Raw genomic sequence first — 72,089 nt, 5'->3', positions numbered from 1 at the left:
AAACTGATAGAGCTTAAAGCAACAAGTTCTTTCTTCTCAAACCAGAGTAATAACTAACTCTTTCCACCCAATATTCACTTAATGCTCTTGTCCAGTGAGTTTCAGAATTTGGTGCAAGTAATTAGATTGGAATTTGCATAAAATTATAAAATATGTCCATTTCTAGAACTTTTGGAATGACAAAATGACAAACAATAAAATTTTGGAGTAGTTCTTCCTTCATTGACACCCCAGCTATTAGGAATTTTCTCAACAGTCATGTATTTAACCAGGGAAATAATCTGACCTGGTTATACAAATGCCAGTCCCTTAGCTTTCAGCTCATCAACAGCATGAACAGGTACTGACATATTCTTGGTTCAATTGCAGTAGAATCACTCTTTCCCCATAGAATTCTAAGTGACCTTCAAATCTTTTTCCTTTTCTGACTTTCCTTGACATATTTCTTTTTTAAACATTCATCTTTCAAACTAATCTTTTTTTTGAGAGAGAGAGAGAGAGAGAATTTTTTTTGTTGTTGTTGTTGTTTTTTAGTTTTCGGCGGACACAACATTTTTGTTTGTATGTGGTGCTAAGGATCGAACCAGGGGCGCACAAATGCCAGGCAAGCGCACTACTGCTTGAGCCACATCCCCAGCCCTCAAACTAATCTTGATTAACATTATGATTAGGTTGTTTCAGAGTTTTAAACAACCCACACTCATAACATCCTATTTTGGATGGCAATATCCCTATCTAAGTTCAAGCAGCAATAATAAAGGAACTTATTAGAACATTCCCTTCATATCTCGGGATTAGTGGATTTGCAAACATAAATTCTACTTTGCATGGAAAGCTTTGTTCGATTAATCTTTAGCAAAGTTTATTATTCCCCTATAGAACTGGTTCATGGATTGTAGGATATGTATTTGCCTACCTAGCATTTGAAGGTTACTGAATGATCTGCCCAAATATCTCCGCCACAGATGTGCATTATTGCCTGGAATTCCCACTTTGACATTCATTTCTTTAGATTTCAAAGTTGACTTTTTAGAATTCACATATTACCCTTGAGAGGTGTGGCAGATTGTGTTCTCCAAAAATAGACACAGAAATATTTGCGTCTCATATTCTCTTCCAGAACCTTGTCACTCTTCCTCCAGTGGTGGAGCCAATTTTCCTTCCTGTTGAACTGGGCTGTGTTTGGTTATCCTGATCAATAGAGAGCACAGAACCACTGCAGGACTTTGGAAACTGGTTCACAAAAGACAATGTGACTCCTGCCTGGCTCTCTTAATCCCTGCTTCCATCTGTCTGCATTCCTGACCTTGGAACCCAGCCATGCTATGAGGAAGCCAAATAGCCATATTGAAAGGTCAGAGGGAATTATTCTGGCCATGGCCAAAGGTGAAGTTCCATAAGACAGCCAGAAAGAATGTCATGCCAGTGAGTGAGGAGTGAAAGAAGGAGCTTTCTGAGGACTGAAGCTACCAGCCTCCAAACCAGTCTAGCAGACCATACCTGAGTGTAAGCAGAGACAAACTATACCCGTGTCTTCCCAGATTGTGGGTTCATTCTTAAAGTGTCACTGATTTAAGTCACTTAGCTTTAGGTTGTTTGGGGGGGTTTTGTTGTTTTTATGTAACATAGAAACCCACAACAAGAATAACATATTAATATTGGTGCAAGTTAATGTTTCAGATTAGCTACCTATTTTGTAGCAGATGTAAGAACTATGGGGGTACAGATTAGACTTAGTAAAGGTAAAAGGGAAGAAGGGCAATACATATCTAATGCCACATTTTTTTTCTACTTATGGGGAACCAGTGGCAGTGAGGAAAGGGGAGAAGGGGTAAATAAGAATTTTCAGAAAAGTTATTTGGGTAGTGTGTATGAGCTAGCATTCCAAGTTTTAGAACCATAAAGACTTTTTTATATAAAGAAATAATGCTTAGTTTTACTAATCATGCTCATTAATTTTCAAGACCAATTCTCCACTTCATGGTTTTTCAGGTAGCCAAAGGCTTCAAACTACATTTAGCAGAATTTTCTATACAACTCCCACATATATAAAGATAGTTTCATAGAAAAATAACTTCTACACCCTATTTGTCTAAACAAGAAAAATATGAGCAATCCATAGCCTTCCAGACATGTGACTTATTGCCCTCTGAAAACTGCTGTGAGGTCTTCTTTGTGAGACACATGCCCTCTTACCCTACACATATGAATATGTGTGTATGTATGTATATATATATATATATATATATATATATATATGAAATGATACACACTTTGTGGGGGATCAGCTATGGTAGTGTATAATAAAATGCTATTTTTTAAAAAATGGCCAGGCACAGCAATACATGCCTATAATTCCAGCAACTCCAGAGGCTGAGGCTGGAAGCACACAAGTTCGAGACCAGCCTTAGCAAGTTAGTGAGTCCTTGTCTCAAAATAAAAAATAAAAGAGTTGGGGATATATCTCTGTGGTAAAGTGTCCCTGGGTTCAATCCCTAGTATCAAAAATAAATAAATAAACAAATAGCTACAGCAAATTGCTTATGTTACTAATTATTATACAGTATAATTCTGCACTATGCATAATTTCCATGAAAGTAAGTCAGTTATAATCTCTGGGGTTTAGAGATTTTCCCAGAAAAATATGATAACAGGAAAAAAATCTGCATAAAACCTGTTGTAAATAATCTAAACTGTATAAAAAATACATAAAGCAGAATAGGCAGAATTAATAATATTGTTAAACTGACCATACTACCAAAAACACTATATAGATTAAATGCAATTCCAATCAAAATTCCAATGGCATTCCTCATAAAAATAGAAAAATCAGTCATGAAATTCATCTGGAAAAATAAGAGATCCAGAATAGCTAAAGCAATCCTTAACAAGAAGAGTGAAGCAGGTGGCATCATTATACCAGACATTAACCTATACTACAGAGCGATAATAACAAAAACAGCATGATATTGACACCAAAAGAGACTGTAGACCAACGGTACAGAATAGAGGACACAAAGACTAACCCACATAATAACAGTTATCTTATATTAGACAAAGGCGCCAAAAACATACATTGGAGAAAAGATAGCCTCTTCAACAAATGGTGCTGGGAAAAATGGGAATTCATATACAATAAAGTGAAATTAATCTCCTATCTCTCACCATGCACAAAACTCAACTCAAAGTGGATCAAGGACCTAAGAATTAACTCAGAGACCCTGTGCCTAATAGAAAAAAAAGTAGGCCCAAGTCTCCGTCATGTCAGATTAGGTCCCAACTTCCTTAATAAGACTCGTATAGCGCAAAAATTAAAATCAAGAAACAACAAGTGGGGAGGCTGGGGATGTGGATCAAGTGGTAGTGTGCTGGCCTGGCATGCGTGCAGCCCGGGTTCGATCCTCAGCACCACATACAAACAAAGATGTTGTGTCCGCCAAAAAACTAAAAAATAAATATTAAAATTCTCTCTCAAAATAAAAAAAGAAAGAAAGAAACAACAAGTGGGATGGATTCAAAGTAAAAAGCTTCTTCTTAGCAAAAGAAACAATCAGGGAGGTTAATAGAGAGCCTACATCTTGGGAGCAAATTTTTACCCTTCACACATCAGATAAAGCACTAATCTCTAGGGTATATAAAGAACTTAAAAAGTTAAACACCAAAAGATCAAATAGCCCAATCAATAAATGGGCCAAGAAAATGAACAGACACATCTCAGAAGATGATATACAATCAATCAACAAATATATGAAAAAATATTCAACATCTCTAGCAATTAGAAAAATGCAAATAAAAACTCCTCTAAGATTTCATCTCACTCCAGTCAGAATGGCAGCTATTAAGAACACAAACAACAATAAGTGTTGACGAGGATGTGGGGGAAAAGGCACATTCACACATTATTGGTGGGACTGCAAATTGGTGCAGTCAATATGCAAAGCAGTATGGAGATTCCTTGGATAGCTGGGAATGGAGCCACCATTTGACCCAGCTATCCCATTCCTCGATATATACCCAAAGGACTTAAAAACAGCATACTACAGGGACACAACCACATCAATGTTTATAGCAGCACAATTCACTATAGCTAAACTGTGGTACCAACCTAGATGCCCTTCAGTAGATGAATGGATAAAGAAAATGTGGTATATATACACAATGAAATATTACTCAGCAATAAAAGAGAATAAAATCATGGCATTTGCAGGTAAATGGATGGAGCTGGAGAATAAAATGCTAAGTGAAATTAGCCAGTCCTAAAAAACTAAATGCCGAATGTTTTCTCCATATAAGGAAGCTGATTCATAATGGAATTGGGAGGAGGAGCATAGGAGGATTAGGTGAACTCTAGATAGGGCAAAGGGGTTGGAGAGGAAAGGAGGGGACATGGGGGTAAAAAAGATGGTGGAATGAGATAGATATCATTACCCTAAGTGCATGTGTGAAGACACAAATGGTGTGAATATACTTTGTATACAACCAAAGATATGAAAAAATATGCTCTATATGTGTAATATGAATTGTGATGCATTCTGCTATCATACATAATAAATAAGAATAAAAAATAAATTAAAAAATACATAAAGCAAAACCTCACTGAATTGAAGGGAGAACTGGACAGTTCAACAATAAGAACTAAAAATATTATGTCCTACCTTTAATGATGGATAAACTATGCAGAAGATTAACAATGAAACAGAGGACTTGGACAACACTATACACCAACTCCATCTAATGAGCATCCGTGGAAGCCTCCTCCTGACAGCAGCAACATACCTTCTAAGGTACACATGGAACATTCTCCAGATGGACCACAGACTAGGATAAAACAAATTGGGTAAGTTTAAATAAGTGAAATCATATGAAGTATAGTCTCCAACTTCCAAAATGGTCGATTAGAAACTAACAACAGGAAGAAGTTTGAGATACCTGCAAATATGTGAGAATAAAACAACAAACTCCTAAATAACCAATGAGTCACAGAAGAAATCAGGGTTTTAGATTAGAAAATACCAAGACATGACAAAAAATAAAAACCAACATAGCAAAGTTTATAAGGTAAATCTACAGCAGGATTCTGAGAGAAATTTATAACTTTCAGTGCCTATTTTAAAATAAATCTTGGGAGTGGGGAACATGGGAGGAATGGAGGAACTTTACATAGGGCAAAGGGGAGGGAGGAGAAGGGAAGAGGCGGGGGGGGGGGGTAGGAAAGACAGTGGAATGAGATAATCATCATTACCCCTAGTACATGTATGAAAACACAAATGGTGTCACTCTACTTTGTGTACAACCAGAGACATGAAAATTTATGCTCTATATATGTACAATAAATTGAAATACATTCTACTGTCATATGTAATAAATTAGAATAAATAAATAAATTTTAAAGAAGAAATTAAAGACCTAAATATAAAGATAAAAAAATTAAAAGAAATAAAATAAAATAACTCTTCACTCAGCTTCCACCTTAAGAAAGTAGAAAAAGAAAACTAAAATCAAAGCAAGACTAAGGAAGGAAATAAGAAAGATTGGAGTGGAAAAAAATGAAATAGAAAAGCAATAGAGAAAATCATCAAAACCACAAACTAAAACCAAATATTGTTTCTTTGAATAGATGAACAAAATTGACAAATCTTTAGCTAGATTAAGTAAGAAAAAAATTCTAATTATTAAAATCAATAATAAAAGAAAGGACACCACTGACAACCTCACAGAAAGATTACAAAAGACTAGTATGAACAACTATATGGCAACAGATTCCATAAGTTGGATGAAATGGATAAATTCCTAGAACAATAAATTACTTCTACCGACTCAAAAAGAAACACAAAAATCTATGTGTGTTACTATGCTAAGTGAAGACAATTTTAAATCTTTCCACAAGAAAGCTGAGCATGGCAGCTTCCTATAGTCCTAGCTACTTGGGAGTCTGAGGCAGGAGGATCATGAGGGCCCAGTCGTTGGAGGCCAGCCTGGGTAATATAGCAAGAATCAAACTCAAAAGCTAAAACCTCCCATAAGAAAAATCCAGGCCCAGATGGCATCATTCATGAATTCTAGAAAGCATTTTAAAAATAATTAATACCAATTATTCACACATTCATAAAAAAAAAAAAAAAAAAAAAAGCCAGACGCAGTGGTACACACCTGTAATCCCAGTGACTTTGAAGGCTAAAGAAGGAAGATTGCGAGTTCAAAGACAGCCTCAGCAACTTAGTAAAGCCCTAAGGAACTTTTGTGAGATTCTGTCTCAAAATATTAAAAAAGGGCTGGGAGAGGTGCGCTGGGATGTGGCTCAGCAGTAGAGTGGTTGCCTAGCACAGGTGGGACCCGGGTTCCATCCTCAGCATCACATAAAAATAAAGGCATTGTGTTGTGTCCATCTACACCTAAAAAATAATAAAATTTCTTTAAAAAAAAAGAGTGAGCGATATTGGGGGATGTGGCTCAGTGGTTAAGCACCCCTGGGTTCAATCCCCAGTCAAAAAAAAAAAAAAATAGAAGAAGAAAAACAGTTTCCAAGGCCTTTTATAAGGTCAGTTATTCCCTGAAAATATACTCAAAGATATCACAAGAAAAGGAAAAAAAATAGATGTATATCTCTTCTGAATATAAGACATGAACATGAAAAGCAAAATCTTCAACAAAATAATAACAACAAATCCAGCAACATCTAACTTCAGAGTGCAAGGATGGCTTAACTTGTCAAAATCAATCAGTGAAATATGCCACATTGACACAATAAAGGGGAAAATTACTTGATCATCTCAACTGAGCAGAAAAGTGATTTGAAATTTCAACACTCTCTCTTGATTAAAAACACTCAACAAGCCAGGAATCCCTGAAAATTAGTTCCACACAACAAACAGCATCTGTGAAAAGACCACAGTTAACATAATATTCAATGGTGAAAGACTGAAAGCTTTTCCTCCCAGGAAAAAAGACAAAGATGTCAACTCTCAGCACTTCTATCCAACATAGTCCTAGGAAGGCAATTAGGCAGGAAAAAGAAATAAAAGGAATGCTGTTGATCATTTTATGTCAACTTGACTGAGCTAAGGGATGCCCAAATAGTTGATAAAATATTATTTCCAGATGTGTCTGTTGTCAGTGTTTATGGAAGACATTAGCCTTTGGCAGAGTAGGATGAGTAAAGAGATCTTTATTTATATCTTTCCAGTATATGTGGGCATCAAACTGTACATAACCACACAATCTGTATAGAACAAAACAATGGAAGAAGGGCAAATTCTATCTTCTTGAGATAGGACATCCATATCCTCTTGCCCTTGAACATCAAAGCTCCTTTTTCTCAGGCCTCTGGACTCTAGTCTTATACCATATTTCCTCTTACCAAATCTCAGGCCTTCCGATTCAGAGTAAATTACACCACCGGCCTGTAGGTGGCAAATTGTGGGACTTATTAGCCTCCATGATCATATGAACCTATTAATACTATTTCTCTGGAGAACTCTGATTAATACAGATTTCAAATTTAAAAGAAAAACATAAAATTATCTCTGTTCACAGATAATGTGATGGGGTGGGGAATGTTACTGGAGATTGAACCCAGAGGTGCTTAACCACTGAACAATATCTTCAACCATATTTATTTATTTATTTATTTATTTATTTAGCTTTTATTCTGAGACAGGGTCTCACTAAGTTGCTGAAGCTGGCTTTGAACTTGGCATCCTCCTGCCTCAGCCTCACAAGTCTCTGGAATTACAGACATGTGCCACTGCACCAGGCTCATAGATGATGAGATCTTAAATGAAGAAAACTCTTAACAATTCTACAAAAGAAAAATTGCTATAACAAACAGCTTCAGCAAAGCTGTGAGATTTTTTAGAATGAACAAAATTCAGCTGCATTTCTATATTCTAATAGTGAACAAACTAAAAAGAAACTAAGAAAATAATTCATTTATAATAATATCAAAAGGAACGAAGTACTTGGGAATAAATTAAACTCAGAAGTCAGAAGACCTGCATACTAAACACTACAAAATGCTGCTAAAAGCAATTAGAGACAATAGAAAAAAATGGAAAGATATTCTGTGATAAGAAATTGAAAGACTTAATATTGTTAAAGTGTTCCTACTACCAAAAGGCATCTGCAGATTCAAAGCAATCCCTATCAAAATCCTAGCAATATTTTTTGCAGAAATAAAACAAGTTTACCCTAAAATTCATATATAATATCAAGGAACTCAAATAGTCAAAACAATCTTTCGAAAAAAAAGAACAAAAATTGAAATTTCAGGGCTGGGGTTGTGTCTCAGCGGTAGAGCACTTGCCTAGCATGTGTGAGGCACTGGATTCGACCCTCAGCACCACATAAAAATAAATAAATAAATAAAAATGTCTATCAACAACTAAAAAACATTTTTAAAAAATTGAAATTTCATAACCTACAACAAAACTACAGTAGTCATAACACTGTGAGGGTACTGGTATAAAGACAGACATATAGACCAATCAAAAACTAAACCCTTGAACATATTTTCAAATTATATGCAACAAGGATATCAAGAACATTCAGATGGAAAAAGAACAGTCTTTTTAGAAAATTATGTTGGAAAAATTGTATGTTCACATGCAAAACAATAAATTTGTACCCTTACTTTCTACCATTCACCTAAATTCACTGAAAATAAAGCAAAGACCTATATGCAAGAGCTAAAATTATAAAATTTTTAGAAGAAGTTGTAAAGGAAAAGCTTATTGGATTGGGCTATAATTTCTTGGATATAACACCAAAAGCACAGGCAACAATAACAAAAGATACATTAATTATACAGCATCAAAATTAAAATTTGTACATAAAAAGACACTATCAAGAGAGTAAAAGGTGATCCATGGAATAGTAGAAAATGTTTACAACTCACATAAATGATAAGGTGTTATTTTCCAGAATATATAAATAATTCCTATAACTCAACAGTGAAAAACACAAGCCAACCTGATTAAAAATAGGTAAAGGATTTGAATGAACAATTTCTTCTCAGAAAATACATAAGTGGCTAAAACATGAAAAATTGTTCAATATCATGAATTATTAGAGAATTATAAATCCAGTCACAATTTTAGGAAGAAAATAATAAATAACAAGTGTTTTTAAGAATGTGGAAAATGGAACACCTAAACAATGTAGGTGGGAATGTAAAATGATGCAGCTGCTATGGAAAACAGCATGGTAATCCAACAAAAAATTAAAATCAGAATTATATGATCCATTAATTCTGCTTATGGTTATATACTCAAAAGTATTGCAAGCATGATTTCATAGAGACATTTGTGCACCCAGGTTCATAGCAGATTATTCACAATAACATAAAGATGGAAGTAACCCAAGTTCCCATGAATGGATGAATGGCTAAATAAAATGATACATACTACAAAATATCACTCAGTCTTTGAAAGGAAAGAAACATGGATGAACATGGATTTGAAATCATTTCACACACACATGTCATCAAGAAAGTAATTCCAGAAAGAAATGTGAATTGTGCAAAGGGGAAAAATGGAAGAACGAAAAGTTCCGAGTTTTGACTTGTTATTCATAAATCAAATGACTCTGAATACTTTTACCTCTCTGGTCTTACTATCCTTTCCTCCCAAAATATGGACTCCAATCTGTTAGGGACAGAATTGTGGTCTCCAAAATTTGTATGTTGAAGCTATGACTCTGTTTGGAAATAGGGCCTTTAAAGACATAGTTAATGTCAAATGTGCTTACGAGGGTGGGCCCTAATTCAATATGGTGGGTGTTCTCATAAAGAAGAGGAAGAGACACACTGAGACCATGTAAGGAAATGGGTGGCCTCATGGGAATCAAGGAAAGGCCTCAAGAGAAAACAAACATTTTGACACCATGATCTCAGACTTCCAGCCTCTTGAACTATGAGAAAACAAATTTCTATCATTGAAGCAATCTAGCCTGTCGAGTTTGGTATGGCAGTGTAGCAAACTGATACACAATCTTTGCCCTGAAAATTTGGCAAAGATTCTGGGAAGTTTGGCTGAAAAAAAACTGTATGTGAGCTGCCTTTTGTAAACTATGAGTTTAACTGAAAATAAAAGATACCATTTTGCCTTGATGGGAGTCATCATTCACTTTCATATATAGGGTACAGTCCATTCAAAAAGAAAACTTAACAGAAGAAAGACTAAAGAAAAACATAAAATATTGGTTTATATTTTTCATTTGGTTTGTATTAAATCAGCTCCTCCAAGTTTATGGAGTCTTATGTCTGGCAGGTTAATTCCACTTTTAGATTAAGCAGCTGAGGGGCTGGGGATGTGGCTCAAGTAGTAGCGTGCTGGCCTGGCATGCGTGAGGCACTGGGCTCGATCCCCAGCACCACATAAAAATAAAGACATTGTGTCTACCTAAAGCTAAAAAATAAATATTAAAAAAAGTAGCTGAAAGATTAATGTTATTCAAATTACAAAGGCAAAGTCCCTGATAACATCTTGCTTAAACACAGTTAAGTCGACGATGCCAACAGTGCTATGAACTTATTTCTCTGCAATGTATTATTAGCTCAGTTAATCCTCACAACAGGCCATAATGTTATATGTTATAATCACTCAATTAAAATATGAAGGTATTGAGGCTAAGAGTTAGTAACTAGGGAAACTGAGACCCAGAATGTAGTCTATTCATTAGTATCTCACCCTAATCACTGGTACTAGTTTATTAAAAGTTCTTCTCTAAGACTAGCATTGATATAAAATTTCATTATGGGATTTGACAGTGCTATTCACATACAAATTTTTAAAAACTTATTCCTGCAGGGCTGGGGATTGAACCCAAGGCTCCACATAAGCTATGTTAGCACTCTACCACTACAGTACATACTCAGCCTATTTTTTAATTTTATTTTGAGATAGGGTCTTGCTAAGTTGCCCAGGCTGGCCTTGAAATTGTGATAATGAATTTGTCTTAGCCTCCCAAATATCTGGGATTACAAGCATGTACCACTGAACCTAGCACATCCATGTATTTTTATGCTCTCTCATACTATATTTATAGTTACTTGATAAACATTATAAATGTTTATCTTGCCTGCAGCTACTTTATGTGCACTCTCATTATTGCACTCTCATGATGTACATAAATGAATATTCCCATTAAAAACAGGAACACCAGGCCAGAGATGTAGCTCAATGGTGGAGTACTTGCCTAGCATTTGTGAGGCCCTGGGTTCAGTTTTCCAGTACCACAAAAATTAATTAATCAATTAATTAAATTTAATAGGAACACCTACCATGTGCCTAATGATTTATTCTATTTGAGCTTACCCTGTGAAAGAGTGATGTTCAACAAAAAGCTAGATATTAAAAGAAGCCTTAGGCAGATTTCATATACTGCTTCATCATATTTTAACTACATATGGTTAAATAAAGTACATGTTTTTATTTATTAGTCTACATCAAGATTTCAGAAAATTTCCTAAATTTGACACATGAGAATGTTTAATTCATCTTTTTAATTGACATTAAAAATCATACGGGAGCGGGGGCGGGGGGGGGGTGCTGGGGATGTGGCTCAAGCGGTAGTGCGCTCGCCTAGCATGCGTGCGGCCCGGGGTTCGATCCTCAGCACCACATACAAACAAAGATGTTGTGTCCGCCGATAACTAAAAAATAAATATTAGAATTCTTTCTCTCTCTCTCTCCCTCTCTCACTCTCTCTTTAAAAAAAAAAATCATACCGGGGAGTGCGATGTGATGTTTTAATCCATGTATACATTGTACGACATTGAAATAAAGGGAAGCATATCTATGTCCTCAAAAATTTGTCATGGCTTTGTGATGAAAACATTCAAATCCTTTCTTCTAGCTTTTATGAAATATACAGTACAGTACCTTATCTATTGTTACCTGGAATCACCTTACTGTGCAATAGTACACTAGAACCTATTGTTCCTAACTATAACTTAGTACCCATTGGCCAATAGTTCCCCATCTTTCCCTCTTTCCCCCACCTTCTCCGGCCTCTTGTAACCACGATTCTACTCTCAACTTCTGTGAGATTAACTTTTTTATATTCCATATATGAGTGAGATCATGCAGAATTTGTCTTTCTGTGCGTGGGCTGTCTGCCTTAACATAATAACTTCTGGTTTAATCTGTGTTATCACAAAGGACAGAGTTCATACTTTGGGTGGATAAGTGAACACCATTGTGTGCATGTACCATATTTTACTTAACCATTCATCAATTGATAGACATTCAGGTAGATTCCAGTTTTTGGCTATTATAAATAGTGGTTCAGCAAAAATGAGAGTGCAAATGTCTCTCAATGTACTGATTTCATTTCCTTTACCTATATATTCAGTAGTGGGATTGCTGGATCCTATACTAGTTCCATTTTTTAAATTTTTTGAGGAACCTCCATCCTATTTCCATAATGGCCATGATAATTTACATTTCCACCAACAGTGTATAAGGGTTTCCTTTTCCAGTGAAAATATTTTAAATCAAGAAGAGTCCTTTGAATAATTTGAAACTGGAAATTATGCACATAAAATAACTATAGGCAAGATAAACATTTATAAAACAATTAGTGTTTTACTGAATAATACCAATTCCACAGAACTTTAAGCATTCCAAATACATAAAAGTACTGCTCCTTTGTGTTGTTTGTTTCCATTGTAGTCTGTGAGTTTTGACCAGAAGCTTCTGTAATAATACAGCTTACAAGAGTGTAAATGCACTAGTATCAAGTAAATTAACTAGAGTCATATGAGGCCTCAGATTGTTTCAGTGAACACATACTTCTTTTTCTCTGCTTGCTCTTTCCTGACATTATTTAAACAGGTACAAGTCTACCTCACCTTTAAAAAGCTAAATATCTCTATTAGCACATGTACCCTCTGGCCATTGCTTCTACCCCTTACAGTCAATTTCCTTGTAGGAGTGGTTCATATATTCATCAGTTCATTTTCTATCTTGTTCATGCTTCATTTTATCCTCTCTGCAGCATCTGATACTGTGCTCATTTCCCTCCTTGAAACACTTTCTCCTGGTTCCTGTAAGCTACTCTCTTCTGGTTTCCCTCTTCCTTCTCTCATCTTTCCTTTAGTGACTCCTCTTCCCTAGAGTCTCTCTTCAGACTTACCATTTTCAACTTTTCCCTGTTTTAGTCAGCTTGGCATTGCAGTCACCAAAATACCTGACAAGAACAACAAAGAGGATGGAAAGTTCATCTGGGGCTCACAGTTTCAGATGTCTCCATCCATAGATGACGAAGTCCATTGCTCTGGGCCTATGGTAAGGCAGGACACCATGACTTGAGGACATACTGAAGGAAAGCAGGTCATCTCAGGGTGGACAGGAAGCAGAGTTGGGGGTGGGGAGGAAGAGGCCACAGAGAAGATGCATGTCCTCTGTGACCCACCTCCTCCAGCCATGTCCTACCTGCCTACAGTTACCACCCAGTCAGTTCATTCAAACTAGGGTGGACTGATTTGCTTACAGTTCTCATGATCCAATAATTTTATTTCTAAACATTACTACATTAACACAGGAGCTTTAAGGGATACCTCATATCTAAATCATAATACTCCCTAGCTGATCTATTTTTATGATTCAAATTACCCACATATTCTGGTGAGTCCCAGACTATCTGTGGAACCCAGTGTCTCTCTAGCTGACTTTTGAAAATCTCTACCTGAAGTTCTGCAGCTGAAAGTTTTCCCCTAGAAAGCCTGGTCTTTTAAGAAAATTTCCTGATAAATATATAAATAGAACCCTATTCAACCTTTTGCTTAAACCAGAAACTAAGATATTTGATCACTAACCACAACCCATCCTTCCACCTCCTAAATCCCCTTGATTCTATATCTCATCATTTCCACTCTGATTCCCTCCATTTCACTTTGTCACTTTTTGCCTGGGTTAAAGCAATGTCCTTTTTTTTTTTAAGAGAGAGAGAGAGAATGTTTTTTAATATTTATTTTTTAGTTTTCTGTGGATACAACATCTTTATTTTATCTTTATGTGATGCTGAGGATTCAACCCAGCGCCCTGTGCTTGCCAGGTGAGCGCACTACCGCTTGAACCACATCCCCAGCCCCTAAAGCAATGTCCTCTTAACTTTTCTTCCTGATTGGGTTTTGATTGCCGCTCTCCAATCTTCATTCTGATGCCAAGTGTTCATTCTAAATCCACACTCAGTTATGGCATTAACTGTAAGCGCAAATAACCAAAACGGGAGGAGACATCAAGGGATTCATCAATGCCATTTATTAAGCTTTGAAGTCAATCAGTCAGGCATCGGAGAGGCTCATTTTGGGGGTAAAAAATGGCCAATGGTTACAAGAAGGGTCTGTGTTTTATAGGTTACAACAAGGGGGACCTAATCAATGGAGACTTCAGCAGAACATGGCACTCTGGGCAGTCAGGAAAGAGGTTATAAAAGTCGGAAACACATTGTTGCTGGGAAAGGATGATAAGTCTCAAGCCCAGCACTCATTGCTTATCTTCTTCCTCTCAGGTCCATTGTCACCGAGAAAAGATTAATATTTGCCTTCTTCCCAGGGATTGTCATTTTCCATATCTTTCATTATCTTTGAATTCTATGGTTGGTTCCTCAAAGTCTGCAGTCACCAGAGCATGCCTCAAAGTCTGCAGTTCCTATATTCTAAAAATGATGGATGTGAGCCAGGTGTAGAGGCACATACTTGTATGCCCAGCAACTGGGGAAGCTGAGGCAGGAGGCTCAGGAGTTCAAAGCCAGCCTCAACAAAAGCAAGGCTATAAGCAACTCAGTGAGACCCAGTCTCTAAATAAAATATAAACTAGGGTTGGGGATGTGGCTCAGTGATTGAGTGCCCCTGAGTTCAATCCCTGTATACACACACATACACACACACACACACACACACAGAGAAAATAAATAAATAAAAAGAATGGTGGATGTGGTATTCACAGTCCTTCAGGATGAATAACTGCTTCTCTACCCAGTTTCTTTGCTAGAACATCCCTCATACCTTCATACTTTAGTCAGAGTGATCTACATTTCATTCACAGAAATCAGTTTACTCTTTCCCCTGTACCTTGGTACATAGTGTTGTTTTTGTCTGCATTGTCTTTTGCAATCATCTCTTCATTTGGCTAAATCTTTCAAAACCCAGATCAGGAATTATATTATCTTGGAAATCTCTAAGAAGCCCCTTCCTCCATGGCGACCTTTAACACTGACTTAGTTTAAATCTTCTCATGTGCTCTTCTGGAACACATGAGAGTGCCCACCTCTTCATGCCACTTATTCTAGAGTTTGCATCTCTTCCTGAAATTTTTTTGTGTGATTTGTTTTGTTTTGAAGACAAACTGAAACATGTATTATGTTACCTTAATTACATGTTTTCCCTCCACACTCATGCAGCTACCCTTGGAATTCTGAGGAAGAGGGTTCCCCATGGTCCTCTAGCAGCAGCAGAAACTGATGCTGGAAAGAGGCTTTGACCCACCACCAACAGGAGGCAGTAGTAAACAACCAACTTGGGACTCACTAATTGTTAGGATAATGAGGTTGGGGTAGAAGAAAGAGCAAAGGCAAAATCAGATAGGGGAAAGAAGAGTTAAAAGGCCAGAGAGACAAGGGAAGTTGTGACCTAAAGCAAAGAAGCTATCACCAGTTTACTGCCACCCTAGGTAACAAAGGTTCTGACCTAGGAGGACCCTGATTTTAGTACAATGTAAAGGGAAAAGAAATTTAAATTAGAATGAGGAATCAAAGAAGCCACTGCCAAGCAAGTTATCTTCAAAGGAACAGAACAGAGTAGATTCACCAGAGCATGCCTGGAGAGGTGGAGGAGGCTATAAATAGTTACAAGAAAAGATCAGGAAGTAGATCCTTTTCTGAGGGTCTCACTTGAGTTCTTTTTGATCCTCTCTTTCTTGGTCCTCTTCATAGTTGGACAGTTCTATATCCAAACATTCTAGACATTTGTCAGTGAGTCTGAACAGAAGGTAAAATGCTTGCATATTGTGTGGGAGGGTGGGGGTGGAGTGGGGCAAATCCTTTATCACCTCCAAGATGGAAACCAAAACAATTAGGAATTTCCCTGGGAGTCAGGGCAGTATTAGACACATCACCAGTGTTAAACTGTCATAATCCTCATTGCTCAAAGGCTCTTCTATACTACCCTGTAGAGAATATGATTAAATCTTCCTGTTACTGTCTAGATTCCTGCCTAGCTTCAAGGTAATTATTCTGAGCATTAGTTCTTATTGCACTTAAATGTTGATGGAGAACAAAGTACAAAGACAGGAATTGAATATATTATTGAATCTAGACCATACTCTAGAAATCAGCCAGTTAAACAATTCTTGATGTCATGTGTAAATCTACACTTCTTTAAAAATAAGATCATAGGTAATGAAAGATTCATTTTTCTTATTTTCCAAGAATAGATAATTGTTAATTTTTAGATTTTTCTAGTTAGGTCTTTTAAATTATTCAAATGATGGTCTGTATCTAACACTATGGAATAAAATGGCAGGGGAAGGGGAAGAAAAAAAGGAAAAGAAAGTTCATTTGATTTGATTTATATTTAGTTACTATTTCTTCAGTGCTAGTGAAACAATGTTTTACATAAAAAGTAAAAATATTCAAATCTTGACGAATACATTTTTTCTTATAGAAACAATGATATATTTTCTAAAGCTTTCAAGTGAAATTTTCAAGTGTAAATAAGATGTAGAAATTAATACATGCAATGAAGATATTTTTATTTCTGCTAAATATTTCTACTACTCTGATTTTCCTTCTAGGCTGAGAATAGAAGACTTAGTCTGACAATAAAAAACAATCAAACATATGTTTAAGCAAGACATTAAAAAAAGAAACATTAGCCAGGCTCAGTGGTACATGCCTGTAATCTCAATGACTCAGGAGGTATAAACAGGATGATTACCATTTCTGGGACAGCCTGGTCAATTTAGCAATCCCCTGTTTCAAAATTTGAAAATAAAAATAAAAAAGGGTCAGGATATAGCTCAGAGATACAATACCCTTGGGTTCAATCCCCACTACTGCAAAAACAAATACATACATACATACATACATACATACATACATACATACATACATTAAAAATGTTAGGGGTTAGAGATACAGCCCAATTGTAAAATGCTTGCCTAACATACATAGAACTCTGGCACCAGTACCAAAAAAGAAAAAAGAAGGGAGGGTAAAAATAAATGTTTGTAACTTTGTAAGTTAATAATAAAGGCCACCATTTATCAAGTAATTTGTTGTATTCTGGGAATACTGCCTAACTCTTTATGTAGTTTCATTATTTAATCCTCTCAATTACCCTATGAGTAAGATAATTTTTACTTCCTATTTTTGATAAAATAGAAACTCAATGTTATTAAATAACTTGCTTACAGTCACAAAGCTAATAAGTTTATTTTATTCTTAAATCTATGTGCTCATATTACCCACAATACTATATGTTCTACAAGGCAAGGAACTACTCTAGTCTGTCCTCCACTGGCACAAATTAGAAGTTCAATAAATATTAACAAACTTGTGTGTGCTTGTCATTGCTATAAATATTTTATAGTTCTTAAACTCTTTTTCTTATATAGTGGGAATTTAATAATTAGGAATAACAGGACCTAAAAACTGAAAAGAGAACTGTACATTTGTAAACTCACATATTTTTGCAGGTGGTATTTTCAATTAAATTTAAATTACCAAGGTAAGCCAGGCCTGGTGGTGCATGCCGGCAATCCCAGATACTAGGGAGGCTGAGGGAGGAAAATCACATGTTGGAGGCCAGGTTGACAACTTAGCCAGACCCTGTCTCAAAATAAAAAATTCAAAGGGCTGGAATTCAGTTCAATCTATAGTGTCCTAGGTTCAGTCTCCAGCATCACAAAAAAAATCAATAAAGTGCCAATTTATTTTCATTGTTTACTTTCAAGGGCGACAAAAGCCCCTTCCCCATTTGTGCCACAGCTTCTACAACTGACCTGATAATTTGACTGAGGTATTATCTTGAGGCATTAACTTTTTCTCCCTTAGCCTTCCTCCCCGTTCCCTTTCACACCACCGTCCCCAATTATTCCAGGGCTTGGTCTTGGGGCTCTGGCTCAGGAAAGTACATGGCAGGACAAACAGCAGAGGTACCAGCAAAATCTTTCAGATTTTTACTTTTTCAATGTCCAGAGAACCATGGAACAGGAATTGACCATGAGGACAAAGACATCTAACTGCAGTCTGTAAGCGCTGAGGACTGATCTCTTATGCCCGCTTCCTCAGACATTGTTAACTAGTAGACCCTTATTACTTGTGATAATCTAGGAGAGAGGGACGGAATCCAGAAAGAGTTCCAACTAATTATTTTCCCACTAACCGGGCAGGGGAAAGGCCAATAAGATTAAGTTCATTATATTAAATAAGAAGAGTAATATTACTCTACGCCCAGATAGGAGATTGAAATTCACACTCACTACATTGAAGATTTTCCTGTATTGCTCTTAATGGTCTGCCACACAGTTTTCATTTTAAATCAACTTAACTGTTTACATTACTATTTAAATTTGTTTTAAAAACATGTTCAAAAAAAAATAGTAGAGGATCAAGAAATTACACAGTCCAACGCCATCACACTATTTGACAAATTACACAAAAAGCAAAACGCGACGAAGATAGTCGATTTCCAAAGTTCACAAAGAGAACCTGCTGGAATTTAAATAAACCCGCACCACAGAAAATCTACCACCTCTCCATGTGTAATGAAAAATCAAAGTTGACTTTTTATTTTTTTTAACTTGTCATTGTATTTTTAGAAAGAGAGAGGCAGAACCACTATGCAATTACAATACTGCAGAGAAAATTCCCCGTACATTCTGGAACGATAGTCTGACAGCGTGGCTGGCGGCAGAACAACCGTCCGTGACAAGCGCTGGCACGTTGTATTTAGTTCGGCCCCCTCCGGCGTGAAGACCCTTTAGAAAATTCTCCAATGAGAGACGCTTAGGGGTAGGGGCGTGGCCCCAACAGGGCGGAGAATTCGAGTCCTTATAATAGGAAGTGTGCGCTGATTGGCCAAGCTTTTTTGCCTCTATGGACCAGCCCTCTTTGGACGACAGAGGCCATCCATCAAATGAACCACACCAATCAGCGGCAAAAATGCTTCCCCGCGGGAAAGGCCCGCCCTCCGATATATCACTTCGGAGGCCAGGCGTGGCCCCTTCGGCTCGGAGCTGACCCTGAGGAGTGCAGAGGCGTCTCGGTTGCACTGCTGAAACCACCACCCGCAGCTCCCCCTCCCCGGGCCTTTCCAGTCTATCTCTGGAATCCCCTCCCCTTCGCGATCTCTCGGATTTGATATCCTGGGGCGAAGTGGGAGTTAGGCCCGGGGAGGGTGGTTACTGCTGAGGAGCCGCAGTCTCTGTCAAGGTGAGCTGAGTGGGGTTTCGGGTGACTCTCGGGCGGGTGGAGAGCAGGGTGGAGGCACACGCGGAGGGCTAAGTCTGGCCCGCGCCCTTGTCCTGAGAGTGTGTGCACAAGCCCAGGCTAGTCTGAGCCTGGAGGGGCGGAGCTGGCTCAGTGCTCCTGAGGTGTCAGTCCCAGCGACCACTCCAGGAGCCTAAAGGTTGGACCCCTGAAGTTAGTGGTTCAACCCTAAGGTGTCCTGCCTTCCCGTCATTAAATTGATGTGAGGCTCTAGTTACCTTCCGAGTATCTAGACTTAACTGTTGCGGGGTCTTAGTTGTATTATGCACAGTTACAGTAATTCCCAGGTTCATCTCGCAGACTAGGTTACCGCACCCCGCCCCGCCAGCCTACTACGTGCCCCGCATAGCACCCTCTCCCCCACCATAATACTGATAAAAATCAACCATTACGTAGCACTGTGCTACACTCTTTAATCATCTTGTGTAATCGTTACAATCAGATATTGTTACCTTCATCTTAGATGTGGAAATGAGCTCATTATTGTTCAATGATTATTAAGTATCTACCTATGCGCTAAGCTCTAAACGATTTCATTTTAATCTGCACAGGTAGACTTGTGCAGGTAATAACCTTTTTCCCACTTTACATAAAAGTTAAGGAAAATTAAGTGACATGAATGGTTCACATTGTTAATACGAGGCACAATACATGCTACTGTTCGATCCCAAAGTTTTGGTATCCTGCCTTACAATGTCTGTTCTTTTGTTATCCATTGTCAGTAAGCAACTTGCACAATATTTCTTGAAAACTTACATTTTTAAAAAATGTATAGTTCTTGTGTTCTAGAAACTCAGAATTTACAATGTGACCAACTTGTAGAAGGGGGCAGGGGGAATGTAACAGCGCTTTGCAATGATTTAGATTCCCTAGCCCCATTGAGAGAGGTAAGATATTTACTATAGAACATCTCTTTGCACAATGCAAAGATAGCCAAGGAAAGCAGAAAGAGCTACTCTTACTCCTAACTGGGATTTGTTCTATATATAGATGATAGAGGTACTGACAACAACTGACTCTCAGAAACTGCTACACCAGCTGAATACCCTGTTGGAACAGGAGTCTAGATGTCAGCCAAAGGTCTGTGGCTTGAGGCTAATTGAGTCTGCACACGATAATGGCCTCAGAATGACTGCAAGACTAAGGGACTTTGAAGTAAAAGATCTTCTTAGTCTAACTCAGTTCTTTGGCTTCGACACGGAGACATTTTCTCTAGCTGTGAATTTGCTGGACAGATTTCTGTCTAAAATGAAGGTATGTTTAAGCTATATTACCCTGAATATTTCTTAATTTTTGTTCATTGTGTTAGAGATGTAGTTGCTAGCTTCTGCCTGATACTCATAAACTTTTGTATATTCAGCAAATAACCAAAACACTATAGGAATTTTGTGCACTACTGTATTAGATGCTTCCTTATCATAATCAAGAATAATGTATCATTTATTAGTTATATTCTGAGATGGAAAATAGCCCAATATCAAATAATTGCAGTCTTCCAGGTGGAAACTTGGATGTTTTTAAAAATTGACAGGTTGAATATTTCCATTTATTTACAGTTGTTTTTTTTTGTTTTTTTTTGTTTTTTTTTTTTGCAGGGGGGGGTTAGTTATACATTACAATAGGATTTATTTTTACATAATTATAAAAGCATGGACTATAATTTATTCTCATTCAGTCCCCAGTATTTCCCCTTCACCTCCTCTTCTCCCCATCTGTTCCCTATTCTCTACTGGTCTTTCTGCTATTTATAGTTTTTTTAAATTAGTGTGTTGCGAATGTACATGATGGTGAGATTCACTGTAGTGTATTCATATATGTACATAGGAAAGTTAGGTCAGATTCATTCCACTATCTTTCCTTGTCCCACCCTCCTCCCTTCCCTTATTTCCCTTTGTCTACTCCACTGATCTTTCTTCTATTCTTTTTTTTTTTTTTTTAAAAATCTCCCCCCAACACCCCCGCCCCCATTTTTTTGATTAGCTTCCACATATCAGAGAAAACATTCTACCTTTGACTTTTGAGGACTGGCTTATTTCACATAACAAGATAAGTCTCCAGTTTCATTCATTTAACCTAGGTTGGCTCCATAGCTTGGCTAGTGTGAACAGTGATACTGTATGCACAGTTGTTTTTTAAATTTAACGAAGTTTGTTAAAGGCAGAATGCTAGATTATGGTTAAGAATGAGAATATATTTCTCTACTAATCATAACAAATTCTAATTGTTTTAACTATTTCAGTTTCAAGAAGTATCATTTTCCAGGAGTATGGGTATATAGTTATTTCTCTGTAAGACATCCGTGTAGCTTTCAAGCTTAAAAGCTTAACTGTTAAAAGTACATCTGCCTTCCCTGTACCCACAAGATCACTGGATAATGTCAAAATTAGAATGAAACTCACATTTTAGTCTTTAGTAGCTAACATAATGCATCATGTATAGAAAGAATTCAGTATTTGTTGAACTGAATGGTTCAAAAACTTATTAAACAACTCTTTAGACACCATGTGAATTTTGTGAATCTGTGTTTCACAAAATGAAGAGTATAGAGCTGTCCTTCAAATATAATAGTTTTATGTGGGAATGTTTCTACAGATAATCATCATAGGAGAAGTCATAATAAGAAAATTAATTATGCTTTAAAAGAAGTGTACATTTACTGTTAAAGGCTTATAAGAGAAAAATTTAAAAATTAAAAATTTTTTCAAAAATGTTGTGAGAACAGAGATATTGATTAAAACCTTACAGTTTCACACTGTAGACATCTAGAAAATGACAAATACATAAAAAGGATTTGTTGTAGATTGAAATTTATAGGCAAAGTAAATGGTATGTGTTATAGTAGTATTTTTAGAATATTTTTGATTACTGCAAAAACAGTGTGAAAAAAAATATAACATCCTGTAAGGAAAATTGTGTATAAGCTATAACATGTTTGAGTACTTGTGTTAAGTCATTGACCAGTTAATTTGGTCAAATTAGAACACAGTGTTTGCTTGAAGTTCACAATGATTAAAAAAAAAAGTCAGAATTTTGTTATGCTGAAGCCACACATTGTACTGAAAACTAGTTATATTGGTCAAAAAATAGTTCCAAGAGGGGTACGTAGTGTTGACAGGCTACATTTTAGGTATAATGACTCATAATGATGAGTCTGAGTTCTATATTATCCTTTATTCTATATTAATTGAAATATGATAGGCGCATGGGCTTGTTTTTTGTTTTTAGGTACAGCCCAAGCACCTTGGGTGTGTTGGACTGAGCTGCTTTTATTTGGCTGTAAAATCAGTAGAAGAAGAAAGGAATGTCCCATTGGCAACTGACTTGATCCGCATAAGTCAATATAGATTCACGGTTTCAGACCTGATGAGAATGGAAAAGATTGTATTGGAGAAGGTGTGTTGGAAAGTTAAAGCTACTACTGCCTTTCAATTTCTGCAACTCTATTACTCACTCATTCAAGAGAACTTGCCATTTGAAAGGTATGTGCCCTTTGTTTTGAACATATGAACTTTTGAAATTTGAATGATATTGTCTATATATTGCATAAAATCAATATTTGTAACAGTGCAACACCTAATACAGATTTATAGGAAAAGAACATTAATAGGTACAGAAATAGATTAAAATGAAAATAAATCTTGATATTTGTGGCAAGATTCTGTTCATTTTATTTATTTTTGGTTCAAACCATTTAAAACTCAGGTTAAGAACTTAATGTCTCTGATTAAAAGGGAAATTTCCTTTACTTCAAATGACTTCCTATGAGAAATGTGCGTGTTGTTTTTAAAAACAGATTTCAATATTTTTTAAAAAATTGTTCCTGACTAGACATAATAATATCACTTCCATTTTCTTTTTAAAGGAGAAATAGCCTTAATTTTGAAAGACTGGAAGCTCAACTTAAGGCATGTCATTGCAGGATCATATTTTCTAAAGCAAAGGTAAATATTTTATAAAGAGTAAACATGTATGTAGATCTGTTTTTATATTTGACATTTACATTATATTTATTTCTTTTCAGCCTTCTGTGTTGGCTTTGTCCATCATAGCTTTGGAGATTCAAGCACAGAACTGTGTAGAGTTAACAGAAGGAGTAGAATGTCTTCAGAAACATTCCAAGGTATGTCAAGGTCATAGCTTAAATCCTATTAACAACTGTGAAAGAAACTTGACCACTTGTACTATCTCCTGAAATAAAATCAAAGGTCATGTGTTTATTTGAAACTTAAGTAGCTAGCCTTGAATCTTTTTTGACAAGGAAAGACACACGTTAGTAAGCTATATTTGTTACTGTAATTAAATACAAGACTTTATTTTAATTCATTAATAACTTTTAAAATTTTATGTGCAGATACATGGCAGAGATTTGACCTTCTGGCAGGAGCTTGTATCCAAGTGTTTAACTGAATATTCATCAAACAAGTGTTCCAAACCAAATGTTCAGAAGTTGAAATGGATTGTTTCTGGACGTACTGCACGGCAACTGAAGCATAGTTACTATAAAATAACTCACCTTCCAACAATTCCTGAAACGGTTCCTTAACTGGCAAATATGGTTGTTATTCTTCATATAGAGGAATTTTTCCAATGACATAATTTTCTTCTACAATTGAAAAATTGCAATATTATTTTCAAAATAAGCAAAATGGAGTTGGAATAGCAGAGGGAAAAATGACATTGATCTAGTCAGCTAATATTTGAAGGCATTTACTACACATAAGGTGCAACACCCTTAGAGAAAGGAATTATCCAACCTCTGATGTTTGTTTCACTTAATGACCATTTAAATTATCAGCTTAGAAAACATCCTCAATGATAGTCCAAATTTGTAAAGTAGCACTGAAATAGGACCCCCCCCCCCAATCATCTTGCAGTATGCATAACCCAAGCTTTAGCTCATTTAAAGTTATACAAGCCTACGTAGGATAAGAGGACCAAAAATATCCATTAAAACAAAACAACAAACAAAAAAGCAATTTGGCCCGTATTTTTAAAAAAATCATACTTAAAGAAAGAGTAATATAAGGAGATGATCTCTGCACTGGGAAATTGCCAGTGTATCATTGTTATAGCAGTTGAACTACTAGGAAGTAATTAGATGATAAAAAATGTAAACTTGGCCACTGTATATGTTATATATTCTTGTCATCTAAATTTCTTAACTCACAGTAATAATTTATCTTTTTCCTCTTAAAACTAAATGTTAATATTTAACATATACATATGATTATGAATCTGAGAATAATGAACAGTTAACTTGTAGTAATAATTAGGCAGACTTCTGCTAAATTGGGATTTTTTTGTTTTGGTTGTTGTTTACTTAAGGTCTATTTCTGTAGCAATAAAAAACCTCTTCTCTTGAGGCCTTTTCTCCAGAACCCTGAGATGTGGATTCCATAATGTTATAATGAATTTAAGCTATAAAGCCTAGCAGAATGTTCTCAGACTTAAAAAAACTGTCTAATAGTATGATGTAGTAAAATAATGTTTAGATTAAATTCACCTGTGAAGCATTCAAATGAAGCTAAAGGCATAAATGTGAAACAGTGATTATAAGCATGGGAAGGTAAACTGTGAATCTTCATTTTCTACATTGATCTTTCTGTACAGATCAATATGTTGTATTTAGGTGGTACTGAAATGGTAACCTACTTAATTTAAGTGTTAAATTATCAGATTTACATCAAAAATGAACATTTCACAAAAGCACTTTAAGGCAAGATAAGGGTTAATAGTCTAGGCAATGTAAATGATTTCTTGGCACCTATAATTCAAGTAATAGATAATTCAGAGATGAGGGTTCAATGCTATATGAGAATTACATTTAAATTTGAAGGCATTTTATATAAAACAAAAATTATAGACCTAGTAAGTTTGGCATAATCATTATCTTTAATATTTCTTCTAGAAACACGTGATGTTTGTATTCATAATTAAAAAAAAACTTTTACATAGACTTTACTGCCTCATTAAGAAAATGTTTCTATTATATTAGTAACTCAAAATAAATTAACACTTCAAAAACTTGCTTTACCCTATTAAAGTTAAATTTAGGCCAGGTAAAGCACTCCCCAAAGTTTTTACTGCAGACAACTGCCATTGCTTCTAATGTAAAATTTTGTTTAACCCATTATGTCCCATCATTCTATATACAGGGCACCTATAAAAACCTATAGAATTTTATAGGAGCCCTATAAAACTCCTTCATTTTTATAGGTGTCCTGTATATAGGATGGGATATAATAGGTTAAAAGGAAGAGAATATACTTTCACAAATGCCCCTATTGTGTCTTACGTAGGCAACTTCTAATTATGAGATCTCTGAGGTAGTGTTCACTATTCTCCAGATCAGCGTGTGAATATAAGGAGACATACCATGTTAAAGTGTTGTAAGCAATGATTCAGTGTAGTGTGTAGCCTGAGTCTATCCAGAAAGGCTGTAACCAATTTTGACAATGTTATGGATATATAAGCACTGAAAAATAAACCAAAGAACCACAGTTTATTTTATCCTTAACTTTTGTAAGGTGTGTCAAGGATAACTTTTCAGTTTCCCAAAAGATTGATATTTCAATATTTTGAAAACATCAGTGCTAATTTTGAGTTGGCAGATGTAACCTAACAAACTACCATTATGTTTGGTACTAAGGAATATACCTTTCAATAAAATTATTGAAATGCAATCCTTTGCTGGGTGGTTTTGTTCCTTTTTTGATTATTTTAGCATAGTAATAAAATAATAAAAATGATAAAGATCTGTCTCTATTTAGTATATTGAAATTTTTTACTAAAGATACATGAAAGCAGAAATTAAAATCTCTTTTAATGTACAGCCATTACCTGACACTTTGTAATATTTTGATACAAGTTAATGTTTAATATGCATTAAAAAAGATGTTTGTGCAATATTAATCACTTTTGTCGTTTAGATTCATCACTGCTATGGTTGTAGATTCCACCCACCTGAAGTTTTTTTGTTTTGAGAAAAAAGAAAAAGGTTTATTGCTTTGCAGGCAACATGGGACTCCTGTCCCGAAGACTGTGATTCCCCCACCCCAAGTTTTGTGCAAACCCTCTCGACCTAATTAACTAGCATTCCAGCAGCGAAGTGACTAATTATGTTAATCCTGGTTGGATCAGTTGGTGATTATTGTTCAATAGAAACAATATATGATCTCAAATGATTAATATTTAACTACAACTAATAAGACATCTTATAATGTGGACATTGCCAGGAATTACTGATCAAAGAAAAAACTGTTTTGCACTTGACTCCTATTAGACATTTAAAAAACCTTTAATAGTGTTATTTTTTAAAAAGTTACCTGATTGTTTTTCTAATTATGAAACATGCTGTCTAAATTGAGATATACACACTACTATCCTTAGAGCTATTTCTGTGCTAACTTTTTTTTTATAAAGTCATTTTTATTTATTCTTTTATTTTGTAGTGCTGGGGATTGAACCCAGGGCATCGTGCATGCTAGGCAAGCATTCTACCACTGAGCTACATTCCCAACCCTGAAATAATATTTTAAAGCTGGCAATGGCAGCTTTTGTTGTCAGGTACTATTACTAGATGTTTTATATGAGTCATCATGTGTAATTCTCTAAAGTGAGTGAGGCCGTCCAAATTTACAAATGAAGTAGAAGCACAGAGAAGCTAAATGATTTGCCTCTGGTCACTTACTTGATACTTGGAGGGGGGATTCAAATCCAGGCAGTTCTGACTCCAGAGGCCATGTTCTTACCATACTCTTACCCCTTACATTACCTTGTAATATAGATTAATTGTAAATAGAGGATTCATTGGACTCATGTGAAACTGTAATTTCTAAACAAAACTAATTCTAGCCACATTAACCTCAGTGTTGTTATGATCATGACAATAATAATAGAGAACTTTACAGTAATAGAATTAATTTTTGTAAGATGTCATTGCTTATACATTGCCAAATTGTGACACAATTTTACATAAGCCAAAACAGTAAACAAAATAAATTGAACTAGAAGATAAAACAATTTTTATGTCAATTCAATAAAGTATACTGAGGAGCAACCAAAATTACTAAGGATAAAGGACATACAATGATAAAGCAACTGACTGACTAAAATGAAAATCCTAAAGATTTAGACACAGAATATCACAACTTAAAAATACATCAATCAAACTGACAACACTGAAAGGTGAAATGGTCAAATCACAGTTAGGGAATTAAAACATTCCTGTCAGCAAATTACAGCATCAACTGCTTTTATTGAATAGGAAAAAAGGGTCTAATCAATAAGCTTTAACTTTAGGTAAAAAATAAAACCCAAAGCAAGCAAAAGGAAGAAAAAAAAAACAGAGAGGAATTGATGAAATTCAACACCAACACTAGACAAAAATTAACAAAATTAAAAATCAGTTATTTGAAAAGAGTAAAATTTAGCTGGGGCAGTGGCACTTGCCTATGATCCCAGCAATTTGGGAGACTGAAGGATTACAATTTCCAGGCCAGCCTCAGTAACTTAATGAGAACTTGTCTCAAAAAATAAAAAAGGCTATACATAGTTCATACTGGTTGAATCCCCAGTACTAAAAATGAAAAGAAAAATAAAACTGATAAACAAGCAAGATTGACAAAAGAATTATGGATATTAGGAATGAAGCCAATATAACACTACAAACCTTAAAGACATTAAAAGAACACAAAGAAATATGAACAAATACAATCACAGTAAAATGAACCAATTCTTTTTTTTGTTTGTTTTGTTTTGCACTAGGTATTGAAGCCAGGGATGCTCTACCACTGAGCTATAGCCTCAGCCCCTTTTGTTTATTTAAGTTGCAGAGGTTGGCCTTGAATTTGCAAATCTCTTGCCTCAGCATCTGGAGATGTTGGGACTACAGGTAAGCACCACTGTGCCAGGCTTAAACCAATTCCTTGAAAGACAAGAAGTACTAAAACTTAACCAAAATGAACTGGATAGCTTAAATAAATTATATAATTATTTTTAAAAAATAAATGCTTATTTAAAATCTTTCCGGCAAATTCATAAAGGATTAAGATTCTACAGTGTCTCTTTCAGAAAGTTAAATCTAGATGGATCAACTGAACAATATCCATGACCAAGTCTGAGGTGGGGGGTGCGGAGATAAGCAATTTCAAAATTTGAAAATCAATATAAAGCCACCATATTAACGTTCTAAACAGGGTAAAAATATTTGATCAAAGCAAAATCATTTGCAAATTCAACATACTCTGATAATAAGCTCAACTAACTAGAAATCAATAGATGGGAACCTCCTCAATCTGATGAAATTATGTATAAAGAAACTACAGCTAATTGGACACAGTGGCTCCTGTCTATAATCCCAGCAACCCAGGAGGGTGAAGAAGATTGAAGTTAGAAGCTAGCCTCAGCAACTTAGTGAGGCACTGTCTTAAAATTAAATAATAATAATAATATAAAGCTGTAAATGTATAGATAGAACTGGAAAGGTAGCTCAGTGGTAGAGCACCGTTCCCCTCACTCCACCCCCCACCCCACTGCTGGTTTAATTCCCAGTAACAAACAGAACAAAATAAATGTACAGCTAATATCCTACTTAATAATGAAAGGCAATGCTTTCAAAACCCTAAAGAACAGATAAGATCACTTCTTCCACTTTACTGTTCTAGCTGGTGCACCAGGCAGGAAAAAGTAATAAAAGGTATATAGACTAAACACAATAAAATAAAACTTCCTATTTATGGTTTATGTAGAAAACTCAAGGAAGGGATCAATAACAATAAGAACAAAAAACTCCTAGAACTAATCATTAAGTGTAGTAAAGTAACAGAATATAAGTCAACAAACAAAACTCAAACATATTTGTTGTAGATGCTAGTAATATACAAATGAAAACCCAAATTTCAAAAACATGACATTTACAGTATCTCCTCCCCGAAAATGAACACTTAGGAATAAATCTAACAAAATAGATAAACTACAAGCAACACAAAATGCTGAAGACTGAAATCAAAAAGGAGTTAAATGGAGTGATACTTAATGTTCTTGGATTGAAAGACTCAGGCAATTCCATTCAAAACCCCATCAGGAATCAGGAGGCTAAGGCTGGAGGATCAAAAGTTCCAAGTCAGTCTAGCAACTGAGCAAAACCCTGTCTCAAAATAAAAAGTGCTAGGGATATGCTTCAGTGGAAGAGCTCCATGGATTTAATTCCCAGTACTGCTCAAAAAAAGCTACAAGGATTTTTTCATATATATTGCCTGGCTGATTCTAAACTTTATATAGAAAGATAAGGAAATAAAATAGCCAAAACAATTCTGAAAAGGAATAAAGTTGAAGGAATCATGCTAACCAATTGCAATATAAAGCTATAACAATCCAGGCAGTATGGTGTTTTTAAAGGATCTACATATAGTTCAATGGAAAAGAGCACACAAAAACACATAAATATATAACAACTGATTTTTGAACAAAGGTGCAAAGAGAATTCACTGGGGAATGATTTTCAACAAATCATTTTGAAATAAATGAACAGCCACATGCAAAAAAAAATCACCTCCACTTCAACTTCATACCTTATACAAAATTAACTTAAAACAGGCCACTGATTTAAATGTAAAACATAAAATCATAAAACTTTAGGACAAAAACAAAGGAAAGAATCCTTATGATTGGGTTTAAGGAAAGCATTCTGAGATATGATACCAAAAGCATGATTTACTAACATGATGATTAGACTTCATCAAAATTAAAAACTTCACTGCTTCAAAAGGTACCATCATGAAAGTGAAAACCCACAGAACAATTTACAAATCATATACCAGATATTTGAGGTAATATATAAAGAACTTTAAATAATATGACAATCCAATTTGAAAATGGGCAAAGGGCTGGGTGTGGTAGTACATACTTGTAATCCCAGCAGTTCAGCTAAGGCAGGAGGAATGCAAGTTCAAAGCCAGCCTAACAACTTAGCAAGGCCCTGTCTCAAAATTTAAAAATAAAATAAAAAGGGGGCTGTGGTTCAGTGGTTAAGCACTCCTGGGTTCAATCCTTGGTATCAAAAAAAAAAAAAGAAAAAGAAAATGGGGCAAAGGATTTGAAAAAAACATTTCTCCAGGGAAGATACACAAATGTTCAATAAGCACAAGACTGACATAGGCTTTAAGGGAATGCAAATCAGAGATACCACAAAGAACTATCACTCTATATCCACCAGAATAACTAGATCCCAAGAGTCAGGTAAGTATTGGCAAGAATGTGAAGACACTGGAATTCTGGTACACCACTGGTGGGAATAAATGATGTAACTGCTTTGGAAAACAATCTGATGGTTCCTCAAATTATTAAACATAACCTGAAAATTCTATTCCATATAAAACACATGCACATAAAAACCTCTACACAGATGTTTATAGCAGCAATATAAAGCATAGATAAAAGATGGAAAACCCCCAAACACCCATCAATTTACAAATGAACTAACAAAGTATGATAAAGCCATGCAATGGAACATTCAGACATAAAAATGAAATACTGATATATGCTAGAACACATATGAACCTCTAAAACGCTGTTGTAAAATAATCCAGTAACCAAAATCCACATATTATTTGATCCCACATATATGAAATGTTTAGAACAGGGAAATCTATGCAACAGAAAATAAATTAGTGGTTGCTTGGCTGGTGAGGCAAGAAGAGATGACTGTTAAAGTCTACAAGGTTTTGGGGGGCTGGGATTGTGGCTCAGTGGCAGAGCGCTTGCCTAGCACATACGAGGCACTGGGTACAATTCTCAGCACCACATATAAATAAATAAAATAAAGGTCCATCAACAACTAAAATTTTTTTTTAAAATAGTGTACAAGGATTTCAAATGACAATATTCTAAAATTGACTATGGTAATGGCCATATATACTGTGCATATTGAGTTATATACTTTGGTTGAAATGTATATGAATTATGTCAATAAAAGCTATTTTTTTAAAAACTAAGTGATCCCATTTATAATTTAAATGCATACCTTTTTTGATACCTGGGATTGAACCCAGGAGTGCCTTACCACTGAGCTATATTCCCATCCCTTTTTATTTTGAAACAAGGGTCATGCTAAGTTGCTGAGGTTGACCTAAAACTTGTGCTCTTCCTGCCTCAGCCTCCCAAGTTGCTGGGATTACAGGCATGCACTACTATGCCTGGCTATATTATATATTCTTAAGAAGACAAAAATGTATAGATCAGTGGTTTATAAAGTTTAGAGATTGGGAGGTATGGGATGACTACAAAGATAGCATGGGGGTATTTTTAGCGACTGAACTGTTTTAGGGTGATTATGAAGTTGTTCACATGTATCTATATACATGTGCTAAATTTCACTGAATTATATCCCAGAAAGATAAAATTTTCCTGTAAAACTAAATGCCAAAAAGAAACCAATTAAAAGAACAACTCATTCCTGAAATTACAGTAAAATGAACAAAGTAGGAATCAGAGGAGGACAGGCTACAATGATCCAGAGTTAAGTATTGGGGTTCAGAGATGGTGAGGAAGATGTCCCTGCTCAGCATGGAATATTAGATCTCCCTGTGAGATGACCTATGACAGGTAGTCAAATAGATTAAGTATAATAGGAATGAGACTTCTTACAGCTATGGGAGTTATAAAGATAAAAAGAGATAAAAGTAAAATGAACCTGATGAGATTTGGATTCAAAGTTTAGGTGTGAAGTCATATGGTTTTACATATAATTTTATATATAGATACACACACAGATGTACTATACATATTATATACAAACTAACAGTAATTACTTACAAACAGATCATAGTTTTGTGTATGTGGTGCTGGGGACTGAACTCAGGTATTTGAGCATGCTAGGGAAGTGCTCTACTAATGCGCTATACCCCCAGCTTCTTAAAAATACCCTTATTTACTAAAGAGAACATGGGTTCCTTGGAAAAATGGCTGATTCTTGGGCTGGGGCAGGGAATGTGTAATTAGCCTGGTGTATATTAGATCAGAGTAAGAAATCACTCAAATTATCATGGGAATATGTTAAAAGGACAACAGAAGTCACCTAGCATGTGTCTTTTACTGGCCAACAATTTAATTTTATGAATTTAAAACATCAAAGTAATAAAAATAATAGATTTTTAACCCACCAAGTAAGACATTGATTCTATAGATATAAATTTAAAATTTGACTAGAAACATGGTAGTACTTTTAAATTACCTTCTCCCAAAATAATTAATCTTAAAAGGAGGTACTTTATAGTGAAGCATGGCAGCCACTATCTTATTCAGTGATCTAAGTAATACTATCTTAAGTAGGACAAATTGAAATCATTAATCTATGATAGGATAAAATAAGATCACTTCTATAATATTCTTGACAATAATTCACAACCTGAATTTCATCATGAAAAAATATCAGAGACACTGAGGATGTACCTCAGTGCTAGAGTGTTTGCCTAGCATGCTTTAAGGCCATAGGTTTGATCTCCAGCATCACAAATAAACAATTAAATAAACAAAAGGATATCACATAAAGCTAGAATGTAATCTTTGAAAATGCCAAAGTTTTGAGAGCCAAGGGGGGTTAAAAACAAAACACAAAAATAACCTGTTCTAGACTGACATCTACAGGCAGGTCATGATTGTGTAAGGGTTTTCTTGTTATGACAGACATTATTGGGACTATCAGTTTACTGTGATTAGAGGGAATATCTGAGGAACAGATGGTAGTAATATGTCACCATAAATTTCCTAATTTTAATGGTTAGGTTATAGTCATGAAAGTGAATGTCTTTTTCTGCAGCAAATATACAGTAAAGTACTAAAGTGAATCATCTCTTAAATTTATTTACAAATGGCTCAGGAAGAAAGAAATTTTGTGTACTTTACTTTGTATTGCTATACATTTGAGATTCCTTAAAAAAAAATTAAAAAGGATACAGGATGAAATGAAATCTCGACAATTCCTATATATAGCCAGGGGCAGTGGTGCACACCTGTAAATACCAGCAATTCAAGAAGTTGAGGCAGGAGGATCAAAGGGTTTGAGGCTGCCTGGGCAAATTAGTGAAGTCTTGTGTGTTATGGGGTAAACAATGAGCTGTGGATGTAGCTCAGCAGAACACACCCCTGTGTTAAATTCCAATTACCAGTAACAAGAAACAACAAAAATCCCTGTCTATATTCCTGAATCACTAAGAGAAAAATAATGCCTCTGCTTTACAGTGACCTAAATTTGCATTCTGCTACTACAAACGACATGCCCAATAATCGTATTCACTTTAGCTGCTTCTCTGTTGTATTAATATTTCTCATTTGTATTAATTATTATTTTTTAACTTTTTCAATTTCTTGACATAAAGTAATCCCTTAAGAAATAATATTATAATTAAGAAATTTACATTAACTCTTTTAATATTGTTACCCAAAATACTTTTGTGGAACTTTTGTTAAATTTTTTTTTTTAGTACTTGTGTGAATTAATGTACTTAGATGAAGGGGCATACGATCCTCTTTCTGAAAAAGTTTATTGAACTTTATTCCTGCATCACACTTATCAAAAGAAAAAACTTAATTTTCCCTGAAGGCACCCTTTCATTTAATATGATCTGCACCCCAATGTTTTTTGTAGTAAAAATGCATTTAAATATGAAACTGGTAAAACGTAGCGTATAAAACTCCATGCTGAGCAAAAATAAGTCCAAAAAAATTACCATATGTTCACAGACAGTTCCCACTGTACATTTCCTATGTAAATCATATTTGAATGCAATTTTTAGAACCATATTTAAATGTATTTTGCAATTTAACTGCAAGCATCCATATTTTTCTTCTAGCACATAATCTGTTTCTTTAAGTTGGCAACATCTGCTAGGATCCACAGAATGTAGCAAAAAAACAAAAAGCAGTTATTTCTCAAGGTTTGAGAAATCTGGTCCACCTTTACTGTAGTTTCCTGAGATTTCTGCTCCACTGAAGTCAAAACCAGGATTCTAAAAGACATGAAAAAAAAAGTATGAAATAAAACTTAAACTAGGAAAAAGATAAGTATGAACTAGTAATTGATTAAACAAAGGAGATCTAAATGGACAAAAACTGAAAAGATACCAAACCTCGCTGTAATCACCAAAATAAAATTTAAAACAATGAAGTATTTTTCAAGTTTACAATTTATAGATATTTAGATTGATATGTATAGTACTGCATTGACAAGCTTATAGAGAAACATATTTGAATATCAATACGTAAACCGATTTTAAAAGCTATCTTGAAAGCTTACTGAATTGCCATGTAGGGTTCTGTAAACATATATCAACACATTTAACTCTCACAGCAGTTCTATAAAATACATACTACCTCAGGCTTTCATCTTTTCGGGCAATTTCATTTATTTAACAAATTTACTGAATTACTACTGTTTGAAAGACACCATTAAAGGCATGTGAAGTTCAAGAGTGAACAAAGATACCTGCTCTAGTGGTGCTTCCAATGTAGAAGAGACCAATAAACCATGTATTATTGAATGCAAGAGTTGGCAAACTTTTAAGTAGTCATATGGTAAATATTTCAGGCTTTGCAGACAACACAAGTATACACAAATATACAACTTTCAAAAGTATACAACTATATGAAATTGCTGCATGCAAGATAATACACAAACAAATGAGCACGATGTATAGTAGTAACTTTACTCAAAAACTAGGCATTGGGCTGAATTTGGCCTACAAGCCACAGTTTGCCAATCACTGGTCTAGTTCGTTAAAAGCTGGCTAAATGCCATAAAAAAAGAAAAAAAAAATAGGATAGGATGGGGTAAGGGAATGGGAGAAATCTACAGTATTAAATGAGATGATTGATCAACATATGCTTCATCGAGCAATTATTTGAAAACAATCCAGAAGTTAGCTAAACTATGGAAAAAGAGTATTCAAGTCAGGACAACTAAAGAAAAGGCTACTATGTTTAATAGTAGTGAACAGTGTGGTTGGAGTAGAAGGACCGAGGAGGGCAGCAATAAGAGAAGAGAAGGTTGGGGAGATAATAGAGTAACTGATTAGACTAATCCAGTAAGAGGAAAACTTGCAGAGTTATGAGAAATTGTATGATCCAATTTGCATTTTAAAAAGACTTCTCCAACTGCTATTTTGAGAAGACAGCCTGGGCAAGGTAGAAGGAAGGAGGCCAGTTAGAAAATTACTGAAGTAATCCAGGCAAGATATTTGAGATGGTACACAGCAGAGTAGTAGTAGCGCTGGTGGTGATAAGTGGTTAAATTCTGAATACATCTGGATAGTTCTAATAAGACTTTCTAACAAACTGGAAAGGTCGTGAGAAAGAAGATAGGAATCAAAGAGGATTCCCAATTTTTCTGACCTATGCAACTAATTTCCATTAACTGATTTAACCTTTTTTTTTTTTTTTTTTTTTTTTTTTTGCAATGCTGGGGACTGAACCTTGGGCCTCATACATGCTAGGCAGTGCTCTACTACTGAGCAAAATCCCTAGCCCCAATTTCCATTAACAAGATGAGAAGGATGGAAGTCAAATAAATTTATGGAGGAAATTAGATTACTAATTTGGACATGCTGAGTTTGGTACATCTGTCAGATAGCCAAATGGAGATGCTGAACAGGTAATTGAATATGCAGATCCAAAGTTCAGAAGAAAAGTCTAGACTAGATATATGTATTTGGAAATCATCATATAAAAAGAATTATTCATCTAAAATTTTTGAAAGTGCTTTGACTCAGTAATTCCTCTCCTAGATATCTGTCTCAAAGATATGTTTCTTGGAACATTCAAATAGTTTTACAGAGACGGAAACATAAGCTGTGCTAAAAATAGAGGAAAATGGAGAAATCCAAATATTATCAAAGAGAAATAGCCAAATAAATAATTAATAGACCCAAACCAGGAAATGCTCTGAAGCAAATTAAAAGGACTGAATTTTATCCATATGTACTAGTAGGGAAAGATATCCAAGATACACTATTAAATGAGAAGGCAACATGAAAAACAACACAGCGTGGAACCCAATGGTTCACTTAAAATAGCTCCATTATATGATCTACAAACTACACTTCAGTAAATATGAGAAAGAGTACACAGCAGAATGATAATTAAAAACTCACTTTTTTCATCTCAAACAACAGTGGAACAGGTTGTCTTTCAAGCAGTTTTCCTTTCCATCATGGATATTTTCATAAAGCCTCAGAGAGGTATGAGTATTTCTGCCTCTCAAATCTAATGTATTTAATATACTCTATTCACTAACTAAAATCTTGCTTTGCCTTTTGCATTCTCTCTTGATTTGATACCACCCTTTTTAGCAATTTGCTATATAAATATTTTGCATTATGAATTCAATCAAAGGACCATGGCCAGATGACTAATAAACTCTCAATGTTAAAAACAACAACAATAATACAGTGTGAATCTCCACTTAAACTAAAAATGAAACAAACAAAAATGCCAAAATATAAGATGAAAATGAAACAAATGAGGGAACGATGGTGAAGGGACCTTATACATTTTTATGCCACATATGTATCCTAATACTATTTTTATAAGAATTCATTACTTGGGTCTGGGGTTGTGGCTCAATGGTAGAGCGCTTGACTGGCAAGCGTGAGAAAATGGGTTCGATCCTCAACACCACATAAAAATGAATAAATAAAATAAAGGTATTATGTCCATCTACAACTAAAAAATATTTTTAAAAAAAGAATTCATTACTCACGATTTACTGATGTACATTAAGTATATTTAAACTCAAAATCATAGCAATACAAATAAGTTATTTTCAAGAAAATTTTAAAAAATTATAAAGACAAATTTTCTAATCATTTACCTTAAAAATTACATTAATTTTCATTACTTTCATAAACACATTGAGTTTTAATGTCAAATAATAATTATTCTCTTATTTTTAGATATTTAACCATACACATTCATAGAGTCATCTGACTTACTTCTTTTTGGAATCTCTCTAATGTAAGTTTTCTCTGCATTTGGTCTTGTACCCAAGGATCAGCTGCATATTCAGATTCCAGAAGAGACGTCCAACAATTTGCCGCATCTCTCTTTGTCTTTGTGAGAACAATACGAACCATTTTTCTATCCTCTAAAGAAAAAAATTACAAAAATACTAGAGTTTATTAAGTTTTATATATTCCTAAAAACATTAGGTAATTTTTGCATAAAACTGTCTCAAAGTATTTCTATATTCTCCAAAGCTCTGAAGACAAAGGACTTAAGGGGAAAGATACTAAGTTCCAACACAAAATTAATTTTAACAAAGATTCTATTAATTCCAAAAGATTATCCTTACCCAAAGTCCACGTTCCCTCATCAGCTATTGTAGAATCAAAGAGTTTGCCCTGAAAAATAAACACGTTACTAAATATAGAGTTTCTCATTAGTTTTACAAAGCTTTCATTAAGACTTAGCTAATTTCAACCTGAACACATTTTATACCATTTCACTACATTTATGTGCTCAACCTTAAGTTTCCTTCCAGGGTTAAATGAAATCTAGGTTATAGGAATATTTACTATGACAAGCAACACAGAATTCCCCAAAGAAGACTAGGGCCCTTGAATATTTATTTATTTATTGTGGTACTGGGGATTAGAACACAAGGGTATTCTACCCCTGAGCTATATTCCCAGCCATTTATACTTTGCGTTTTATTTTGAGACAGGGTCTTGCTAAATTGTTGAAGCTGGCTTCAAACTTGCCATCCTCTTGCCTCATCCTCTTGAGTCACTGGGATGACAGGTATGCCCCATTGTGCCCAGACTTAACATTTTAGAAGATGAAGAAGTACTACTGATCACTAATTGGCCAAATGTAACATTTATATATTAAATGCTTTAATTTTACTAATCAAATTTAAGAATACAAAAAGAGATTTCCTGCTAAAAGAAAAAATGGCTTAAAATAAACATAAAAACTGGATCAATCTCTTTGCTAACATGTTGGCATTAAAAACAAAGACCTTAAAGCATATACTGTAGCTCTGATGACACAGTGCTCTAATTTTTCACAAAACCTTGTGTCAATAAAAAAAGAAGCAAAATACAAATTTAGATGAAAATGCCCATGCTCAAACACATACTTTTCCCAAATTTAAGTTATATTAATTGAAATTAAAATGTTACTTTTAAAAAATCATTTAGCCAGGTATGATAACTAATGGCTGTAATCCCAGCAACTCAAGAAGACTCAGGCAGAAGGAAACAAGTACAAGGTCAGCCTCAGCAACTCAGGGAGACTCTGTCTCCAAATAAAAAATAAAAAGGTGCTGGGAATTTTAATTATTCTGGAAAGTAGGAACTGTACACATATTCAGAAAGCTCATTAAGATCCAAGAGGACATAAATCAATGTCTTTTGCACAAATTATCCCAGGCACTCAAGGCGCTTCTATAGGAATTAATTGTAACAGATGAGCAGTGTGAGACAATAACATACCAAGCACTCTGCAAGCTCTTCAATCACATGGATACCATACTTTGATCAAAACAATCCTAAGAAAGGTTCTTTAATTACAACACCTTGCACATAAATGAGGTAGTTAGAACTTTGAATAACTTTTTGCCTAAGGTTAAAAAACTAGAAAACTGGCACAGCAGGGTATCCTACCAAGTAGTCTCCCTTCACCTCCACACTACAAGATAACCAAACATCTTGGGATTCTAATCTAGGAACAAAACTTAATTTCAAATTGTTGTGAACTTTGACTGCTTTGGGTTTAGCAACGAAAAAAGCAGGTCCAGACCCAAAAGGCATCGATGAGAAGAAATGGGCGCTAATTATTTTTTATACTCCTCTTCACAATTGGCTTGACCACTTTGCAAACAAGTAGGGTATGTCTAATTCCAGATGACGAGTCACCTGACACTATCTCTGAATTCTCACCGTTATACCGTCCCTTCCATGTTGTGCTTTCCCATACCAGCCTACATATTTACTAGGAACATAACCCGCTCTGCAGCAGGAGGATTTTATCGGTCTTTCATTTCCAAACCTAGATCAGTGCCCGGAAAAGACAATGCTTGTCCCTTTAACGACCTAGTTAACCCGTTCTCCGCACGACCTCTGGAGTAATCGCAAGCAGAGGCCTGACTTTTTTGGGAAATTAAATAGTAAAATGCAATCTCGAAATTTCCACAATTCAAGATTTGCCCTAAGAATGGGTGCTCTGAACAGAGCAAACACAGGCCAATTTCACTCCTTTCCCAGGCTGCCGGCGAGAGGAGCCGACCTGCCCACCAACAACCACTCCTCGGGAAGGGCGGGCTTTAGGGCCCAGGGGTTCCGGAGGTCTATGGAAGGAGAACGCCGGCCCGACTAGCCGCTACCTTGAGGATCTCGCGGCCGCCTACGGCCAGGGCCACGTGCCGGCTCTGCAGACCGCACTGGATATCCTGAGCTCGAGTGCCTGGTGGCACCTGCACTTCAATGAACACCTCCTCCAGAGTCTGGTACCACTGACCCCAGGGCGTCCCGCACGGAACTACCCCACTGCGCTCCTCAAATGGGGCTGACATGCTCTCGCCGCCGGCCAGCACTGCCGCACCGAGCCACCCGAGCGCAGGCGCGAAATCCCCACGCTCGGGTTCCGCCTCGGGTCACTGCACATGCGCAGGGGCGCAAGGTGGTGACTCCCTGTGTGCCCTTTTTTCCCTCTCAAGGGCCATTTAAGGCACTGAGAGGAACCAGTTTAAAAGAACTGAAATCAAGGGAAGGGACAGAACGGTGGGAGAAGTTTGGAACCAGTGATGTAGGAATTCATTACTCCCTCACTTATGTGACGCCAAAATACAACCTTAACTTTCCAGTTTGAAGTGCGCTTGCGCAAATGTTGCTAGTGTTTAGGCTGCAATTGAGCAACCGCAAAAGTGATTGGGCGTGGAAGCAGCGAACAAAACCAGCCTCCCATTGGCTGGCAGCCTCAATGTACAGGTTTTCTAATTGGATGCGGCAAGGAGCTAGTGCGCATGTTCCTTTGATGTTTCCTTGCTTGATTGGTCTGCCCCAGGGTTTTGGTTTTCTCCAATTGGCTAATATGTTGGTGGGCGGGGACTCTGCGGGGACATTTGAATTCAAACGAGTAGCTGTCGGCAATCGCTGAGGAGATTTTGCTGGGTTTGGGAAGCCGGCTGTCAGCATGTCTTTTCCTAAGGCGCCGCTGAAGCGATTCAATGATCCTTCAGGTGTGTACGTCGGGAGGTGCGGGTTGGCGGCGGAGGGACGAGAGATGCCCTTACGCTTCTCGCCCTTTTTGGTCCCCTTCACCCTGGAGAGCCTGAGGCGACTTTAGGGAGGGCCGCGGCTCCCTGTTTTTTATTTTCCCCTAAACGTTTGTGACACACGCCAAGCATGTTAAGGATGCTAATGACACAGTGGTCAGTGAAACAGTGTCCCTGCCCCGAGGACCTTTCCTTCTGACTGGGAGGAATATTCCTAAGCAGCGAACAGGGTGGGAGGCGTTCGTCTCCCACGGTCCTGAGATAGTGTCAAACACTCCTGCCTTGTCCTCAGCTTCCCTGTCTGGGAAGTCAGGCGCTGGGTAAAAGCCTTCCTGCCTCCATCGTCGCCTCATGGGCCCGGACCCAGAAATCTCTTAGAATTAATAAATCAATTCAGCAAAGTAGCTGGATATAAAATCAACACCCATAAATCAGAGGCATTTCTCTACATAAGTGACAAATCCTCAGAGAAACTAGGAAAATCACCCCATTGACAATATATTTTATATTTCTACACACAGAATTAAAACAAATTCCAGGAAAAAAATTGCCTAACTTTGTTGTTTATGAGCTACACTGATATTTTCTACTATGTTTTACTTTTTTTAAGTTCTAGTTGAATCTACTAATGAGTGCTTATCTACTATTTGAAAAATATTTTAGGGACAGTAGTAGTTGCTTGGAATGGTCAATGTTCTTTGATATTCCCTTTTTATTTACATGAGAATCTAAACAAGTAAATAGCTTTTTAGAGAATAGATCTAACCTGTTGATTTCAAATCAGCTAAAGCTTTATGCTAATATTTAAATCCTGAGAGTCCTATCTCAACTCTGCTACCTGTAAGCACCCTGAAATTCCTTAAAATTTGGGACTCCAGTTAAATGAGGTTATACAGTACGAACTTTTTGAAAGTAAAACTATAGTATAGTTCATACTTCATATGACTATAGATTTCTAGAGCCTCAATTTCCTTATCTATAAATTAACATGTAAAGTTTTTGTAAGGATTGAATAAAATAATATCTCTAACCTGTTTAGCACAATGGTGGCATTTAGTAAATACTAAAAATTTCTACTTGTTATTAGTGCAATTGCTTTCTGTCTCTGCTTTCCAATTGTAGTTGATATCATCTATACATGTTGATATTAGCCAGAGATATATTATTACTCTAAATTTTTATTACAGACTCTTTTTTAAAAAATTTTTAAATTTGTTTTAATTAGTTATACATGACAGTAGAATGCATTTATGCACTTTTGATATACATAGATGGGATGTAATTTCTCATTTTTCTGAGTGTATATGTTTTAGAATCATATTGGTCATGTAGTCACACGTACACACACACACACACACACACACAATAATGTCTGTTTCATTCTACTATCTTTCCTATCCCCAAATCCCCTCCCCTCCCCTCCTATCACTTCCATCTACCTAATCTAAGGAAATGCTGTTCTTCTCTAGTTCCCCCCTGCCTTTTTCTGAATTAGCATTCACATACTAGAGAACACGTTTGGCCTTTGGTTTTGTGGGATTTGGGATTGGCTTATTTCGCTTAGCACGATATTCTCCAGCTCCAACTATTTACTGGCAAATGCCATAATTTTACTCTTCTTTTACTATTTTTCTTCTTTAAAGCTGAGTAGTATTCCATTAAGTATATATACTAAGGCTAGATCACTTTAGTTATGATTCCTAGAATCGCATGGTATTTATCTTAGTGACTCTATTTGAAGACAGTTGATACCAAATATTTTATTTTGTATATTTAGTTCTTAACAACAAAACTATGGGCTGGATTCAGGGGCCCACGCCTGTTGTAATCCCAGTTACTTATAAGGTTGAGGTAACAGCATCATTAATATACAGTATATATTAATGTATAAGTTGTCAGCCTGGGCAACTTAGTGAGACTGTCTTTAAAAAAAAAAAAAGTCAGGGGGGACTGTCTTTTTGTTGTTGTTGTTGATGGACACAATACCTTTATTTTATATATTTTATGTGGTGCAGAGGATCGAACCCAGGGCCTCGCACGCGCTAGGCGAGCACTCTACCACTGAGCCACAATCCCAGCCCCAGGGGAGTCTTTCTTTAAAAATGTGTGGGGGGTGGGTGCTGAGGATGTAGCTCAGTGGTACTGCAAAAAATAAGAACAACAAAATCGTATGATTTTTCTTCCTTTGACCCAGTCTATAGAAAAGGCAAGATTAGGATATTGTTCTTCATCATTTCAAGTAGGTGCTATTGTTACGCTTACAGAAACAAAGAATCCAATCATAAATGGCATTTTTACACTTATATTCACATTATCATGACATGGTTTTAACTTCACATCATAAATAATATTATATAACACACTGATACTTTGTGTTTTCTAGGCTGTGCACCATCTCCAGGTGCTTATGATGTTAACACTTCAGAAATATCTAAAGGACCGGTATCCTTTCAGAAATCACAGAGATTTAAAAAACAAAAAGGTAATGGGCCCCAAAATAAAACAATGGTTATATTATTTTATAAGTTTTAAAGTTATAAATGACAATATTTAAATTTAAAGTTGCTGTTGCATCTCAAAAGATATAAAACTAGAATTATATTTACACTTTCTTGGTGGATTTATGAAAGGATCAGATACAAAATAATGTTTTCATCATCATACTGTATATTAAGCAATATACTCTAGATATGTAATTTTCTCTTTGGTTATTTCCTTAACCTTTCTCTTAGAGAATATTAGGAAAATGAGAAAGGTTTTTAGATGTATAAATATTGTACAATTAATTATTTAGAAATATATTATCAAGAAAAGAATAACTTTATATTGCCGTGTTTTTAGTTGCAGTAATATAGAAATTGTGTTTTGTGTGGTAGAAACATGTAAATACTAACTATGATTGGTACAATTCATTTTTCTGCAGAATCTCAACAAAATCTTAGTGTTGACAAAGATAGTACCATGCCTTCTTCAGCTAAAAAAGCTAAGACTTTGAGATTAAAGGTGAGGAGCTTTTACTAACATCTGGCTTATCAATTATCATTGAAAACATATCCAAAGGGTATTATATGTAATTAGAATGAGTTATAAGTATAAATCAAAATTATAATTAAATCTGTAAATAGATGGAATAAGTTATCATTAGGACTCTTTCAAGTTTTATATTCTACCTAGGACTTTACTAAATCTATATTTAAATGTGCCCTTAGTTCACAATTACAAAATGATTACTATTTTTCTGTCATTTCTATAAACTATATGATACTTTCATTAATTACTGCCACTTGAATTGTATAGGTTTTTTTTTTTGTAGTATTTTGAGAAAACTATAGTTCTAACCACACAAGTATGTGTAGAACTCCCAAATAATAGACTTTCTAATACAAAATAATATCAGTTTAAAAATTAATAAAACATGAGATTGGTGTGCCTTCCCCTCAATGTAGAAACAAATAAACAGATTTTATTTAAGATGTTTTCTTCCAGGTTGTGAGGGAAATGGGAAAAAAATAAGGAGAGAAATGAATTACAGTAGATGGGGTAGAGAGAGAAGATGGGAGGAGAGGGGAGGGGGGATAGTAGAGGATAGAAAAGGTAGCAGAATACAACAGTTACTAATATGGTATTATGTAAAAATGTGGATGTGTAACCGATGTGATTCTGCAATCTTTGTAATGTCTTGAATAACCAATAAAAAAAAATAAAATAATAAAAAAAAATAAGATGTTTTCTTCCATTTTTAGATGGCACAAATCAATACTGTTTCTAGCTACTACATCAGAAAAGCTGTTGTATATAAAAAGATGTAGTGTGAAATTGTGTGTCTTAGGATAAAGGTAATGAGAAAATCAGATTTTTTTTTTGTACAGGGGATTGAACTTAGGGGCTTAAGGACTAAGTCACATCCCCATCCCTTTAGAGACGGGGTCTCACTGATTTGCTTAGCACCTCACTGTTGCTGAGGCTGGCTTTGAACTCATGATCCTCCTGCTTCAGCCTCCCAAGCCACTGGAATTAAAATTGTGCACCACCACGCCTGATCTTAGAATCAGATTTTATTGTTTACATTTTTCTGTTATTTCTCCGGAATTGCATATTTGAAGTTTAAGTTGATTTTAAAATATTTTTTTCCGTATGAGATTGGATAATCAAAATGTGTTGTTGCTATTTAACATTAGAAGATAGGTAGTCAGTAGTTTATCCATAAACTTCCATTTATCCTGCCCCCCCCACCACCACCCTCAACGGGGCTTCATAGAAATAGCTATTGGCCTATTGGGTTGAAAACTTAAACCTCAAGTATTTTGAGATATTTGGGGAGTGGGGGTACCAGAGAATGAAGTCAGGGGCACTTGACCACTAAGCCACATCTCCAGCCCTGTTTTGTATTTTATTTGGAGACAGGGTCTGAGTTGCTTAGTGTCTTGCTTTTATTGAGTCTGGCTTTGAACTCCTGATCCTCCTGCCTCAGCTTCTTGAGCCACTGGGTTTACAGGTGTGCCCCACCATTCGTGGCTTATTTTGAGATTTTAAGAACCTTTCCTTCACTTAACCAAATAAGTGATCTACAAAATATTTCACAGACTCAGTGAACTCTTTAAAATAGAAATTAACTATTTGGAAAACCCTTAATTTTTTCAGATAGCTAAAAATCAAATTTTACATGATATTTCTTGTGCTTAAGTTTGATTATAATTATTCTTTGGCTTTTAAACAGAAAGAATCTCAAAAGAATGATAAAGATTTGAAGAGACTAGAAAAAGAGGTGAGCGTCACTTTCATTGAAAAGTAAATATGCTGTATTATGGAAAAAGTATCACATCACATACAACTGAGAAACTAAGATTCTGTTGTAGTTTGGGCAATCTGTGTCCATTTATTAAAATTACAATATATGGACAGATGAGTGGGTCAAATATTTATAGTGTGTACTCTTCCTGTATGACATTCTTTGTTAAGACAACATAGCTAGAGAATTAACATGTTGAGCATACAATTCTAGCAGGTTAGATAGACTGTGATGAAGTTATGCTAACTATACTGTCCAATATTGTAGATGCCCCAGGGACATTTTGCCACTGAGCTAAATCCCCAGCCCCAGGGTCTCATTAAGTTTCTGAGGCTGTCCTCAAACTTGAAATCCTCCTATCTCTGTCTCTCAAGTTGCTAGGATTATACGCACGCACCCCTGTGCCCAGCACATGTGGTTGTTTTTAAATTAATCCTGAACAGAACTTAGTTCCTCAGTTGCATTAATCACATTTTAACTGCTCAGTTGCCTCTACTGGGCAGTGCATTTATAACATGGCAGGCATTTGTATGTGCAGTGTTGACCTAAAGAATCCACTTATCTTTCACAATACTAAATTGCTCACTGTACTCTTTGCTTCTCTGCCAGTCTTTTCCGTACTTCCATGACTAACCAGAATGTGGTGGACATGTTCTTTTGCTATATTAAGACTTGCCATTTAATCACAGTCAAATGATATCTTAGAACCAAGAATATACCAAAATAATTGTGAATCTTTCCTCTGGTTGCTTTGATCCCTTTGTATTTAATAATACTGATTGTCATTTTATTGAGGGTACATGTCAATGAGGATACATGCAATTGATACTTAACATCTAAAAACTGAGTCACAGTGAACTAATTGGTGAGTGGTAGTGTCAGGATCAGAACTGATAGCTTGCATAAATTATTTCATTTGGTATAGAATTTTAGGTGCAAAGATTTTCCCTGATCATTTTAAAGTTGTAGGATTTCCTTGTCTCTGGCTTCTACATTTCTGTTGACAAATATTAGGGCTTTTGGGGTCTTTTCTTATTTTGTTTTGTTTAATCTACTAGTTAGTAACGGCAACAGTTATGGCTGATGCCTACTACATTGTACTTGACAGCCTAGTTCTGCCTTCTCAAAATAAGAAAGAGTCCCCATCTCAAACTATAATTAATATTTGTGTAATTAGAACTAGAAAAGAAGAGCTGTAATAGGTAGAAATACTTTTTTAAAGTGAATAGACAGCTTAATTGAATTTGGAAATTTATGACAAAGTTCTTCAGTACTTAAGATGCATGTAGATTTTTACGATTTACAATAAGGTAAATATTATTATTCAAATAACTGATAAAATAAGAATATCTATGAGAGCATGGTGTCAAAACTCATGGTTTTTCTAGAAGCTTTAATGCTTTTGTTACCAGTAGCATTTATTTACATTGGTATTTTATTAGCGAATTATTCATTTATGATCTTGTTTTCTCCAGATTCGTGTCCTTGTCCAGGAGCGTGGTGCTCAAGACAAGAGGATTCAGGATATGGAGAATGAGTTGGAGAAGATGGAAGCAAAGTTAAATGTTGTAGTCAGGGAAAAAACATCTCTCTCCGCAAACAATGCTTCACTGGAAAAACAGCTTATTGACTTAACTAGAACTAATGAACTACTAAAATCTAAGGTATTTGAACCTCATGATAACACTTAAAATCAAATAAATAATAAGCATGTTGAGAAAACTCATTTCTCTTGTTTGGGAATTGGAGGCTCTGTTTGAGCCCTTTTCTTTCTCTGAATGTACCTTAAATATTAATACTTCAAGTAACTAGTGTTTCTCTTTTTTATTAGGTTGTCTGGCACGAGTGGTTATAAACAAACAAGTTACTTTTTGTTTTAATGTCTTCACATTTTCTCACCTCTCATAATCAGCCCCAATTAACATCATCAATAAAAATCACAGACTTTACATTTTGACCTCATTTTAAAGATCTTTCTCTGAAATACATAATAGCATAGCAGCATGCTTCTATCTTTAGTCCTTATGGGAATAAAGTGGGAAATGAATTAATAGAATAAGTAATGTTCAATAAATAATCTGCATTTATCAATATATTGTACTCATGATCTTAAAGAGCTGAACATGATCCTCATATGCTTGTTATAGAAGTTGAGGGAGGATGTAAATCTGTGTTCAGTTTAATAAGAGTCACTAATTCAGAGCCTGTAATGTTCAGGGCTCTTTTCACTTAGAGAGTCAAAGTGCGTTAGACTCAAGCATGGGGAAGGGAGCAGTAACCTGGGCCATTCCCGGGAGCCTTCTGATTTAGTACGCTGGGGACGGAACCGGTATTCTGCATATTTCAGATTTACCAGGTGATTAGTTTTAGTAAGCCAACACATTTCAGTAAATTCTCTTGAAGAGGCAATTTTAGAGGTTTGCTGTGGATTTTACAGCATATAAATGAAAGTAACCACCCAGAGAGTTTCAGAAATAAAACAGAAAGTCACATTATGAAAAGAAAAGGACAAAAACAGTATTAGTATGGAATCAGTAATTATGTTGATCAAAAGCTATTTTCTCTACCAAAGTACAGTATAGGCAAATAATAGCTACAATGATAGGTAGAATAATCAGTATTTAAATGATTTTATATTTGGCATAGCAGAAAATATTTCTCAATTTTTTGCATGTTTATTGTGCTTAGTTTTCGGAAGATGGTAACCAGAAAAATATAAGAATGCTAAGCCTGGAACTGATGAAACTTAGAAACAAAAGAGAAACAAAAATGAGGGTGAGTAGTACCTTTGGTAAATTACTGTGTCTAGATCTAAATATTTCAAATTTCTTTCTTTATTTAGTGATTTTTTTAAAAAAATAAATGACAGTGGAATGCATTACAATTCTTATTACACATATAAGCACTCAAATTTCTTAAAACAAATTTCTCTGGTATAGAGTATGATGGCTAAACAAGAAGGCATGGAAATGAAGCTGCTGGTTACTCAGAAGAATCTGGAAGAGTCTCAGGGAAAAATAGCACAACTTGAGGGGAAACTGTAAGTGAATAAAAGAAATTATTAAGTATAACCAGTTATTTTGTTTTATTTATCTGTTAAGTAAAAACATAAAATGGCACACATTCATTGACTGCCTCATGGTGTTCATATATACATATATATATATGTTTGTGTATATGTATACACGCACACATATTGTGTAATGTTTAAATCAGGTTAAACATATCTATCTTCTCAGTTATTGCAAAAACATACAGAATTTCCCCCCACACTGAGAATAGAAACCCAGGGCACTTTGTCCTGAGCTACAATCTCAGTGCTTTTTTTTAATGTTTATTTTTTAGTTTTATGTGGACACAATACCTTTATTTTTATGTGGTGCTGAGGATCAAGCCCAGTGCTTTATGCATGCTAGGCAAGTAGTCTACTACTGAGCTACAACCCCAGCCCCAGCCCTTTTTGTTTTTTGTTTTCTGATGGTGTCTTATTAAGTTGTTCAGGGCCTCACTAAATTGCTAAGATTAACCTAAGACTTGTGAACCTCCTGTTTCAATCTCCTGATTTTCTGGGATTACAGGTATGCACCACCATGCCTGGCTCTTTCTTCTATTTGAGGTCTACCATATATAATTGTTATCTGTAGTCACCTTGCTGTAAAATAACACATCAGAACTTCTTACTCCTACCTAATGGTAACTTACTACCCGTTGACTAATCTTTCCCCTCTCTGCCTACCCTTACTATTCCTTGCTCTGATAACCATTCTGTTTTCAACTTTATAAGATAAACTTTTTTCAATTCTACTTATGAATGATATTGTGGTATTTTCTTTCTGTGCCAGGCTTGCTTTACTTAACATAATGATATCTAGTTCCATCTATGTTGTCATAATGACAGGATGTCATTCTTCATTATGATTAAACAGTATTCCATGATTTATATGGACCATTTTCTTTATCCATTATTAGTAAATATACAGTTAGGTGTTTTCATTTTCATTCCATTTCTTGTCTATGGTGCATAGTGCTGCAGTAAACATGGTGTATTTGTCTGTTTGTTTGTTTGTTTGTTTTTTTAAGGAGAAACCTACAGTTTTCCATAATGGCTGTACTAATTTATATTCTCACCACCAGTATGCAATGGTTCCCTTTTCTGTACATCACCATAAGCACTTGTTTAATTTTTAATCTTTTTGATGATGGCATTCTTACATGACTAAGTTTTCATTTACTTGACTAGTGATATTGAGCACCTTTTCATATATCTGGTAATCATTCTTATGTCTTCTTTTGAGAAATGTCCATTTGGATCTATTGCCCATTTTTACATCAGATTATTTGGGTTTTTGCTATTGAGATTTTGAAGTTCCTTATATATTCTTGATATCAAAATCTTGTTAGAAGGCCTGGAAATGTAGCACAGTAGTAAGGTACTTGCCTAGCATGCCCAAGGCCAGGAGTTAAATCCCCAGCACCACCAAAAAACAAAACAAATCTTGTTAAATGTATAGTTTGCAAACATTTTCTCTCATTCTGTAGGTTGTCTCTGCATTCTGTTGAGTGTTTCTTTTGCTGTGCAGAAGATTTTTAATTTGATGCAAGCCCATTTGTCTTGTTTACTTTTTTTCTTATGCTTTTGGGGTCTGGTTCAAAAAAATCTTCTCATTCCAATGTCTTAAAACATTTTGTCTGCTTTCTTCTACTAGTTCATTGTTTGAGTCATAAGTTTAATCTTCTATCCATTTTGAGTTGATTTTTATAGCTGGTGAGAGATAAGGTCTAGTTTCACTTTTCTAAATGTAGATACCCATTTTTCCCCATACCATTTATAGAAAAGAGAGTCCTTTCTGCAGTGCTTATTCTTAGCACATTTGTTGACAACCAGTTTGCAGTGGATGTATGGGTTTATTTATGTCTCTTCTAATCCACTGGTCTATGTGTAATTTTATTTCAGTACCTTGCTGTTTTGATTACTGTAACTTTGTAGTATATTTTAAAGTCAGGTAGTGTAATGCCTTTTTTTTAAATTTTTTTTTTATTGGTTGTTCAAAACATTACGAAGCTCTTGACATATCATATTTCATACATTAGATTCAAGTGGGTTATGAACTCCCATTTTTACTCCAAATACAGATTGCAGAATCACATCGGTTACACATCCACAATTTTACATAATGCCCTATTAGTAACTGTTGTATTCTTCTACCTTTCCTATCCTCCACTATCCCCCCTCCCCTCCCCTCCCATCTTCTCTCTCTACCCCATATACTGTAATTCATTTCTCTCCCTGTTTATTTTCCCATTTCCCTCACAACCTCTTATATGTAATTTTGTATAGCAATGAGGGTCTCCCTCCATTTCCATGCAATTTCCCTTTTCTCTCCCTTTCTCTCCCACCTCATGTCTCTGTTTAATGTTAATCTTTTCTTCCTGCTCTTCCTCCCTGCTCTGTTCTTAGTTGCTCTCATTATATCAAAGAAGACATTTGGTATTTGTTTTTTAGGGATTGGCTAGCTTCACTAAGCATAATCTGCTCTAGTGCCATCCGTTCCCTGCAAATTCCATGATTTTGTCATTTTTTAGTGCTGCTTAATACTCCATGGTGTATAAATGCCACATTTTTTTTTTATCCATTCATCTATTGAAGGGCATCTGGGTTGGTTCCACAGTCTAGCTATTGTGAACTGTGCTGCTATGAACATCAATGTGGCAGTATCCCTGTAGTACACTCTTTTAAGGTCTTCAGGGAATAGTCCAAGAAGGGCAATAGCTGGGTCAAATGGTGGTTCCATTCCCAGCTTTCCCAAGAATCTCCATACTGCTTTCCAAATTGGCCACACCAATTTGCAGTCCCACCAGCAATGTACAAGAGTACCCTTTTCCCCACAGCACTTGTTGTTGTTTGACTTCATAATGGCTGCCAATCTTGTCTTTTCATTTCTTTTCAATTCTCTTATTCCCCCTTCCTTGAATTCTACCTGCTTACTCTCATTCTCTTTAGTGACTTCTTCCCTTCCCTTCTAATACCTTTCCTCCCAAGCATCAAAAGACTACAGTGTAATGCCTTTTTGTGTTCTGCTCTTTTTGTGCAAGATTGCTTTGACAATTTGGGGCGGGGGGTTGTGGTTTCTTGGAATTTTTAGGATAATTTTTTGTAGTTTAGTAAAGAATGCTATGGTATTTTGACAGGGATGATATTAAATCTGTAGATCACTTTGGGTAATATGGACATTTTAACAATATTAAGTCTGCCAATCCTAGAGCATGAGATGTCTTTCCAATTTTTTGTATCTTCTTCAATTTCTTTCATCAGGGCCTTATAATTTTCACTGTAGAAATATTTTATATCTTAGATTAAATTTATTCCTTAAATTTTTTTGTAGCTATCATAAATGAAATTGCTTTCATGATTTCTCTCTTTCATGTAGTAAACGATTAGGGAGTAATATTGATACCTATTTTTGGATGTTGAGTTTGTATCATGCAACTTCTCTAATTTAAATTTTTGGTGGAGCCTTTGTAGTTTTCTATATGTGAGATCATGTCATCTACAGACAATGAAAGTTTGACTTTATGTTATCCAGTCTGGATGTGTTTTATTTCTTTTTACTGCTCTAGTTAGTACTTCTAGTACTACTTTGATTGAAAGTGGGCATCCCTATCTTTTTCTGGATCTTAGAAAGCTTTGAACTTTTCCCAGTATGCTCACTGTTGGCTTATTATAAATGGACTTTATATAAAGTCCATTTATAATAAGTACATTTTTTATAACTCATTTGTTCAGCATTTTTTAATCATGAAATGTTGAAGGTTTTTTTGGTTTTTAAATTTTTTTGGTTGATGCTAGGGATCAAGCCCACGTGCATGCTAGGTTGGCATTCTTCCACCGAGTACATCCTACATCCCAAGTTGTTTTTTGTTTGATTGACTGATTGTTTTTCATGGTACTGAGGATTGAACCAAGGGCCTCAGGTGCAAGGCAAGCACTGCACTGCTGAGACATAACCCCAATCCCAACTCCTCTTTATTTTGAGACAGGATCTCACTAAGTTGTGAAGGCTGGCCTCACACTTGGGATTCTTTCATCTCAGCTTCCCAAATAGCTGAGATTAAAATTATAATGTCACCATGCCTAATGGCTTGAATTTTATTAGATAACTTTTCTCTTTCTCTTGAAATGATGATGTGGTTTTTATCCTATGTTTTCTTGATATGGTTTGTCATACTTATTGATTTGCTTCTGCTACACCATCCTTGTATACCTAGGAAGAATCCTACTTTATCATGGTGAATAATCTGAATAATCTTTCTAACATGCTACAGATTTTGTTGACAGTTTTGTATGTGTGTAGTGTATGTACCAGGGATGGAACCCACGGGCACTTTACCACTGAGCTACATCTCAACCTTTCTTATTTTTTGATTTTGAGACAAGACTGCTGAGGATCTGGCTAAGTTGCTGAGCCTAGCCTCAAACTTGGAATCAGCTTGCCTCAGCTTCCCAAGTTGCTAGAATTACAGCATGCACCATCAGGCTCAGCTGTGCTATAAATTCTGTTTGCTAATATTTTGCTGAAGATTTTTATGTCTATGTCCATGAGGATTTGGGCTTGTAGGATTTTTGTTGTTGTTGTTGTTGTTGCGGGGGTGGTAAGGATACCAGGGATTAAACTGTGGGGCTTTCAACCACTGAGCCACATCCCCAGCCCTGTTTTGTATTTTATTTAGAGACAGGGTTTCACTGAGTTGCTTAGCACCTCGCTTTGGCTGAGGCTGACTTTAAACTCGAAATCCTCCTTCCCCAGCCTCCTGAGCCACTGAGATTACAGGCCTGTGCCACTGTACCTGGCTACAGTTTTTTTTTTTATTGTTGTGTTCTTGTCTGGTTTGCATATCAGGGTAATCCTGTCTCCATTTAATATGTTTGAAAGAATATCTTCCTCGTCAATGTGTGAGAATAATTTAAGGAAGAACTGATACCAGTTCTTCCTTAAATGTTTGGTCGAACACAGCATTGAATTGTATGATTGGGGCTTTTCTTGGATGGGACACTTTTCTTTATTGTTTCAGTCTTGTAATTGATCTGTTCAGGTTTTCTATTTCTTCATTATTCAATCTTGTTAAGCTGAATGTGTCCAAGAAGTCATCCATTTCTTCCAGGTTGTCAAATTTGGCTTATAGTTGTTCGTAATAATCTCCATTGAGTTTTTTGTGTATCTACTGTGTCAATTGTAGCATACCCCTTTCATTTTATTTATGACATAAATGTATTTGATTTTATTTGAGTCTTCTGGTTTCTTTTTTTTAATATTTATTCTTAAATTTTAGGTGGACACAATATCTTTATTTTACATTTATTTGATACTGAGGATCGAACCCAGTGCCTTATACATGCTAGGCGAGCACTCTACCACTGAGCCACAACCCCAGCCCCTGGTTTCTTTTTTTAAACTAGACTGAGAGTTTGTCAATTTTTAAAATCTTTTCAAAGAACCAACATTCCTTTTCTTTATCTTCTGTATTTTATTTAGTTTCTGTTTCATTGATTTTCACTCTGATCTTTATTATTTCTTTCCTTCTACTAATTTTGTGTTCATTCTAGTTTTTTTGCTTTGGGGAGATGCAGCCATAGGTTGTTAGCAGTTCTTCGCTGGCTTTTCTAAGCAAATTATTCCTTAGTCAGATTTTAATCTTTCCTCAACACTTATCACTTCCTTAATTTTCCTGTTTCTCTCTCTCTTTTTTTTTCAATCCTCCATGGTTTATATAGGAAGCCCACACTGGGGTCCAGGAGTATGCTTGTATTTATTTATTTTTGTGGTGCTGGGAATTAAACCCAGGGCCCTGTGTATGCTAGGTAAGCACTCTGTCACTGAGCTACACTTCAGTCCTCCCTATTTCTCTTAAGTGACAGTGAACCCTAATCATTCTCAAACATTTAATGCTAGAAAGTTATATGAATGTAGTACTTTTGTCCCATCTTCAGTAGCAATGATAAGGAAATGCTTATGATCTTCCCATTAGCGTAATCTTACGGAGATGGTAGTCGGAATTGAATATTCCTTTTTTATAATTACTTCTGTAATTTACATATAATAAATGCACGGATCTTAAATATTCAGGTTGATAACTTTTGACAGTTATATACATTTTTGTGACCATTAACCAAATAACAGAGAATATTTCCATTCACTCAGAAAGTTACTTTCATCCCCCTCGTTACCTGACTGCTACCTGTGTAATGCTACTTTCTATTTTACATCATAAATTTGAGAAGTTTGTTATAGTATGGGTTGGGGGCTTCTTTTGTATGACATAATTTTTCACAATTCATCAATGTATGCTCTTCTTCCTTTTTATTTCTGAGTAACATTCTATTCTATGAATATATCTCTATTTGTTTACGCTTCTTTTCACCATTTTAGGTCTTTTTAAAAGTTTCTTACTCTGAAGAAGACTACTATAAACATACATTTTTGTGGATATTTATTTGTACTTTTCATGTGTAAATATCTAGAAGTGGAATTCTTGGGTCATAGGGTAATATATAACGTTTAAAAAAAAAAAACTCAAAGTTGTTGTTATCATTTATACCCCCACTAGCAAGGTGGTTCTATATTTCTAACACCATTTGATGTATCCTGTTTACTTTGGCCTTTTTAATGGATTTGAAGTGGTAATTTGTAACTTTGTTACTATGAACCTTGAATATCTTTCTGTGTACTTATAAATCATTTCTACATCTTCTGTTGTGAAATGTCTAGTTAAGTCTTTTGTTCATTTCTTAAATTAGGTTGTTAAGAAGAGTTGAACATATAAATAATTGAATGCCAGATAGCCTGAAACAAAAGTTTTATGACACTCAAAATACTATTTGGGTGGGTAAGGAAACCAAGAAAGCTACAAAATAAGATTATGTCTTTGATTTGGGATGTTGTGAGATGATTCTCATTATCATAGCTCTTTTGTCACAGCACCTTTGAAAATCTTTTTTACTTAAGTAAAATCATTAGTCTCCCGCTTGCATATAAATTGTCAACCTGAGAAGTAAGTCACTCTTAATGATTAAGAATTTGAACTCTGCAGTCACTTGCCTAATACAACAGTATCTTATACATAGTAAGCATTATGTGCAATTATTTTTTTTTATTGGTTGCTCAAAACATTACAATGATCTTGACATATCATATTTCATACATTTGATTCAAGTGGTGTATGAATTCTTATTTTTACCACATGTCCAGATTGCAGGATCACATTGGTTATACATCCACATTTATACATACTGCCATACTAGTGTCTCTTGTATTCTGCCGCCTTTCCTATCCCATTGCTATATGTGCAATTATTAAATAAACTAACATCCAATTTTTTTTTAGTGTTTCAATAGAGAAAGAAAAGATTGATGAAAAATCTGAAACAGAGAAACTCTTAGAATACATCGAAGAAATTAGGTAATATGAAAAAGTAGCTTAATATTTAACCTTATTTTGTTAAACACTGATGAATACATCATTTTCATCTTTTTGCTGTTTCCATGTGCCTAAAAAGATATGCTCTTTTTCAATATTTTTAATGTAGTTGTGCATCAGATCAAGTGGAAAAATATAAGCTAGATATTGCCCAGTTAGAAGAACATGTGAAAGAGAAGAATCATGAAATTTTAATCCTTAAGCAGTCTATTGAGGAAAATGTTATCTTGTCTAAACAAGTAGAAGACCTGAATGCTAAATGTGAGCTGCTTGAAAGAGAAAAAGGTATTATTGTGTTTATAGTTAGTGCATTATTGTATTTAAGAAAAGCACTGCTATGTCAAAACAACTTTTTTAAAATTATGTAATCAACAACAGAAAACCTTATTCTGTATTTGAAATTTTTTTTATAATGTTTATTCTCTATTTCAGTATGTTGCTTTTTTTGATAGAAAAAGAAACAATTGTGCAGTTCATGACTTCCCTTGACTGGCTATTTAAAATTGGTAGATAACATAGAACTAGTTTTGAGGGTTTTGTTATATAGCATACAATGTATGTTATATGTTGTAATAATTGTACAAGCTTCATAATTTTTTGATTTTTTCCTTTGAAAATATTTGGTCTGTGAATTGTGCTAAACACCAGCATAATGAAGTATTTGGGGTATCTAGGTTTTTTTTAATGATGTTTGTATATTGTTACAGTATTTTAAATGTTTTCCTTTTATAGAAGACCTTCTCAGCAGGAAAACGGAAAGGGATGAAAGTCTAAATGCAGAGATGCAAAACTTAAAAGAGAAGCTTATTCTGGAAAAACAAGAACATGAAAGACTACAACAAAAAGAGTTGCAAATTGAGTCACTTCTCCAACAAGAGAAAGTAATTAACTGCAATGTTTTTTTAAATTAAAGAATGCTTATTATGTGTCATAAATTTTACTGTCAGAAAACTTTGTTATATATCCTTTGATCCAACAATTCTAATTTTAAAATCTAATCCTGAGGAAATGACCATGGATATTCTGAAGACTTAGCCATACACCTTCACAATGTGTTCACTATGGGGTTATTAATAATGTGAAAAAAATTAAAATAGAGATGTAGCAAAGTAGGGATCATTTAACATTGCTTTCCTATTACATTTTTGTATTTGAAGCCCATGTAGACATTTAGAGTTGTCTTTAGAAGAATATCTTACTACAGGAAAAATATAATTATAAAATTTAGATTACATGAATAACATTACGTGTGTGTGTGTGAGAGAGAGAGAGAGAGAGAGAGAGAGAGAGAGAGACAAAGAGAAAACAGTCCACTAAACTATAGTGCAGAAATAGATAATTCTCCCTATCTTATAAACATGAAAGATGCTCCATCTCAGTAGTAATCAAGGAAATGGAAATAAAATTTTTCCATTTACAAGATTGGTGAAAATTAAAACATTTAATAATGTAAAATATTGGTAATGGTTGAGACAATTGGTACTTACATGCATTGATGTGAAGTAGTATATATTTGGTTAACCTACAACAAAAGAAATAGAACACATTGAGTTAGAAAGATCTCAACTATCTATGATTTTTTTATAAAGACCTTTACATATGTCCAAAAAATATGTATGTGTATGTATAAATATATTGACAAAGACCAGAAGGCATACATGTTCCAAACTAATAGATGTTTCTGGGCAGAGACAACTAAAGTTGGGGTGGGAAATAGTCAAAGATAATAGTCACTTTCTTTGTAATGTTAGAATGTTTTTCACAATGATGATGTGTTTATATAATTGATGTACTATATAGCTTAAAGTATTTTATATAATGTTGAAATCATAAAATACTTTTATATAGTATTATAGGAGAAAAGTATACATAAAAACCAGTTGTAAAACAGATATAAATATAATTTTAGTTTTATAAGTTTATGTGTATGTTGCATAGAAAAAAAAAGCCTGAAATGAAAGTTGCCACAGTGTTAAGATGTGGAAAATAGCTCATGAAAAAAGTTTGTGTTTGTGTATGTATGTTTATGTTTATTTTATTTATATATAATATATATAGTCCTGGGGATTGAACCCAGAGGCACTTTACCTTTGAGACAGGATGTCACTGAGTTGTTTAGGGTCTCAGCCCCCCGAGTTACTGGGATTACAGGCATATGCCACTATGCCCAGCTATATATCTATATTTTTTAATGTTATTTTGAAACTCTTAAATTTAGTTTTCATGCATATATATATATATATATATATATATATATATATATATATATATATATATATTTTTTTTGTCTCTTCATAAAACCTAAGAATGCCATTTCAAATTATTTTGTTGGTTATCTTTTTGGATATAGGAATTATCTTCTAGTCTTCAGCAGAAGCTATTTTTTTATCAAGAAGAAATGATTAAAGAAAGAACTCTTTTTAAGGAAGAATTAAAGCTTGCACTGGAAGAACTAGATCTAGTTCAGCAAAAGGAAGAACAAACTGAAAGACTGGTCAAACAGTTGGAAGAGGAAACAAAAACTACAGCAGAAGAACTAAAACTCCTAGAAGAACAGTTGAAAGAGTTTGTATTAATAGTGTACCTCTTATTTATATATGATTTGAGATGTTTAAAATTATTTCCTGGTTTATTTTTTAAGATTCTCACCTCAATTGTGAAATTGAAATTACTTTTCAAGAAGGAATAGACAGAGACAAAGTCTATACATGCAAAGAATGTCTGTGCAAGCCAATATGACAGCTAAAATAAAATGTATTGTTCCTTCTTAAATTTTTAAGGCCAGAAGTAGTTTTAGTTAACAGATGGCAGAAGCTTTGTGCTATTTTACTACTCTTATGTATTCTAAAAGTCACTGTACATCAGCTTTACAGTGATGAGTTTAGGGGAAAAAAAACTAATAACTCTACCCTTTAATAATAAAATGGATTGCATTTTTTTATCTATGTGTACATCAATTTACATAGTGTAAGTTGTGCTTTTCATTACATTTCATGAGGCAGCAATCAAAAAACAAAATGGGGAAAAAACACCAGAAATGGAAAACATTAAAAAATAAGAAATTTATCAAAGGAAAAAATCTGAGATCTCATTTTGGTTTTTGACTCTAATTTTATATTCCTTTCATTATATTATACCTCTTTCACCACTTTATGTATTTATATTAAAATATCCATTTTGATTCTGGAATTTGAATTGCAAATCCTTGGGAACTCATTACTAAAACATTTTATTAGTAAGGAACCATGGATTAGATATGAACCTATATTATTATAGTAAATCTCCCACTTTTTCTTGTTGGATTTTTTTGTTATTAATCTCTTTTCTATTTTTTTATGATTGGTGATGGCAAAGAACACTTAAGAGTTTATACCTGTTTTTTTTGGAAACAGTACAAAAGTATAACTAGGGGGATTGTTCTGTACTGCTCCCAGTCTTAAAGAACAGGAACCTTAAGAAACTGAGTAGATATCAATTTCACAGAGGATAGTTGAGACATTTATCCTAAAGACAAAGAACTCTGGTGTAGCATTCAAGACATAAGAATTTTATTACTGCATCTGTTAACTAACTGTCTGATTCTGAGCAAAACATCATTTAGTTTCTGTCATTTTCTATAAAATAAAGAAATTTAATTATAAGATTATCTCTAGGGTCTCTCCTAGACTAGAAATTTCAGGCTTAGGAAAAAATCAACTAAGGGTTGAAAGTAATTTCTCTAAAGGATAAGGAAGAAAATGTTTTTATTACAAACCCTTTAGTAACATTTGATAGCTTTTGCTGTGATGTGTATATTTTAAAAATCTAAACTCATTGCTTAATGAACCTGATTAACTATTTATCTTATTTCAGTGTCCTACTTAGTTTGTAAATACACAATGCTTATTACAGTTTTACTTTTGTATATTCTTTAAAAGGTTTCTCATAAGCTCAGATAACTATGTAAAAACTTTTTCACCATTTTGATAATCTATCATGAATATTTCAAAAAATTCTGTGATTTATAATATATAAAGATGACTTAATTTATTTTGTCAATATAAAATAATCCATTTAAGTGTTGAATTTTTTATAACAATTAATTATGTGGATTAATCATATAATCAGAATAATCCACAGAATCTTACGACTCTTTTTCCAAAAGAACTTTTAAAATGAAGTGTTTAACTATATTTAGTATTAGTGTCTAAGTGCAGAGAATGAAACTTGAGTAAATCTGGGTACTTTTTAACTTGTAATTTTGGGCTTTTGTTGTTAAGATTTTGCATTAGGGCTTTTACTTACCTCCTGTCCCCCAAATTTTAAACACCCACTTAAGTGCATATGGTATGAAAAAAGGAATTTAGTAATGCATAAATTTGGATGAAAAAGAGTAAAATAAGAGCAGAAGAAATAAGATGAAGCCAGTACTCTTAGTACAGTAAATAAAAATATGAGAATTAGGCCATAAACTCTAAACTAATGCAGGTCCTGCAAAGATGAAGATAGGAGTTGTATGATTCACATTTCCTATGTATTCTCTTTCTTAATGATCTGTTGTTAGCGTTTTATCTTCTAAATTTTTCTTTTTCTTAGGAAGGAAGCTGAAATGGAGAAAAATGATGCTGCTCACATGCAGGCCACCCTAATTTTGCAGGAAAGGTATAATAGTACAGTGCAAAACCTTGGAGATGTTACTGCTCAATTTGAAAGGTATTTTTCTTAGGAGCCTTTACTCTCAAATATAATGTGAGCAGGGAGAAGTGTTTATCTACAGAAATCTGTGAACAAAGTAATCACACAAAGGATGGCTGGTACTACTTTAAATTATTTTTGTTGTTGTTTTGTTTTGTGTGGTCCTTGGGATTCAACTCATCAGTGCTCTATCACTGAGCTATATCCCCAGCCCTTTTTGTTATCTTGAGACAGTTTCACTAACTTGCTGGTCTGGGAACTTGTAATCCTCTTGTCTCAGTTTCCCAGTCTCCCAAGTTACTGTAATTATAGGCGTGTTCTATGACACTTGGTTATTAATTTCCATACCATAATGACTTGCCATAAATTGGTCACTATATTTATTCAGAAATGTTCCACTCCCACTATCTAGTTTAAATTTCATGCATTCTTGAACTTTTGACACTTCTATTTTACTTCCCTGATATTGTTTGCTTAAATTCAAAAACTTTTATGTCCTCATCAAACTTAAAAAATACCCACATGGCTATAAAGTCATACTGTCTTCTTACCTACTAGATTATTTCTATCTTTTAACCTTCAGTGACATCACTATATATTTGATCCTTGTTTCTCAAAATTTTCAACCTTTCTACTGTAATTTTCCCCATCAATATGAATTAATGTTAATGTGCAGTCATCTTTAAAATGCATGATTTTAAAAAAAAAATCTCCTTGACCCTTCCTTGCTTCTTGTACATGTCCAATACAAATCATTTCTAACATGTCTTAACCTAAAATTATATTCCTATTCCCAGTCCATCTTCTTAATAGAAGCTTATCTGTCTGCGTATTATATCTACTTCTTTACCTCTTGCTATTTTTCCTTTAAAAAAAAAAGAAGTTTAATTGCAAAAGATAACAGTGTATTAATATTTTTGTTTATCATAGTTTAGACCATTTGGGGAGGAGGTTTCTGCCACTTTAATATATATATGTTAGACACAAGAATATACATGAATAATAAAGCATAAAGTATAAAATCAATACATGTGAACCCATGAAAGACAACCATTAAGTATAATGATATTCAACAACTTGGTTGTATGAGTTTCGTCTCTATGCCATTTCTGAACAGGTAACACTGTCTCAAAGCCTCCATTTAGTATTTTTTCACCTTTTTCCCCATGCATTATAGTTTTATAACATGTATACCCACACAAATATCACTTATCTAATTTTACTCTTAGCATCAACAGAAATTGTCATCATACCATATGCCATTTCCTATGACTTGACTTGCCTTTTCACTCTGCCTTATGTATTTCTAGAACAGAATTATATTGTTTCATGAGAATATAGTTTGTTCATGGTCATGCTGTGAATATCTGAGTATGAACATACCACAATTTTTTTGTGCATTCTTACTTTGCACATTAGGGTTGTTTCCTTTTTTAAATTTATTTATTATGTTTTGGTTATTATTGGTGGTATATTTAATGAAAATTATCTTAGCGTCTCTTAGTATACAAGTATAAGAATCCTTGTATGTAAATGATAATTTTTAAAATTTAATACCAATCATTTTCTAAAGTGAGGGTAAGAATATACCCAGTGTTCTACTTTCTCACCAAAGCTGCTGTACTTTTAAAATTTTGCCACTATGCTAATGTAAAATGACTTTGTATTGTAGATAATTCATCAGCACTATGAGTTGTAAATATTTTCTTCCACAGTGTAGCCTGTCTGCATTTTCTTCATGGTTTCTTATGATGGGTGGAAATTCTTGATTTTAAATTTGGAAAATTTAATTATTCTTTTAAATTCATAAATTTTATAAGAACTTCTTTCTATCCCGCAACATGAAGATATTTACCTATTTTTCTTCTTAAAGTTTCAAGTTTTACTTTTCATTTTTTCGCCTACAACTGATTACTGTATGTACAATGTAACGAAGACTAAATTTCTTTTTGTTTGTCCCTATGGAGAAATAGTTGCCTACTACCTATTCATTGAATACTACTTCCTTCCTAGTGGTGTATTCCTCTATATGAAACATTCTGGTAAACATGTAGATAAATAATATATATTTTTATATATTTCACTAAAAACTTTTATATATCAGAACATATATGTAAATAACACAATCACAGTGTCCTCTAAAGGAATTTTTCTTCTCAGTGGTTTAAAAAATAGTGCTTTAGAGCAACATGGGAGACTGAGACAATAGGAGGACAAGTTTGAGGCCGGCCTGGTGACTTAATGAGACACTGTGTGTGTGTGTGGGAGGGGGGTGTTAAAAATAGTGCTTCAGGGGAGGGACTGTAGCTTAGTGGCAGAGAACTTGCCTAGCTGGTGTGAGACACTGGGTTCAATCCTAAGCACCACATAAAAGTAAACAAATAAAATAAAGGCATTCTGTCTATGTACAACTATAAAAAAACTTTTTAAAAAATAGTGCTTCAGGAAGTCTTAATTCATTCTATATTATCAGTATGCTAATGACATGAAAATTTCTTTCTTCAAACACACTTATCTTTTCAGATCCATATCATACATCTCTGTGTACTTGATATATTGAAGTAGATATTTTATGATTGCCTGATAATAACCTGCATCAAATAATTATTGGTCTTCTTTCTCTTTCCACCTCTATTCTCTCATTGTTTTATCATTTTTTTTTTAATTGCAAGCAATAACATCTTCATCTTCCAGCCTTTCACTCCATAAATCCTAGACTTGTTTTTCTTTCCCTTTCCACCAACATCCAATTAATCTCTTTAGTTTTTCTGTTCTGCCTACAAAAGAGATCTCCCATCTTTCCATTGTTAACACCTTAGTTTAAGCCTCCGTAATTGCTCACCTGGGATGATAAATAATTGTCTTCCTTTTGATCTCCTGGTTTTCCATCCTCTAATTTTCAGGATCCATCCTCCACATATCTCTGGAGTAATCTACATACAAATTAATGGTTCTCCCTTATTCTTTAGGTAAACCCATTGTGCCCCTGATTGGCTTCATGCCTCTGGCTTCTGTTTCTGCCTCTCTTATTCATTAGATTCCGTTCTGACCCCTTAGTGGACTTTGTTCTACCTCACTGTCATATCAGCTTTATCCTCTGAAATACTTTCCCCTAACTGCCTAGCTAATGCCTCCTTACACATCATGTCTCATCTTAATTCTAAATTTCTTAGAAAGGCCTTTTCTGAATCACCAACCAAAATGTAGGTTCCCCTATTTTACCAACTTAAAGTGCTTTGTATATTCCCTTCATAACACTTACCTTAGAAGCCTGAATTCCTACCTGTGTAAGTGCAGGAATATATTATAAAGTTTTGTTAACTTTGCTGAAGAGTATGTAAAATATAAACTGATTCACTCTATTTGTCATTTTCATAGTAGTTAGAAAAATACTTTAACTTTGTTTTTCTTTTCAATAAGCTATAAAGCATTAATAATTAGTGAGCTAGAAGATCTTAGACTGGAGAACTCATCACTACAGGAAAAAGTGGCCAAGGCTGAAAAAAGAGCAGAGGATGTCCAACATCAGATACTGACAACTGAAAGCACAAATCAAGAATATGCAAGGTATGAATAAGCTGCTTGCTCACACTAATACCTTAGAACCATTAAAACTTCTTAATATTGTCAAAATCCAGCTACTAAGTGGTGCAGGGAATTGTCCCGTGGCTTGCTTTTGGTCATCTTAAATTATAAATTTTTTTTTAAATCCATAAAATTAAGATACTTGAGTTATTTGGGGTATTTTGGTTTGATTTTAAAAAGCAAGAAGTGAAAGAAAAATCAATGTCTAAAATATTTAGTGACTTTTCTCTCAAATTCAAAGGATGCTTGTAGATCTAAAGAACAAATCAGCACTGAAAGAAGTAGAAATTAAAGAAATGACAGTTTCTTCTCTTAAAAAGATAACTGATTTGCAGAACCAACTCAAACAACAAGATGAAGACTTTAAGAAGCAACTGGAAGAGGAAGAAGTACGGTAAGTTAGAATGGGAAAGTGAGTACCATGTAAGGGTTATTTTTTTCTAATTCGTAATTAATTTTTATAATTAATGTTTTCTTAATTTAATTTTCCCATATAGAAATGTTGGAAAAGAAAACACAGTGGCAGAATTAACTGAGGAAGTTAATAAATGGCGTCTCCTTTATGAAGAACTGTATAAGAAAACAAAACCTTTTCAGGTTTGTCTCTTAGAATTAAACTTATATGTGTTTATTTTAAGTTCTAATTAAAGATTTATAAAATGGATTATGCATAAAATTTTTCCACCTTTATTGAAATATAATTTAAAATTTTACTAGACTTAAATTTTCATGCCCTTGTCTTTTTTATTAGTTATTGATGCACCTTTATTCATTTATGTGTTTATATGTGGTGTTGAGAATCGAACCCAGTGCCTCACACGTGCTAGGCAAGTACTGTACTATTGAGCCATAACCCCAGCCCCCATAGTTTTTAATATACTCTTTACAGGTTAAAAGTTGCTTTCTAGCCAGGCACAGTAGCGTATGCTATAATCCCTGTGGCTCAGGAGGCTGAAGCAGGAGAATCAAGAGTTCAGAGCCAGACTCAGCAACAGCAAGGCACTAAATAACTCAGTTGAGACCCTGTCTCTACCTTAAAAAGTACAAAAGTGGGGCTGGGGATGTGGCTCAGTGGACAAGTACCCCAGAGTTCAATCAGAAGGCTGTCCTGATAATAAACTTTCGATGATTAATCTATGTTACTTTGTGATGTGCATTTTGTTATGATCTATCTCAAATATTATCTTTTTGGGGGGTGGGGGTACCAGGAATTGAACTCAGGGGCACTTGACCACTGAACCACATCTCCAGCCCTATTTTGTATTTTATTTAGAGACAGGGTCTCACTGAGTTGTTTAGCACCTCCCTGTTGCTGATGCTGGCTTTGAACTCATGATCCTCCTGCCTCAGCCTCCTGAGCCACTGGCTTTACAGGCAAGCACCACTGCACCCAGCTCAAATAGTATCATTTTAAGAGAAGAAATGGATAAATGCTAAGTTTGGCACTTAAATACAGTAAAAACACATTGGTTATAACATGAGATCTATCTGTATCAGATAGATCTAGTTGGTTTTCTTGTTTCTTTTCCTCTGTCTTAATGATATTTAAAATGAAAACTAAAAAACGTAAAAGATTTATCAGAAAATCTGTTGAGATCCTTGAAAATAGGTAAGCATACTGTGGTTTGGTTTGGTTTGGGGTTTAGTTTTTTATGCTCTGTATGAAACCTGTAAAATTTGATAATTTTAAGTCTTTATTTCATTTAAAAAATCTTTTCTAGCTTCAATTGGATGCATTTGAAGCAGAGAAACAGGCTTTGTTGAGTGAACATGGTGCAACTCAGGAGCAGTTAAATAAAATAAGAGATTCATATGCGGAATTATTGGGTCATCAGAATCTGAAGCAAAAAATCAAGCATGTTGTGAAATTGAAAGATGAAAACAGCCAACTTAAATCGGTTTGTAAAATAGCATTTAGTTTTATTAATAGCATTTAGTTTTATTTAGTATTCAAGTTAAAGGCTTAATATCTTATTAATAATATTTAAGTATGATGAAAGTCTTCTATTTCAGAAAAAAAATAACAGTTTACAGAGAAAATTCGGAGAATTAATGGATTTATTTTAGTGTTTACGAGGTGGATATTCAGTGTTCTCAGGTTTTCCAGCTATGGTTTAATACATTTAAAATTACTGGTGTAGTTGGAAGAATGTATAAAGCTTTACACATTCATTTCTGTATGCAAAATAGCAAATTCCTTGATATAAATACCATAAAAGCAAACAATGTTCAAAAACACTTGTATACTTAATTTTTTTTTAAGTTGTAGATGGACATAATACCCTTTATTTTAATTGTTTTATTTTTATGTGGTGCCGGGGATGGAACCCAGTGCCTCACACATGCTAGGCAAGTGCTCTACCATTGAGCCACACCCCTGGCCCAAGATGCTTAAATTTTTAATAGGCTTACTGAGATATAATTCATATCCCATATAATTCCCCCACTTAAAATACACAATTTGTGGTTTTTAGTATATTCACAGATGTATGCAGCAGCATCACAATTATAGATCACTTTTTATCACCTCAAAATAAAATCCTGTTCTTTTTACTATTACCCTCTTATCTCCTCATTCTATCCCAGCCTCAACCTTAAGCAACTACTAATTGATTGCCTCAAATAATAGGTAGTCTTTTTGACTGTCTTCTTTCAAGCAGCATAATATTTTTAAGATTCATCCATGTTGTAGAATGTTTTAGTACTTCATTTTTTATGGACTAATAATAATTCATTTTGTGAATAAATATTTATGTATTCATCAGTTAATGGCCATTTGGAGTTTTTTCTGCCTTTTGGCTATTATAATAATCGTACTGTAATCATTTCCATACAAGTTTTTTCTCCAGGGGCAGTAGCCAGTAATCCCAGCAACTAGGGAGGCTAACACACAGAAGGATCCCAAGTTTGAGGATAGCCTCAGGAACTTGGCAATACCCTGTCTCAAAAAAAAGGACTGGGTATGTAGCTCAGTGGTAAACCACGCTGGCATTCAATCCCCAATATACTCCCCCTAAAAAAATCCAAGTTTTTATATGGACATGTATTTTTATTTTTCTGGGTTATATGCCCAAGAGTGAAATTGGTGGGTTTTATGGTAGCTCTGTTTAATCATTTAAAGAACTGTTTTCTAAAGGGGCTATACCATTTTACTTTCTATCAGTAATATAGGGTTTCATTTTCTCCACATGCTCACCATTATTTGATATCACCTAACATATTAGTGTGTATAAATTAATACCTGCCTTGTAGTTTTCACTTGTCTAATAATGTCGATCTAGGGTGAATACTGCCAAACATGACAACCTTGCCTCCCAACACTGTTGTACCTCTAATGTTGCTATTCAGGGAGGTACAGTTTGGGTATGCTTAGTTACTCTGGCGTAAGTATTGCTTTGGTAGTGCTATCTTCCTGTCTTTTACTGACACACATGACTGATAACTCTACTAGTTGCTGGTTCATGGCTGTTTTCAGTAGTGTTCTAAGGCATACAAATTGCCTACAATATTAAATAATCAAATTCTGGTTCATTTGTAGGAGTGATATATGAGAGTACTGTGTGGTATTTATTCTGATTCTGGAAAGGCTCATCCCAGCTGTTTTATTCCCCATTTCTGTCCTACAAAATTAGCCACTTACAATTTAGACTACCCCAAATCTTCTCCCAGTTCCTTTTAACCACAACCCACCTCTGCTCTTTAGAGCACACTTAAGCTTCATCTCTGCATGTGAAATCTCTTCCAAGTGAACTCACTTCCCTTGGAAAGAAATTAGGAGCTATTTTATGGTGTATTTTTCCTTCAGACAATATCTGAGCTATAATTCTAGAACTGAAATTGGGGATAGTGGGAGGTTTTTTGAATTTTATATCTGCCCTTAGAGCTGAGGTCTTGCAAGGAAAGTTTCTCAGCTTGCCTTTTCTGGCATGAAATTGTGCCTGAACAAGGGTGATCGGGGTCACAGTATTTTCAACATACTGTGTCCCAGTCAAACCCCTGTACCACAAGTGAGGCTGAGCAGAAGAAGGGATTTTCCACCCTCAGCTGCATTTGCACAGGATATAACTACAGCAATAGAAGCTTTTAGGCAAGATGAGAAAGTCTGATGCCTTGATCTTGCTGGCAAGAAGTCTCTGGAAGTTGGGAGGGAAGGAAGGATTATGTTGCTAGAGCAGTTGGGGTTGAAATTCCCCAGACTTTCAGGTTTCCTACAGATTTTTTTGTGGCTCTTTTTGAATAAATGTTTCTTCATTTAGTATTTTGCCTTTGTAGCCATTTTCAGAGGCCTTAATTGATTGCCTTTTTATAAATTTTTTCATTAGAAAGTAGGTTAGCAGAGCTTACATGGTATCATGCCAGTAGTTGATTTCTGCAATTTCTTTTGAGTAGAACTTTTATTAGAAAAATAACTTTGTACTTACAGAGAAACAAAAAGACTTAAAAGTCTATCTCACTTGCATAGCTGTTCAAAGGCATTTTGTAATTCATTTTTAAAGTGTAATAGTGATTTTTTCCCAGTTTGCCTGCAACATTGGTAATAATACATTTCTACCAACATGATCTTTAATAATTGTTTATTCTCTATACTTTTCTCATGTAGGAGGTGTCAAAACTCCGATCTCAGCTTGCTAAAAAGAAACAAAATGAGAGAAAACTTCAGGAAGAATTGAATAAAGTTCTGGGTATCAAACACTTTGATCCTTCAAAGGCCTTTCATCATGAAAGTAAAGAAAATTTTGCCCTCAAAACTCCATTAAAAGAAGGTAAGAAATGAGTACATGTATAGAACTGTCCTCTTCCTTTGGATTTGTTTTCACAGCATTTAGCAACTTACCTTTTTTTATGAATTGTGGAAATTTGTTGATACCTTTATAGATAAGAAATTCTTCCTGAGATTGATTCATATAATGCTTTTCTTTCCTCCTGTCATACTCTTTCTGTATATCTAGATCCTGTCTATTCTTTAAACCCCTTTAAAATTAGATCTTCCTTGAAGCCTTGTTTTACTTTTTTGCTTCTATATTCTCCCTGCCAAAATTTTTATTCCCTGTATAAAACATTTACATTTTAACCTAAATGTCTCTTAGGCCTTTAATAATAATTTTCTAATTTGTAGTTTTGCAGAAGCAAATTTTCTCTTTTGGCTGAATCTTTGTGTCTTTCACTATAAATCCAAGTAGGTTAAATAGTATATAAAGAACTATAAACAAAATTAAGCTGCAGAGTATAAATATTGTTCCATCTGCCTTCTAGAACATGAGAAGCCTCTTTTTAATTTATAACACTTGATGAAATTTGTTTTAATTTTAAAAAATAATAATACTTCTTAATAATCTTCCTAGGCAATTCAAACTGCTACTGAACTCCTGTGCAGTGTCAAGAATCATGCAAGTAAATGTCTGAAAAACCTGTTGAAGATTATTTTATACTTACTGCTATTATTGTTGATATTATTATTATGTTTACAATGGGTGTCTTATAATGTTATATTTAATGTGAATTTGAGCATTTGAGCTTCCTATCCTCAGATATATAAAGGAAGTTCAACTTTTTTCAGTTAGGAGGGAGTTCAACTTTTTTTGTTTTTTAACCAAAATTTCTGATGACATTTTCTATTGTAAAGTAACTCCTTATACTTTATTATTTAATTCTAAACATTCTAATTGGCTTTTTGGTTTTCAGTACACACCATCAAATTAGCATCTCTTTAAAAATGACCGTTCAGATTATTATTCCTCTATTCTGTAACCTCAGTTTCAAGTTTCTAATTATCAGATTATTTTAGCTTGATTCTGGAGTCTTTTCTAATCTGAAAAGGATTAGAAAGGCTTAAATACATTTTGCTCATTCTTGCTCCTGCTTTGATATACTAATAATGTCTATTCTAACCTACTCATCATCCATCCATTTGTCCAATTCAAACATGAAATAAGGACAGACTTAACTCCTAGTAACCTCATTATCGTTTATCAAAGTCACTGAGTTATTTAATAATTTACAGATTCCTAGACTCTCTTAATTTGTAATTAGGCTTATCAACCTGCACTTTTAACAAATTCTTCAAATAATTATTAGATATGCTAAAAATCTTATAAACTTTGCAAGTAACCTCTTTAGAGAACTTGATTTGTATATCTAATGAAACTTTGTTTAGTATTTGTGTAATATGAAATAAAATCACAGAGTAAATTTACTCAGTTATTAAATTTTCATTTTATGAAGCTACATTAATCTTTCTTTAAGATATATTTATTTTCTTTGTTCCCCCCACCACCACCACCACACTGGCCCTTGTTCCCAGTAATCACAAATGATACTCTTTAGAAAGTGGTAATTCTCCCTCTGCTATATCTGATTTGCACAATTGTGTGATTGTAAAACACCATTTTTGTAATGTTGATGGACTAACAGACAATCACAGAATAGTTTTTCTTAATAAATTATTTTGTCAAACCTTAGTACATGGTTGAATTTTAAGCTGTGATTATTTGAAATAGGTTTAGAATAAAACAAATTAGAAAAATTGTCCAATAAAATCAAATGGTTTAAGACTGCTTTTAGTCAAGCTGAAGTAACAGCAAAATAAACACACAGGTGCACTGCTGGAAGTTCTGCTTACTGGAAGGGTTTCCCTTCACCACTGTTATACCCAAATGTCCCAGAAAATGGCCACAGTGTTACAGCTCTCCACTGTAGAGGGTAGTGGCTGCATATCATATTGAATCATCTACAAAAAAAGCACAAGTCTTCTCCTCTATCAACTGATTATAGGAAACTCCTACAAGGTCACAGGTACAGAACGGCAAAGAAAAGGCAGTAGTGGGCATATGGGCTAATTCTTCATGTAACTTGTACTTTTGTGGCCTGTTTGGGCCCTATCACCTATATACCAGTTTCATTTAACGATGGGGTGCTGCTATTTACATCCAACTTTATGGCTTGGTGGATCAGATAACATCCAGTTCACAATTAGTAGCTCAGGTTACATGATAACTGGTGGCCTGTGGACAAGTGTTATATATCCACTAAGGCCTAAACAGCAGGCCATGAGCTGTTTCTCAAAAGGAGTGTACTTATTTACAAAGGATGGCAGGTCTTTGCTCCAAAAAGGATATACCCCTTGATTTACCTATTGAGATCTACTATGAGCTCCAAAGAACATCCCTATCTGAAAGTGACATTTCAAGTGTCATTAGATCTGACAGATTATGTAGCCTGAGCAGCTGAGAAGCTTGAGCAATAGTCTGGACCTATTACAGATCTTCCTCCTATTCTGTTCTGGGCCCTACTCAAAACTAGCAGTTTTTCAGGTCACTCAGTATTGACCACAGTAACACACCCAAATAAAGAATACATTTCTTCCAAAATTCGAAGAGGCCCACTAGGTGGTGTACCTCTTTTGTGGTTATGGGAAGGGGCAGATGCAACCACATTCCCTTCACCTTAGAAGTGATATCTCAACATATATCACCAGACCCCTAGAAATTTTACTGAGGTCCTTGAATTTTTGCCAGATTATATTCTGGCATGCAAATGTCTTACTCATGAGTCCAGTCAGCCTAATATCTATGTAATGGACCAATGTAATACCTTGTGGAAGGAGAAAGCAATTAATATTTCTGTGTACTAAATTATGACATAGGGTGGATAGTTTTTATATACTTCTGAGTTAGGCCTTACCAGCTGAAAGCAAAATGCTTCTGCTCAGCTTTGTAAATAAAGAGGAAGAAAAAGAAATTTGTCAGATCAGTAGTTAGATACTAGAAACCAAGAACTGCATTAATTTGTTCAAACAATGAAAACACTTTTT

General features: G+C 34.7%; 3 protein-coding genes across 5 annotated transcripts; 2 read left to right on the top strand and 1 right to left on the bottom strand.

The window, feature by feature from the left end:
- The first annotated feature begins 19,210 nt into the window (after window positions 1–19,210).
- Window positions 19,211–26,174, top strand: Ccng1 (cyclin G1). Its single transcript, XM_076856370.1, has 6 exons — window positions 19,211–19,434; window positions 20,482–20,745; window positions 22,717–22,970; window positions 23,354–23,432; window positions 23,513–23,611; window positions 23,843–26,174. Exons 2-6 carry the CDS (start codon window positions 20,482–20,484, stop codon window positions 24,032–24,034), a joined length of 888 nt encoding a protein of 295 aa, XP_076712485.1. The 5' UTR covers window positions 19,211–19,434; the 3' UTR covers window positions 24,035–26,174.
- Nudcd2 (NudC domain containing 2) lies at window positions 24,108–40,112 on the bottom strand. Its single transcript, XM_076856371.1, has 4 exons — window positions 39,869–40,112; window positions 37,835–37,883; window positions 37,476–37,627; window positions 24,108–34,496 (listed from the first exon to the last, which is right to left on the bottom strand). Exons 1-4 carry the CDS (start codon window positions 40,055–40,057, stop codon window positions 34,413–34,415), a joined length of 474 nt encoding a protein of 157 aa, XP_076712486.1. The 5' UTR covers window positions 40,058–40,112; the 3' UTR covers window positions 24,108–34,412.
- Window positions 40,113–40,611: 499 nt separating this feature from the next.
- On the top strand, window positions 40,612–70,740 carry Hmmr (hyaluronan mediated motility receptor). 3 transcript variants are annotated; one of them, XM_076856365.1, is made up of 18 exons: window positions 40,612–40,723; window positions 43,143–43,241; window positions 43,683–43,762; window positions 45,477–45,524; window positions 47,024–47,212; window positions 48,237–48,323; window positions 48,488–48,588; window positions 55,928–56,002; window positions 56,130–56,305; window positions 56,756–56,901; window positions 58,371–58,585; window positions 60,596–60,712; window positions 64,115–64,261; window positions 64,521–64,673; window positions 64,777–64,876; window positions 66,001–66,177; window positions 68,880–69,042; window positions 69,622–70,740. In XM_076856365.1, exons 1-18 carry the CDS (start codon window positions 40,678–40,680, stop codon window positions 69,639–69,641), a joined length of 2,139 nt encoding a protein of 712 aa, XP_076712480.1. In that variant the 5' UTR covers window positions 40,612–40,677; the 3' UTR covers window positions 69,642–70,740. The 3 variants fall into 3 exon arrangements, with proteins under 3 accessions (XP_076712480.1, XP_076712481.1, XP_076712479.1); XM_076856366.1 differs by having other exon boundaries at window positions 56,753–56,901; window positions 60,596–60,661; XM_076856364.1 differs by having other exon boundaries at window positions 56,753–56,901.
- The last annotated feature ends 1,349 nt before the right edge of the window (window positions 70,741–72,089 follow it).

This window comes from Callospermophilus lateralis, chromosome 5 (assembly GCF_048772815.1).
Source record: "Callospermophilus lateralis isolate mCalLat2 chromosome 5, mCalLat2.hap1, whole genome shotgun sequence".
Classification (NCBI taxonomy): domain Eukaryota; kingdom Metazoa; phylum Chordata; class Mammalia; order Rodentia; family Sciuridae; genus Callospermophilus; species Callospermophilus lateralis.
This window is presented reverse-complemented; position numbering and strand designations above follow the sequence as displayed.

Coding starts and splice junctions, on each gene's coding strand:
- Ccng1 (XM_076856370.1), top strand. CDS start 20,482: ATGATAGAGGTACTGACAACAACTGACTCTCAGAAACTGCTACACCAG. Junction 22,971..23,353: donor GAGAACTTGCCATTTGAAAG/GTATGTGCCCTT, acceptor TTCTTTTTAAAG/GAGAAATAGCCTTAATTTTG. Junction 23,612..23,842: donor GTCTTCAGAAACATTCCAAG/GTATGTCAAGGT, acceptor TTTTATGTGCAG/ATACATGGCAGAGATTTGAC.
- Nudcd2 (XM_076856371.1), bottom strand. CDS start 40,057: ATGTCAGCCCCATTTGAGGAGCGCAGTGGGGTAGTTCCGTGCGGGACG. Junction 37,884..39,868: donor GCGGCCGCGAGATCCTCAAG/GTAGCGGCTAGT, acceptor TTTATTTTTCAG/GGCAAACTCTTTGATTCTAC. Junction 37,628..37,834: donor TGAGGGAACGTGGACTTTGG/GTAAGGATAATC, acceptor TTTTTTCTTTAG/AGGATAGAAAAATGGTTCGT.
- Hmmr (XM_076856364.1), top strand. CDS start 40,678: ATGTCTTTTCCTAAGGCGCCGCTGAAGCGATTCAATGATCCTTCAG. Junction 45,525..47,023: donor TGAAGAGACTAGAAAAAGAG/GTGAGCGTCACT, acceptor TGTTTTCTCCAG/ATTCGTGTCCTTGTCCAGGA. Junction 47,213..48,236: donor ATGAACTACTAAAATCTAAG/GTATTTGAACCT, acceptor TATTGTGCTTAG/TTTTCGGAAGATGGTAACCA.